Below are 53157 nucleotides of genomic sequence, written 5' to 3'. Positions count from 1 at the left end.
TTGCTGACCTCAAACCGATTTTATGTGGTACACGGCGCTCAAAAATCTGTCAAATGTTTTAGTACGACTTTGGTAAGCTACGAAGCCACACCGCTTGATGGATTGTCAAAGCATTACGCCCACCGTGATCAGGAGCCTTGTGGAGTAATCTGGGTCCAAAACTCTGTCCACATTAGCTCCCAAAGTCAAAAGAACACTGTCGCATCACTGAGAGTTATACACTGTCTAAATTCTTTCATCTGTAATAAAATGATCAGCGTTGCTGGTGTAACAATTAATTTTAACATCCAGGCATCCAATTTAATGTAGTTATCACTTCCAACATAAATGAAGACAGAAAACTAAACAGCAGTGAGTTTTGTAGGGTTACTGAAGTTGGACTAGCTGGTATATAATGATGTGCTATGTGATCACTAGCAACACAGCTATGTTAGCATAACATAAACACAGTGAAGCTGGAGGATGAACGCTAACTTTCTTCTACTCGATAAAAGTTAGCGTGAGGGATCCTGATGGTTAGGGACAAATGCAATCGCATGGCAGGATGCTGTAAATGGATCAAACTTAAGTCAGGAGAACAACTGAGATAATCCATCCACAATACGAGAAGTCATTAATATACTGCAACAACATGAGAATAGAGTAGCTGCCAGAGAATTCAACATTAATTAATTACAGCGTGATAATGGGACCACATCCTGAGCATCAAATAAGTTTGTTTCTTATTTCACTCCAATCCAATCTGTCTTTATTTATAAAGCACTTTAAAATACCATACACAGGATCAAAGTGCTGTACAGTAAATAAGTTAAGAACAATTGAATAAAACAAAACAGTAAAAAATAAAACACATAATACATACAAATTAAACTAGCTCTATATTTACAAACAAGATAAAACAGCATAGAATCAACTAAAACAACTCAAATAAAACTAAAAGCTATTCCAAAGCTCTTCCTCACCAACTCACGGTCACTAAATAACAAGATGGATGAGCTACGACTGCAGATCACCTCAGGCTGTTTGGATTACTGTGTTATGATCATCACAGAGACTTGGCTGGACTCTTTTACCCCAGACACTGCGATTGAGCTAGCGGGCCACGCTACATTCAGATCGGACAGGAACAAAGAGTCCGGTAAGAAACACGGAGGAGGTCTGCTAGTGTTTGTAAACAATAACTGGTGGACCAGCAACACAGTTAAAGTCGTCCACTGCTACCCGGATATAGAATACATGATGGTTCAGTGTAGCCTCTTTACTTTATCACAATAATAGCAGTTTATGTGCCGCCGCAAGCTAATGCTAAGTCAGCCATGGAGCTACTCCAGCGCTCCATTAATAAACAGCTAACAACGCACCCGGACTGCGCTGTGATGGTGGCGCGACCTCTAATTCAAAGGCAAAAACCATCTGTAAAAACAGTACGAGTGTGGACCGCGGAAGCCACCACGGCCCTACAAGACTGTTTTGTTTTGCAGAAGGATCAGACTTGGAGGGCCACACATCTGCCGTACTCTCATACGTCAGGTTCTGTACTGAGAGTGTAACAACAACAAAGACTGTTAAAGTGTTCCCGAATCAGAAGCCATGGCTCAACAGTGAAATGAGAGCCCTACTAAGAGCATGTGACAGCGCCTTCAAATCAGGAGACCAACAAGTCTACAAAGAGGCACGCCAATCTCTGCTTAAAGGCATAAAAGAAGCCAAGCGCAAATACAAACAGCACATCGAGGAACACTTTAACACAAACTACTCCAGAAACATGTGGCAAGGGATCAAGACACTCACTGGCTACAAAGACAGTTGCACACAAACCAACTCCCCAGACATCACCTTACCTGACACCCTAAACCATTTCTTCGCCCGCTTTGACCAAGAAAACAGGGATACCATCACCCATCCTGCCATTACAGAGAGGGACGACGCTCCCATCCAGCTGGAGCAGCATCAGGTCAGAGCCAAACTGCACAGAGTCAACATGAGGAAAGGAGCTGGTCATGACGGTGTAGCCGGTAGAGTGCTTAAAGCATGTGCAGACCAACTAGCAGAGGTTTTCCCACCATCTTCAACTTCTCACTGCTACAGTCTGTAGTACCATCCTGCCACCGTCGTTCCAGTGCCCAAGAAGAACACAGTGAGCTGCTTGAATGACTATCGTCCAGTTGCTTTATGTTACGAAATATATATATTCCTAGTGCTTATTTTTTATTTATATTGTGCTATAGAGGCCAGTGTAGAAAAACGCCACTTTGAGTTATAAGGTGTGTGAAAAGTCACAGAGTACTGACAGGAAACTGCACGCTTTGTGCAGAGAACAGGAAGCGGTGCAGACAGAAAAGTGAAACTAGGCAGAGTGCACTGCAGAGTTGTTTTGATCGAAACTATGTGTGACTGTGTGTGACGTATAGCAGAACTATATAAACGCATTCAGCTTGTAATGTTTTAGACCTGTGGATGCTTGCTAGCGTCTGCAGCTCTCCTTTTCTGGAAATGTAGAATAAAGATGACTTGTGAGCTTTGACCACACTGAGTTGGGGTCTTTCTCTGTCGGTGAAAGAATTTAAAAGAACCGGATTTGATAATTGGTGCCGTGAACCCGGATTCTTTTACGGCTGAGAGGACAAATTTGGCTCAAGGTGGGATCTGAAATGAGGCGAACAGAGGACCGGTCCAATAAGATTTAAAGGTAAGCACCACCTGTTCAAAAAAGCAAAGTGTGCATATTGGATGAATTCTAAATTATCTGTTCACCAAGTTGATGATCTTCGCCGTTAAACTGGCTCAGTAGTGGTGAAATTATTAATTATTAATTATTAGTATATTTTCTGCTGAGATGTCCGTGGTGATTTGGGGGTAATTTGTGACAATAAAAGTAAACGTCTAGGGAATATTTGATGAAAAGTCATTGTTGGTAACGTTGGGTCGAGTTTAAAAGTTGATGTGTTGTGTGTGATGTTAATTGTGTTTTTGTCAGCCAAGAAAAGAAATTAGAGTAGGGAACTGGGCAGTTATTTCAGGGATTTAAGTCCCTTTTAGTCAGAAGACTGGGCCTGGACATCAGTAAACTGGTGGTTAGAGTCCCCAGTGGTGTTTTTAAATTTATTTAAATTAATTTAGGACTGAAGTTGGACTTCTAAGAAGCGCACAAGTTCAGAGGTGGGAACCTCCTCTTCGTCATGGACGCGTGACGAGTCCTTGCGACGTCAGGATTTGTCCCGGTTAGGGTCAAGCACCACTTTTCGTCTGGGACGTCTGCACTTGTTTGGCCGAGAAAGCTGGGCTTGGGCGTTGGACGCTTCTAAAAATAAAATAGGTTGTATAGAAATCGGGCCAGTCACAGTTTGGAACTAATACTGGTTAATTGGTCAGAAAAAAGGTTGGACCTTGGCGTTGGATGCTTGCAAAGTTGTCGAAATTGTGTAGGAAAAGTCTGGTACCAGCAGAAGGGGGCATAAGGGTTGGACCCGGGCGTTGGATGCCAGAAAACCCCCGTAGGGATCACGGTGTTTGTTTCTGTATGTACCTGGGTTGTCTGTTTATTGTGTATTGCTGCAAGTGTAAAGTGCTGACTATATAACGGGATGATGTTGTCCAGTTTGTGTGTGTGGCTGAGGGTGTAGTTTTTATGTTAAAAGTGAGGGGAATCACAGAGGGTACAGTATATAGTGTGTGAACATAAAACAACAGTTCGATTAGGCTGTAGAAACTAGTGAAATGCAGTGAAGTGTAGAGTGTGTGTTTGAAAACCGCCGTGTGTGTGTGTCTGTGACAGGAAGCGAAAATGTCTGCATGCAGTTTGAAGGAGAGTGGCTGTGTGAGCAACGGCTGAAATAGAGCCGTTTCAAAATGAAAACAGAGGAATTAGAGAGTGAATGTGTTAATGTGTCTGTGAAGGTTCTCAGTCATCCAGGTCATCGTAGTCAAAGGAGTTTGCAAAGAAAAAAGCGTCTGGACTTCTTTAAGTTGCTTGAAGACGTTTCACCTCTCATCCGAGAAGCTTCTTCAGTTCTAAGGTCAAATGGCCGAGAGTCCCAGATTTAAACTCAGTGGGAGTATCCCCCCAAGGAGGGACAAAGGACCCCCTGGTGATCCTCTAATCACATGCGCCCAGGTGTGAAAGCGGGTGTGGGACCTAATCAGCCAGGGTTTCGGGTGAGCCCATTGTGGGAGATAAAAATTGGGTTGAAAATTCAGGCTGAACTTCTGGAGGTTTAGAAATGTCCAGAGCATTCCAATAGAAAGGTAAATAAAATAAATAAAGATATGAAGAAATAAATAAACTAATAATTACATAAATGAATAGAAAACACACCTATACAAATTGTCACATGTGAAATTATTTTTGGAGAGAATCAGGAGTGAGACAGTTTGAATCCACAGCTCAGCGCAAATAGGCATACATTAATCTGAATACAAACCCATACATGCAATGAAGACCAGCTTACACTCATGAATGGTAATATATCACATAAATGTTAAATAGTGTAGATTTAACAGACTTAAATGCTGAGGTTATCCATTGCTGAGAAATAACTCAAGAAGTTGCAGGACAAGAGGGGCTTTTGTGAAAACAAAAATATAGGGGTATTACCAAAAGGTGATCAGATAATAAACTTGATTTTAAAATAGTGAATTGGAAGTGGTCTTGTGCTGATTGAGCAAAAGTAGTGATTACTGTAGAAAGAAAAAGAAAAAGAATTTAATTTTGTGGTAATGTTTTGAATATGCATTTCTGTTGTCATGGCATCTTATTGAGATATGACTCAATATGCAAATTAGTTGAATGAGTGGAGACAGAAAAAAAAGAACAACTCAAGTTTCCTGTCTGAATGTACTAAGTTTGCACTGAGAGAAACATATCTGTGACTGGATGAGAAGAATTGCTTGGTAAAATATACGATAGCAGGCACAGGATAATTAAATAAAGTGGTTAGGTTTGTGACTAAATGCAGTAGTGCAGATCTGGAGAAGAAATTTATAATTTAGTGAGGATGCATGGTCATAAAGTGTTTAGGAAGTGCTTAATGGGCAATACTAGTGTTGTGCGAACTGTGCGGCTGTTAACAAAACTTTCTGTGTATGTAGCAGGTGAAACTATGTCAGTGGGCTCCAGAGCACGTGAGGGCAACCACTAAAATATGATGTGGGGAAAATAAACAGAGGTAGTGATTTTTTAAGTCTGATTTCAGACCATGTAAGTAGTAGTTAAGCCGGGAGTAGGGCAAAACCTTTATGGCCCAGAAGTTCTAATTCCGACAACATATTGTTACACTAGTAAGCAAAACTTTTCTGTGATTAATCGGGGAGATTTTGGGGGGTTTTGTTTTAGTGATAGGTTAATTCTGCCACTTAGGTTAGGGTTGCTTTCTGTTTTCAACAAAGGGAGTTTTTCTATACATGGACATGTCCAGAACTGGGCCCATTATTTTTGTAACAGTGCACTTAGAGAAAACCTGTCAGGTGTCACCCTTATGGTGATGATGTTTTGTGCTTTAATGGTTTAATAATCAGCTCTTTTTTCTTATTTTTGTTCTTAGCAGGCCTGCAAGGTTGAATAAACAGCGTTGTAAAACATTTTCGTGAGAGCAAATATAAGGTGAGCTTTTCCAGATTACAATGGGCTGAGGAGAAGGCTACCTGTGGGGACCCGATCAGCGTGTGAGTCCCTGTCTAAAAGGATTGCAGCGAGTCAATCCAGTCCAAAATCATAATCAACTGTTTTTTCTTTTAAAAATGATGATGTGATTTTCCTGGTGATGGAGACTGGAATAGGTTGCGCCTGAGTCTCCACTATCAGCAATATCTCGTGTGAGTGCATGTGCATGAATGTGTGTGACTGGACTGTTATGGTCTGACAATGTGGACTAAAGTGTTGACTGACTTGACACTGAGACAAAGACTGGACCAACGTTAGGATGAGTAAATGTTGACAAACAATTCACCGCGTCGGTCAGAAAAGGGTGGATGCTTTGCTTTGTTTTGCTTTTGCCAGAAGCAGGAGGTTTAAGGGAGACCGGAGGGGGAGACTGTAGGTTCACATGAAAGTGTGGAGCTGCAGACTTAACCCTTCCGCTGCTAATTTTGGGTTGCTGATGTTTGCTTTAAGAAAATTTTTTATATTACTCATGTTACCATTAACCATAGCAGGCCACTGTAGAAGTCAATTAAATTTTATAGAGGAAAATAGTCAGAACCAAATCAATATTTATCAATTACATAGGGGAATGGTAGACTTGTCACATTCAGAATACAGTTATGGAATAACAAGCACTGGTCCAAGGGACTGAGGTTTTTTCCCTTTAAAATATTAAATTATTAAAAAAGAGCACAGCCAGTAGGGGCATGTGATACGAGGTGGTACTGCAGGAAAACAAGAGCAAAGTAAAGAAAGCAACCTATTTTGGTTAGCTCTGATAAATTCCAATTAAAAATGTACCATTACACTCAGAGGATCAACATGAAATTTAAACATATGCAAGTTTTGTATGAAGCACATGACTGATAACTGCTCTGTCCTAAGTTTTGTTTCTTATAGCACCCATTGGATCACACCACGAATGTTCATGCAAATGGGCCACATTCACAGCTGTACTGACTTGTGGACGCTGTCTATTTCATGTTTAAGGACTCTTTTTTTTCTTTTTGAAAAATTGAAAAATAGTGTCTAAGGGAAGAATATGCAGTGCCACACTATCAGATGCCAGTGACGGTTGGGCTCAGTGACAAATCAGGTGAGCTGGATTCATGGCTGAATAAAGACATAAATTCCCCTGCTGTAATCAGTGAGGGAAGGACAGTGGGGAAAACTGAGTTTCAAATGTGAAGTTGATGCTAACACACAGGTTTTGTTTCTAGGTAGTTCTGCGGATGCAGGCTCTGTGTGGAACCAGGAGTTCAACAGATTTAACATGATAATTAAACTGATTTCATTTCTTAACACAGGTTTGCAGGCCCCGAGCAAATATACTCGAGAGGAGAATCGCTGAGGTTTTCTGAGAAATAATGTGACTAACCTTTTTCTTTTAATTTCCTAGATGTGGTGAAGCCTTTTCATTCTGTGTGACACATAAAATGTGTCAGACGGGGAATTGTAGGTTTAATTTGAAACAATGGGTTGCATGATCGGTGTATGACTTTTTGTGTGTTTGATAATTTAGGTACGGTAAAACCTAAGCATAAATCATTGTTTTCACGTTTAAGCTTAAAGGATTGAAATAAAATGAATCCCGTTTAGAAGATAAAATGCCTGTGTTCATGAGAAGCTGAGACAGCAGCCTGAATGAAACATATGCTTTGGTGTAAGAAGGGAAGATGTTAAGATTGAAAATGTTAGATTTTTCTTTGATCTTTTTTTACTAGAATAAGTGGTTATAATTAGTTTTTATACACACATTGCAATTGTGCTCATAGGAATTGCTACTCAGTCTTGTGAAGGTCATAAGCTTAGTTCATATATAGGAGGAAAATGTAGGAAAATGACTTAGAGTGCAGCAAAGGTCAATGCAAACACGCTTACAGACACAGACAACACGTAGATTCATTTCTAGGTCAGAGGTAAGACACATTTTGCTTGTAACTGCATTTTGTACCTGCATAGCAAGAGTTTTTGTACAGGATGTGCTCATGATGTTTCAGAGATAAGGGTGAAGAGAACGAGCAACAGGAAACACCTGGAGTGAAGACGGTGAAAACGGCTCTTTAAGTGTGTTAGAGGTTGTCAAGAGTGTTGCTTACACACAATTCAATTCAATTCAATTCAGTTTTATTTATATAGTGACAAATCACAACAAAAGTCGCCTCAAGGCGCTTTATATTGTACAGTAGATAGCACAATAATAAATACAGAGAAAAACCCAACAATCATATGACCCCCTATGAGCAAGCACTTTGGCGACAGTGGGAAGAAAAAACTCCCTTTTAACAGGAAGAAACCTCCGGCAGAACCAGGCTCAGGGAGGGGCGGGGCCATCTGCTGCGACCGGTTGAGGTGAGAGAAGGAAAACAGGATAAAGACATGCTGTGGAAGAGAGACAGAGATTAATAACAGACATGATTCGATGCAGAGAGGTCTATTAACACATAGTGAGTGAGAAAGGTGACTGGAAAGGAAAAACTCAATGCATCATGGGAATCCCCGGCAGCCTACGTCTATTGCAGCATAACTAAGGGAGGATTAAGGGTCACCTGGTCCAGCCCTAACTATATGCTTTAGCAAAAAGGAAAGTTTTAAGCCTAATCTTGAAAGTAGAGATAGTGTCTGTCTCCCGAATCCAAACTGGAAGCTGGTTCCACAGAAGAGGGGCCTGAAAACTGAAGGCTCTCCCTCCCATTCTACTTTTAAATACTCCAGGAACAGCAAGTAGGCCTGCAGAGCGAGAGCGAAGTGCTCTAATAGGGTGATATGGTACTACAAGGTCATTAAGATAAGATGGGGTCTGATTATTTAAGACCTTGTATGTGAGGAGCAGGATTTTGAATTCAATTCTGGATTTAACAGGAAGCCAATGAAGGGAAGCCAAAACAGGAGAAATCTGCTCTCTCTTTCTAGTCCCTGTCAGGACTCTTGCTGCAGCATTTTGGATTAGCTGAAGACTTTTCAGTGAGTTTTTAGGACATCCTGATAATAATGAATTACAGTAGTCCAGCCTGGAAGTAATAAATGCATGAACTAGTTTTTCAGCATCACTCTGAGACAGGATATTTCTAATTTTAGAGATGTTGCGCAAATGGAAGAAAGCAGCCTTACATATTTGTTTAATATGTGCGTTGAAGGACATGTCCTGGTCAAAAATGACTCCAAGGTTCCTCACAGCATTACTGGAGGCCAAGGTAATGCCATCCAGAGTAAGAATCTGGTTAGATACAATATTTCTAAGATTTTCAGGGCCGAGTACAATAACCTCAGTTTTATCTGAATTAAGAAGCAGAAAGTTAGCGACCATCCAGGTCTTTATGTCTTTAAGACATTCCTGCAGTTTAACTAATTGGTGTGTGTTACCTGGCTTCATGGATAGATAGAGCTGAGTGTCATCTGCATAGCAGTGAAAATTTATGCTATGTCTTCTAATGATGCTGCCTAGGGGAAGCATGTATAATGTAAACAGAATTGGTCCTAGCACTGAACCCTGTGGAACACCATAATTGACCTTAGTGTGTGAAGAGGACTCTCCATTTACATGTACAAATTGGAGTCTATTAGATAGATATGATACAAACCACTGCAGTACAGTACCTGTAATACCTACAGCATGTTCTAATCGCTCTAATAGGATATTATGGTCAGCAGTATCGAACGCAGCACTGACGTCTAGCAGGACAAGCACAGAGATGAGTCCACTGTCAGAGGCCATAAGAAGATCATTTGTAACCTTCACTAAAGCTGTTTCTGTGCTGTGATGAGCTCTGAAACCTGACTGAAACTCTTCAAATAAGCCATTCCTCTGCAGATGAACTGTTAGCTGTTTGACAACTACTCTTTCAAGGATTTTTGATATAAAAGGAAGGTTGGAGATTGGCCTATAATTAGCTAAGACAGCTGGGTCTAGAGATGGCTTTTTAAGTAAAGGTTTAACTACAGCCACCTTGAAGGCCTGTGGTACATAGCCGATTATTAAATCAGATAAAAAGTCTGAGAAATCAGAGAGAAACTCTGTGTAAGGCCCAGGTGGACCATATATGATAACAAGTAAGACTGGTTTCTGAGTTTTACAGCTGGGGTGGACAAGGCTAAGCATCAGGCTTTCAAATGAATTAAAAGTCTGTCTTGGTCTTTCGTTAATTAATAGACTGGTGTGAAAAATTGCTGCCACACCGCCCCCTCGGCCTGTGCTTCGAGGTTTCTGGTAGTTAGAATGACTCGGGGGTGTTGATTCATTTAAACTAACATAATCATCCGGCTGCAACCAGGTTTCTGTAAGGCAGAGTAAATCGATTTGTTGATCAATTATTAAGTCATGTACTAACTTGGACTTGGAGGAGAGAGACCTAATATTTAATAATCCACATTTCATTGTTTTACTCTTTGGTTCAGATGTGGATACTGTATTGTTCTTTCTTTTTGATTTTTCATGTTTAAATTGTTTATTGCTGGTTTTTAGTTTGTTTTTTGTCTGTTTGGGAGCTGACACAGTCTCAATGGAGATGGGTTTTTGGGGGGGGTAGCAGGAGGAGGGAAGCTGCAGAGAGGCGTGTAAGACTGCAACTCTGCTTCCTGGTTAGTCATATTTTGGGGGGTTTAATAAATTGGTCCATATTTCTAGAAATGAGAGCTGCTCCATCCAAAGTGGGATGGATGCCGTCTCTCCTAACAAGACCAGGTTTCCTCCAGAAGGTTTGCCAATTATCTATGAAGCCCACATCGTTTCTGGGACACCACTCAGACAGACAGCAATTTAAGGAGAACATGCGGCTAAACATGTCACTCCTGGTCTGATTGGGGAGGGGACCAGAGAAAACTACAGAGTCCGACATTGTTTTGGCAAAGTTGCACACCGATTCAATATTGATTTTAGTGACCTCCGATTGGCGTAACCGGGTGTCATTACTGCCGACGTGAATTATGATCTTACTGTATTTACGTTTACCCTTAGCCAGCAGTTTTAAATTTCCTTCAATGTCGCCTGCTCTGGCCCCTGGAAGACAATTGACTATGGTTGCCGGTGTCTCTAGCTTCACGTGTCTGAGAACAGAATCACCAATTACCAGAGTTTGACCCCCGGCGGGTGTGTCGCCGAGTGGGGAAAAACGGTTAGACACATGAACAGGTTGGTGGTGTACCTGGGGCTTCTGTTTAGGACTATGCTTCCTCCTCACCGTCACCCAGCTGCCCTCTTTCCTCAGCTGCTTGGGGTCTGCCGGGGAACAGGTAGCAGGGCCTGCGCTATCTTCGGCTGCACCAGCTACAGGTGCCTGGCTAGCTACGGGTGAATGAAGGGTGCGAAGCCGAGTCTCCAATTCAGTAATCCTGGCCTCCAGAGCTGCAAATATGCTACATTTGTTACAGGTATCATTACTGCTAAAGGAGGCCGAGGAGTAGCTAAACATCTGACACAATGAGCAGGAAAGTGCAGGAGGGACAGGTGAAAAAGCCATGGTGCTAACGAGTCGGCTACAAGCTAAGCTAAGCTAGCGAAACAGTACAGAGACAGTGAGTGAATACTTTGGCTATAAATTAGGTAGTGAGTACACAGAAAGGGTGGTTCACATGAAGCACGTGAAGATTATACTATGAAGAAGGAATGTATCTAAAAGTTTTTAATTAAATTGCTAAGCAGAAAAGCTACTCAGAAACACCACTGTGTTTGAGCAGGAACAGGAAGTGATACTCTACCACAAAGCGAGCGAACACCACGTCACATAAATAATATTGAGACTAATCATATATAATTGATAGAGCCCAGAACATGATAGTCTGAACTAACTTTGAATAGCTGAAAGAGGAAACAGGTTAACTCTATAGAGACTGTTTCCACAGATTGACCAAAGTAATCTAGGACCATTTACTAGAAAAAGCTAATTATATCTGTTTGGATTTTACAGTGAGCAGTGAGGGAAGTCAGAAGTGGGTTTAAACTGGGACTTTTGTCTTGGCCTTGTCTTGGTCTTGACGGACTTTGGTCCCGGTCTTGGTCTCGGTCTTGCTCTCTCAGATCGACATAGACTGTATCCCAATTCAGGGTCTGCAGCCTTAAAGTACGCAGCCTTAACGGTCCACAAGGGCCGTGTACTCAAAGACCACTAAGGCCAGAAGTGAGAGGCTTGTGAAATGGGACGGTCTAGCCTCCATCGTGCTGCCCAGGTTGCCCAGCAACCATGATACTAACCGCTGGAAACGTTTCATAAAGCTTTGTTTGACAGAAATGAAGGAGAAATTATATAGAATTTTATAGAATTAGAATATGATGTAACACTATAGATCAACTTACCTCAGAATATATAAAGCATATAAACAATTACAGCAATATGATGCAACAAACACAGCAGTGCTACTAATCCAAAATACTCAAAGCTTCATAGAACTGAAACAAACATTTATTTTTAGCTCCATTCTGCTGCTGACACATATTTTAGGTTTTTGAACATTAAACCTGTTGCTACCTTTCATAGTGTTTAACTTGAAGGCCCTGAGTACTTTCTCCCACACTGAAAACACTGGAATGATAAAATTTTTTGAACATTACCTAATAAGGCTGATTCAGGACAGACAGTTATTTTAAACTTGTCTAGCAGTCCTTCACAAACATGGAACAGTCTGTCTATTCTCTCCATCTGTCAGCTGCTGCTGGCTCTTCCTCCTCCTCTTCCTCACACACTGCTGAGTTTGTCCTGGTGGATCATCAGGGGTGCAAAGCCTCACAGATGATGTGCAGCAGTGGGTCCCTCAGTCTGTCCTCACTCTGGACACTTGCAGTTATCACACATGGAAATCAAATGTGTGATAAGCTGCAGGATTCAAACACAAGTGTAACTTATAAATACATGTTCATACTTTTATTCCACAATCAGAGAGAAAGAAAAAGAGAGAGAGTGCAGGACAGACAGACAGGTGACAGTCTCAGGTGTATACACTGCTACAAAACAGCGCAAGAGAAGGAGGATTTAGTGTTTGTGTTATTACGAGTGCTAAACAAGAAGAGTTCCCAGATGGTCCAGTGGACACATGTGTGACTCCTGTGATTAAAGCATCTTTCTTTCAGCTTAACGAGTGAACCGTCAGCTCGTTCAAACACACGTTAAAGTCTGTTTGGCTCGACACCACCGAACAGAGGCAGCAATATAACATAGCTAACATTAACAGTGCAGTGAATCCTGCTTGTGCCGTCATATTCAGGACTGCAAACCGAGCAGCATCACTGACTTTCAGCTTGTTGTGTTTGTAGATATATGACTGACTTTAATTATCCATAAAATCATCACATTCTCTGTAAGATTAAGGTCAACTATATATATATATATATACTTCTATACTTATATATATATATATATATATATATATATATATATATATCAGCTGGATAGCGTAGTGGTTAATCGCAAGTTCGATTCCTGCCTGGGGTGTCTGTATCCAGTAAGGGTCCTAAGGCTAGACCCCCTATGCCAAGTGAGCCTACCAGTAATGATACCTGTAACAAATGTAGCATATTTGCAGCTCTGGAGGCCAGCAGACATGAGCGAGACAGATAAATATGAAGGCATGCCGGCTCGGACGTCGCCTGGATCAACAAGGTCCACGTCAGGGGTTACATGAATAGGATGAGGGACCTATGGATTCTTCGATACCCAACATCCACAATGACGGCGAAACAACTAGTAGTTCAGTGTTCCAACATTCGAGTGCGATAGGAGAAGGATTGTTGAGTGCGAGAGGAACTGACCTGAAAGATAGGATCATGGCCAAGCTTGAAACCTTGGCCATGATTACGTGAAGTACCCTCAGAAGGTCTGCTAGATGATGTTAATGCAGCACTACGGATGATACCTACAACCACGATTACCGACACTAACAAGCTGATCTACACTACGGCAGCAGTGATCAGTGAGATGCTTGGCTACAAGTTGAACAGCCACACGGGGCAGTACCCTCCATGGAGAAGGAGGCTAGAGGGCAAGATCAAAGTAGCACGAAGGGAGGTTAGCCAACTAACGGAGTTGCAGAAAGGCGCGACTAAGAAATATAAGTATAAGAAATACAGCAAGCTGTCCATACCTGAGGCCTTGGAAACTGCCAAGCAAAGACTCACAGCCTTGGCCAGCCGCTTGAGGAGGTACACCAGAGAGATAGAAGGCAGGAGAATAAACCAGCTGTTCTCCACAGAACCAGCAAAGGTGTACTCTCAGTGGCAAGGGAACAATAACAGAACAGCAATACTGGAAGAGCATATGGGAGAAAGACACGACCCATAACGTAGCCTAGTGGATCTGAGGGCAGACCATAGCGACCTCCCTGAACAGGGTCCAGTAACCATCACAGTGGCAGACATCCAAGAAAGGGTCTCCAGTATGAAGAGTTGGACAGCACCACGCCTACTGGCTGAAGAAGCTGACTGCACTCCACGAGTGTCTGGCAGCACAAATGAACCAGCTGCTAGTTAACGAGAGACACCCGGAATGGCTAACCGAAGGTCGGACGGTCCTGATCCCCAAGGACCCCAAGAAGGGACCGGTCCCATCCAACTACCGACCAATAACCTGCCTCAGTACTACATGGAAGCTCCTGTCAGGCATCATATCGGCTAAGATGAACATGAACATGAGCGGGACACAGAAAGGGATTGGCAAGAATACCAGAGGCGCAAAACACCAGCTACTGGTAGACAGGACAGTCAGCCAAGACTGCAAGACCAGACTGACCAACCTGTGCACAGCCTGTTACATAAGAAACATCCACATCACGAAGCGACAGCGTGCTCAGTGAATACCTCAGGCAGCAGAAACCCAAGAAAGAGGAGGAAGGCGAGGAACCATCATGGAAGGACAGGCCCCTGCACGGTATGTACCACCGGCAGATAGAGGAGGTGGCTGATATCCAGTGGCTGGACAAAGCTCGACTGAAAGACAGCACAGAGGCACTAATCATGGCAGCACAAGAACAAGCTCTGAGTACAAGATCCATAGAGGCTGGGGTCTATCACACCAGGCAAGACCCCAGGTGCAGGCTGTGTAAAGATGCCCCAGAGACAATCCAGCACATAACAGCAGGGTGCAAGATGCTAGCAGGCAAGGCATACATGGAACGCCATAACCAAGTGGCTGGCATAGTGTACAGGAACATCTGTGCCGAGTATAACCTGGAAGTCCCGAGGTCAAAATGGGAGATGCCCCCAAGGGTGATGGAGAATGACCGAGCTAAGATCCTGTGGGACTTCCAGATGCAGACGGACAAAATGGTGGTGGCTAACCAACCGGACATAGTGGTGGTAGACAAACAGAAGAAGACGGCTGTAGTGATTGATGTAGCGGTTCCGAATGACAGCAATATCAGGAAGAAGGAACACGAGAAGCTGGAGAAATACCAAGGGCTCAGAGAAGAGCTCGAGAGGATGTGGAGGGTGAAGGTAACGGTGGTGCCCGTGGTAATCGGAGCACTAGGTGCGATGACTCCCAAGCGAGGCGAGTGGCTCCAGCAGATCCCGGGAACAACATCGGAGATCTCTGTCCAGAAGAGCGCAGTCCTGGGAACAGCTAAGATACTGCGCAGGACCTTCAAGCTCCCAGGCCTCTGGTAGAGGACCCGAGCTTGAAGGATAAACCGCCCGCAGGGGCGCGCTGGGTGTTTTTTTAGAATTTTTTTTAGAATTAAGATACTGTACCAGTTCCAAGGAGAATACATAAAAAGAGGGATGTCTTCCTAAATATTTGGACTTGTGAATATGAAATTTAGCCATTAAAATTAACAAGTTAATCATATATCTGTTATCAAAGTTGAATTGTCTTTGGTTTTTGTGTAGACCAAATAAAACATATTTCCAAAACAGTACAAATCCCTTAAATACGTTTTCTGAGGTAAAAACACATAAACTCTGCCAAAAATCTTGTACAAGGTTACAAAACCAAAAAAGATGTATAGTAGATTCCTTGGAAGTTTTTCAAAAGCTACAGCTTGTATCAATGTCTAATTTGAATTTGCTTTGAAGATAATCTTTAGAAGGATAAATTCTGTGTATTAATTTATAAGAAATATCTTTAATTTTGTTGGTAATTAAAAACTGATTAGGGAGTCTCCAAACTTCGTTCCACATAATACCATCTGACAGCCGGTTCCAGAAAAAAATTACATATGGTACCGTGGTTATACTACTCTGAAATAAAGCTCTGATCGATTTATTGTTGTTTTTAGATTGCTTAGAAAAGCAAATCTTGCCAACAAAAGTTTGCATGGGAGATGCCAGCAGACTGTGGAATGAAGTGATATTAGGTTGATTCTTAAACAGCATACAAACCCCTGATGGTGTTGATCCAAATACTTTTGTATAATCATGACGATTTATAGCTAAATTGAAATGTAAACGAAATTCTTCATAGGAGAAAAGCATACCATTCGAATCAAATAATTGGTTGACTAAAACAATGTAATTCCTAAACCAACTATCTAAGAAGAGAGATTTTCTTTTAAATAAAATATCCTTGTTATTCCAGATATAATAACTGTGTGGACTAAAGTTATGCTTGTAAATAAGAGCCCAAGCTAAAAAAGCTTGACGATGCAAAGCAGAGATTTTTAAAGGGATTTTATCAATATCAAAATTACAAGTAAGGAAAAATTCAGTGCCACCTAACTTAGAAAACATGAACACAGGTATAGTATTCCAAATGGAAGTAGGCTTAGTAATTAGATTCTTTAAACAATTTATTTTGAATGTGTTATTTAAAGTGTTAAAATCTAACACATTAAGTCCTCCATTGACATAGGAGTTCATAAGAACTGTTTTTTTTTTTTTAATGTAGTGTGTCCTATTTTTCCAGATAAAGTTGAAAAGTAACTTATCAACCTCTTTTATGAGTTTATTATCAAGGTGCAATGCCAATGCAGCGTATGTAAGACGAGAGATGCCTTCTGCTTTAGTTATTAATACTCTGCCTTTTAACGACAAATCTCTTAAGAGCCACTGATTAAATCTGTGTTTGAGTTTCTCTGGAGTAGGATAGGAATTTTGAGTGATTCTTCTTTCCTGGTTTTTGGTTATTATGATACCTAAATAATGAACTTTATCTTTTATTGAAATGTTACACAAAGATGTTTTCGAACATTCTTTTATCGCCATAAATTCACATTTAGGAATATTCAAGTACAATCCAGAAGCTTTGGAAAATATGGAGATTGTTTCAATAGCAATAGAGATTTGATATTCATCTTTTAGGAATAATTTAGGGTCATTCGCTAACTGTGTTATGAGTAAATCTTTGCCAATTAGCGATGTACCTTTTACATTGCTTGATTTTATATGGTTAGACAATAGTTGGGCAATTAAAAAAAAACAGGTATGGAGAAATGGGACAGCCTTGTCTTATCCCTCTTTGTATGTTAAATCTGGGTGAAGTACTGTTTGTTAATTTAATACTGCTGTTACTGTTATGGTATAAAGTTTTAATCACTGTAGAGAAGTAAGAGCCAAAACCATATTTATCTAGAGCTTGAAATATAAATTCATGCTCCACCGTATCGAAGGCTTTGTAGAAGTCTAAAAATAATATGAAACCATTGCTATTTATTAGGTCAGAATAATCCAGAATATCTAAAACCAATCTGATATTGTTAGTTATATGTCTTTTGGGCATAAAGCCAGCTTGTGTTTCATCAATAACTGAGTCAAGAACCATCTTAAGTCTGTTAGCTATAATTAAAGCAAATACTTTATAATCATTATTTAGCAAGCTAATTGGTCTCCAATTATCAATCATTAATAGGTCCTTATTAGGCTTCGGAATCAACGTAGTCAAACCTTGATTCATCGTAGTGGGAAGTTGTTGGTTTCCTATGCTTTCTGCAAATACCTCAAGAAGAAAGGGAGATAACTCTTCAGAAAAAGTTTTATATAATTCAGCAGTAAGACCATCCGTACCTGGAGATTTATTATTTTTTAATAGCCCAATTGCATTTTTGACTTCTTCTAATGAAATGGGTTCATCACATAACATAGAATCTTCTTGGCTGATAGATTTAACATTCAGCGATTCTAAGAAATGATCTGCAGCTTCCTGAGAAAATGTAGAGCTATAAAGTTCCTTACAGAAATGACTACAATGTTTAGAGATTAATCTGTGATCCTCTGTTATAACCCCATTTATCTTTAATTTGCTAATATTATTTATGCTTGAGTGTTTCTTTTCTAAACTGAAGAAATAATGGGAATTACGCTCACGTTCTTCAAGCCATTTAGATCTTGATCTGATAAAGGCTCCTTTTGCTTTGTCAGAGTATAAACGATCTAATTTATCTTGTAATTTAGCAAGGTTCAATTTATACTCTTCAGTTAAAGTGTCAATTTGTTTAGTAGATAAACGTGTAATTTGAGAGATTATATTTTCTTCCTCTAATCTTTTGGATTTCGCATTAAGGCTGCCAACCTTCCTTAAATATTTGCCAATTTAAAATTTTAATAATTCCCAGTTATTTCCATACTTTAAATCTTCTTGAGCTATAGACCAAAAGTTTGAGATCAGTTCTTTAAGATCCTTTTTCACATCGTCTTTTTGTAATAATGAGCTGTTGAGTTTCCAGTATCTAAATTTAACAACAGAAGAATTAGATAGAGAAGATAGATTTATTTTAATATATATGGCTTTATGATCTGTTGCTGGAGAAGGCCAAGCACCTACATCTATGCTATTTCCGTCAAAACTCTCCGAAACTAACCAAAAGTCTATCCTTGAATGTCTCGAGTTAAAATTGTTGCACCAAGTAAACATTTTGGACTGAGGATATTTGAATCTCCAAATGTCTGTGAGTTTAAGGCGTACCATAACAGCCTTCAATGTGGTATTAATTCTGTTCGAATGTCCTGGAGGAAATTTATCTAATTCAGCATCCATAATACAGTTAAAGTCTCCACCTAGTGATAATTTTGCATTTGGAAATTTATTTAACCAGCTAGATTTTTTTTTTTCAATCGTCAAAAATAAATGATCATTGTCTAGCTTCGTGTTAAACCCATATATGTTAGTTACAATTAAAACTAAATCCTTATATTTTAGGACTTGACATCACATTCTGTATGTAAAACATCCCCATTATATCTGTTTTTTAGGATTGATACCTGTTATGAGATTCTATGTTTTTTATGTGTTTTATTCTTTGTTTTATTATCTTTTAATATTCAAGCATATTGTAAAGTGTTTATATATTTCACAGAATTTGCTGTACTTCCCCATGTCACAAGATTCGATGTATTGCTCCATTGTCATGCAACCCGACAGTGAACTCTGCAATACAAATAGTTTAAGCAGGAAACAGATGCGGGTCACCCAGACTACAATAGAAAACGGATGAGGCACCTAAACCACAACAGGAAAACAGATGCGCGACTCCCTAACCACAAAAGATTAAGTCAGCGCCACGTCTTTTAGAAAGAAGCAGACACACACACACATATACAACTGTTGGTTTAAAGGAATTTGTAAAAGAGGAAATGTGACGTATTTGCATACACGATGTAAACTATAAATAAAGAGCCATCGCCTGCACTCGGGGTGAGTCTCGTCAGAGTTCTCACCCGTGCACGTTGCTGTTATTACATTCTAACTGTTTGAGTGTCTTTATTCAGCCTGAAGAATGTCTTATTAAAAAATAAACTCTTGACATTTAATTGGTCCTCCGAGCCGGATGTAGGACATCGAATTATAACTAATTTTATGCTCCAACGGAGTGACCTCGTCGTTTCCTGACATCGTGGAGAGCCCGCGCTGAAGTCTGTCGACAGCCTCTTTCCTATGAAGGAGAAAAGACCAACTACGTGAATTCGGGGTTGGCCAGCGTTCTTAGTAAGAGGTCCACGATCCTGGGGAACGAGGAGGAATCTCTGACCGGCACTTATATCATCATAACCAGGTGAATATTAACACTCAAAGACACATCGCGAATAATCGTCTTTTAGATTGACACTTTTCTAAGGGAAAAACTCGTCCTGTAGGGACTGGCAGTTTAAAAAAAAGACTCGCTTGTAAGACGAAACTGGCAGTCCAGAAGAGACTCGTTTCGCAATAAAAAAAAAAGCTGGTAGTCTAAAAGACTCGCTTGTAAGACGAAACTGGCAGTCCAGAAGAGACTCGTTTCGCAATAAAAAAAAAGCTGGTAGTCGACAAAATTTACTCCGGGAGTAAATGGGAAAAGGAAAGTGTCAATTAAAATAGGATTACACTGCCGCGTATGTGAATTGTTTGTATTTAAAAAGAGGAAGTGAGTGTCATTTGAAGAGGGACAGTAGGACCCTACACCACTTCTATTGTTTTCCTGTGTCGACTGAAATACTGGTGAGGAAGGGAAAAGGTTGCGCATCATCGCGTAAAATTAAGGCCGCCCTTGACACTAGGACAAGGGTAGAAGGCTGCCTTAATAACCTCCCCTAACTCTAATACCAGAGAAGGTCACACAGTTCTGTTTGTAACATTAGTAATACAAAATCAAAATGGGAAATAAATCAACAAAACCAGAATTGACAGCAGATGAACAATGGTTAGAAAAGAAATGTCCCGGCGCTGGACAAATAAGTGCAAGCCGCTGGAGAAATCCTGATAAATTAAAAGGTCTAACCTGGGAAGGGAAATGTAGTCCCATACCAGTACAACAATTAGGTAAATGTTTACAAGAAGAAATAGAAAAATGTGAGGGTAAAAAGAAAAACCAATGTATGTCTGAGTACATGAATTTTTTCGTACCATGGCAGGAGGAGAGTAAGAGACGTGAGGAAATTAAAAATAAAAAACAATCCAAACAACAGAATAAAGACCAAAAACAGGTGCCTACGACACACACAGCGTGTGTCCAACCTCCCCCTTACCAATCACCTAGTCAAGCTTCCGACCCCGCTCCACCATTACTACCAACACTTAAACCTAAAAAACCCGTCTCTACAACCATCGGGCCCCTATGGGCCAGCCATCCGCGCATTAAACGCCTATCTAACACCACAAGAACAGGAAGACATAGGGAAAGACCCGTCAGGCAGGGATATGGGAGGCATTGTAGACCCTCCAGGCCCTTGCGATGGGGGCATTTTCCCACTGATAGCTGTACCAAACCCCAGGTACGGGCGACCCACAGGCCCGCCCGGAGACAATGGTGTGACACCCACTGACAGGGACAGAATCATACACGCCTATCATCCCTGGAGTGCAGAGGATAGGAAGAATGTGTTAAAAGATGTTCCTCCCTTATCAGAGGGTTACCAACCTTGGGCTGATGCTGTGACCTTAATAAGAACCAACTGGAGACTGGATGGCAGAGAAATGCTCCAGGTTCTACAGGACCTGTTAGGCCTCCAGTTTGCCAGAGTACGAGGCACCTACACAGGTATGACTCAGGATGGCACCAGTGCAATACCAGCCCAGTCAAATACTCTCAGAGATGCAATAGACGGAGTCATGGAGAGGGTCCGCACCCAGCTCGCCCCAAAACCAAATTACGGGAAAATTGGTGAGACAAAACAAAAGCCTCAAGAGTCACCAGGCGATTATTTAGACCGCCTGCGTCCGGTTTTCAGACAAAACTCAGGTTTAGATCATGCGGAAGACTTAAATTCTGCTTACCAACAGCAACTTAAAAACGCATTCTTAAACGGCCTACTCCCTAAAGTAAGAACTATGGTAGACAAACAGTGGATCACACAAGGTACAGGCAACCTAGTGGAAGCCTGTCAATATGCTGAACATGCATTCAAACAAATCAAAAAGAAAGAGGGAGCAGAGACAGGAATTTTTACAATAGATGACGAAACTGGGCTGATAGCTTTTTCAGGAGCTCTCAGACACCCAGGTCAGGGGACAGGGCGAGGTAGACGAAGATATAGAGTAGGAGATCGTAGAGATGACAAAGAAAGAAGCATGAAATGTCATAATTGTGGAAAGGAAGGACATTTCGCACGTGAATGCAGACAGAAAAAGAGACAGTATGATGACAGAGGTGACAGAAGGCATGAGAGACAGGATAGAGAAGATAATATGTGACTAGATGAAAGGAAAGCAGAAGAGAAACCACCCACTGAGACCGAAGTAGACGTTTTTAACATTCAACAGCTCCTACTCGGCTCAGAACATAAACCAGAAATCGTGATACATGTAAATGGCCAGCCTGTAACCATGTTGTGTGACACTGGAGCATGTATGACTGTCTTACGCGACACGCCTCCAGACGTCACCTTCTCACAAGACGCACGCGTTGTGACCTCAGCTACAGGACACACCATGGCAAAGCCACTAACGAACAAACTGCATTTCTTACACGTTGACAGTGGCAGGTCCTGTAAAATGCAGTGCATTATTGACTCAACTTGCCCAGTCAATCTATTAGGCCGTGACACACTGATAAAACTAAACATAGGCGTCATGCCACAACATAACGGCATGCACGCACAATTGATGTTAGCAGATGTAGAAGCATTCATACATGAGGGCGAAGGAGAACCACATTACTATTGGACATTGGATCTCCCTGTTTCTGACAAATTACTTCAAATAGCTAAACGTCACTTACCTCACTCGTCAGAAACGATGCCAAGCAGCGAGCTACATAACACACTGAGGTACAAACAAGCCCCAGGCCCAGACCCACAGTATGATGCTCAAATACACAGGCTAGGACCTCAAAAACTTACCCTACAGCATCTGTATGTGACCAAAAGCGGAAATGCTGTATGCTCAGTGATCCAGCCACCTAAAGTCAGAGATTTAAATAGAATGCCCACTCCACATGTTTCAATAGCTAAAAATCCCGAAACACAGTGGAAAGATTTAGGCATGATTCTGAGAAGAATGCAAGATGACTGCTATGAGAAAACTGAGGAAACACATGAGGGCTGGTTGCAGGGTCGCAGAACAGGATGTCTGAGATATACTCTAGGGTGGATCCTGACTGTACAGCCTAGCACGCATTTGAACGACTCATTAAATCCGTGCTTCCTGGTCGAAGACATAGAATGACATGCAGTAGCGGCCGTAACATGCTCAGATGTTGCTAAGTTACCAGAATCATTATGGTCAGCAGGTCCTACAGATGTAGGCCTCATTAAAGATGCTGACCCAGTTAAAGTCAAAGTCACTTCAAACCACAGGCCAATGAAACCACAGTACCCACTGTCTGCTGAAGCAAAAGCTGGGATAGCACGACTCATTAAATCCGTGCTTCCTGGTCGAAGACATAGAATGACATGCAGTAGCGGCCGTAACATGCTCAGATGTTGCTAAGTTACCAGAATCATTATGGTCAGCAGGTCCTACAGACGTAGGCCTCATTAAAGATGCTGACCCAGTTAAAGTCAAAGTCACTTCAAACCACAGGCCAATGAAACCACAGTACCCACTGTCTGCTGAAGCAAAAGCTGGGATTCGCCCAGTTATAGCAGACATGGAAAAGGCAGGAATTCTAGTAAAAACAAATAAAACGACCTGTAACACGCCCATCTTCCCAGTAAAAAAGGCAAACACTGGCAAATACCGACTAGTGCATGATCTAAGAGCAATTAATGACATCACAGAACAAATACCACCAGTAGTGGCTAATCCTCATACCATCCTAAACCAAGTTACGCCAAAGGAACAGTGGTTTTCAGTAACAGACTTATCAAACGCGTTTTTCTCTGTGCCATTACACCCAGAGTCACAAGAATTGTTTGGCTTCACATTTGATGGCCAAAAATACACGTACACAAGGCTGCCACAAGGCTTCCAAAATAGCCCGACATTGTACGCAGAGGCCCTGAAGAAGTCAATGTCTCTTTGCACTCTGCCTGCTCCAGGACAGTTCCTACTTTATGTAGATGACATTCTGGTAACCGGAAACACGCAGGCAGACTGTAAAAATAACACCCTACAGGTGCTGAGACACCTAGCGGAACAAGGACACAAGGTGTCACAACACAAACTACAACTCTGGCAACCAGAAGTGACCTACCTAGGTCATAAACTGACAGGGCAAGGACGTAAACTGTTAGACAGCAGAAAGCTAGCAGTACAGAATGCCCCAAAACCACTCACAAAGCAACAAATGATGAGTTTTCTAGGGTTATGTAACTTCTGTAGAGGTTGGATACCAGAGTACGCCGCCATGGTCCAACCCCTGCAGAATCTAATTTATGGAAAGAGTTTAGCTCTAAAGGATAAAATAGAGTGGACAGATGAGGCAGAAAAAGCTTTTAAAAACTTGAAATTAGCCCTACAGACAGGCACCGTCCTAGCTCTGCCAGACTATGAAAAACCATTCCATCTACACGTAGATGGTGGCTTAGGTTACATGAAAGCAGTACTAACACAAGCTTTCGGAGACAAACAACGACCATTAGCATTCTACTCATGTAAGCTAGACTCTGTAGCGTCAGGTCTACCAACTTGCATACAGGCATGTGCAGCAGCAGCAGAAGCAGTAAAGAAATCAGCAGATATTGTTTTAGGACACACACTGATTGTGAAAGTCCCACATGCTGTAACCTCAATACTGCTACAAGCTAATTTATCTTATCTGACTCATGCAAGACAACTGTCCTATGTAGGTATTTTGCTCTCACAATCACACATTACCATTGAGAAATGTGGTCAGTTGAACCCAAGCACCCTACTTCCGACAGAAGCAGATGGTGACACACATAGCTGCATGCATAAGCTAGATGAGGAAACGAAACCTAGAGCAGATATACATAGCCTACCACAGCCAGACTTCACAAACGTCTTTGTAGACGGCTCCGCAACAAAAGACAAAACAGGAAGAAACTGTGTCGGTTATGCAATAACCACAGTGGACACAGTCATAGAGGCAAGGCCCCTAGCTTCCTCATACTCAGCACAAAGTGCAGAGTTAACTGCAGTTATAAGAGCCTGTGAATTGCACAAGGACAAAGATATTAACATCCACACTGACAGCCAATATGTTTTCGCTGCGGTGCACCATTTTGCAAAGATATGGCAAAACAGAGGCATGATAACGTCCACCGGGGCACCAGTTCAACACGGTAGCCTACTGAAAAGACTACTGGAAGTCATAACACTGCCCAGAAAATTAGCCCTGTGTAAATGTGCAGCGCACCAAAAGGACAATTCTGAAATTACAAACGGTAACAACTTCGCAGACAAAGCAGCCAAGGCTGCAGCGCAAAACATAAATGACATATTACCCCTACAGCAAGCTGCATCACAAAACGAAAAAACATCATGGCTAAAAGCAGGTGCAATACTGACAAACGACATCATGACATGTAACGGAAAACCAATCCTACCAAAGTCCCTACACAGAACAGCAGCATTAGTGACACATGGGACAACCCACGTGTCAACAGGAGGGATGGTAGAGATACTCTCTAAACAATTCTACACAAAAAATTTTGAAAGTTCAGCAAAAGAGTTTATAAGAACATGCATGATATGTCAGAAGCACAACTCACAGGGAAACATAAGACCCAAGAGAGGTCATTTTCCCACACCACCTCATCCATTTCACACTATTCACATGGACTTTATTGAACTAAGTGAAAGTCAAGGCTCAAAATACGCTCTAGTGATTATAGACGTATTTTCAAAATGGCCAGAGATTTATCCAGTGAAGAAAGCAGATGCAATATCAGTAGCAAAGTGTTTATGTAACCACTTCATTCCAACGTACGGAATTCCAAGCTTAATAAGATCCGACAACGGTACACATTTTGTAAATGAGGTCATATCAAAGGTCTCAGAAGCTTTAGGATTCAGCATAAAACATCACTGCTCATACCACCCACAAAGTGCAGGACTAGTAGAAAGAACAAATGGTACAATAAAACAAAGGCTAAGAAAGTGCATGGAAGAAACAGGAAGGCCATGGCCTGAGTGTATAGGTCTAGTAAAAATGTGGATGAGGTTAACCCAATGCTCGCAGAAGCTGACACCATTTGAAATTATACATGGTAGACCCTTCCCTCTGCCCATCACCAGTGAACCAATAGACAAGTCAGTTAGAGAAACAACCCTAGCAGAGTGGATGACAAAACTGCTAGAGAATAAAGACATAGTTTTGAACAACCAACTGCCGAGTGATTCTTCTCCAGTCTCTTCCAGGTTGAAGCCAGGCGACTGGATCCTGATCAAGGTTCTCCAGAGGAAAAACTGGAGCTCACCGAGGTGGGAGGGCCCTTTTCAGGTCCTGCTAACGACGCCAACAGCGTGCAAGATCGCTGAAAGACCTTCGTGGATCCACCAGAGCCACACCAAAAAGTACAAGGGGACACAAGCCCAGACGCCAGTTCACCTGTCATCTAGTGATCTGTAAGTAAAGGAGAGGGCAGATCGGGTACACCCCGCCCTCTTAACTTTTCGCTTTCAGTCAACACACTAGGTGATCTGGTGAACTTGGTCGACCTGAAGAAACCCCATTGTAGCTCGAGCACCGACCTTGCCCCACCTGCCCGGTAGAGTAACAGGAGATCGGTCCGACCTGCAAAACCAGAAGAGCAACCCATCACTCAAGTAACTACTGCAGACACTTATAAACAATGCCTGACACAGATGTGCAAAATGAACATTCAGACATTTCAGATGGAGAGGACCCAGTCTCCAACAGGACTCGACGACGATGCTGGTCAGAGGAATGCCAATTAATGACAATCATAACATTATGCTTCCTTTTTGTAATTTCGATGTTTCTTGCAGTAGCCATAGTAAGCATGAATTTTGCCTGCACAAATGACCCCTGTAATCCATATTGTCCAAAAGGTTACTCGCCCACAACAAATGACTCAGACCCATGTAATGAACGGACACAAAAACAGACAGTAAGTCGTGAAAAACGCTCCACGAAATCACACCTACAACCCCCAAAAGGTAACTCATGGTATGATCAACTTAATGCATCAGCTACTGATGCCAATAGAATAAATTGTGTGGTGTGTGCAGAAGCTCGCCCAAAATTAAAGATAGTCGGCTACCCTATCCCAAATGGTTCATTAACAGACGGATACGGGGTGGGGTGGGGAGCCTGGTCAGCAACTATAGGTAATAGCGGAGCTAATATGACACAGGTACATCCGCTTGATTGTCTATTAATGCATAATTATGTACCCCATAACAAAACTGAAAGGGCATTCCTTGTAAACCTACTACAAACTCTAGAAACAGTAATGAATACAAGTCTGCGTGCATGTGCTCCAAAAGAACCAATAAAGAACTTAATAACACTTCCGGTCACACCGCCCGAACTAGCCCATAACATGACCATGGTCTGCCTATGGAGACTTAGAGTCCCAGAAAAGCAGGGTGTATCTTTTGTTTATCCAAATAAGACACGTCATTTCAATACTGACACAACACATTGTAGTGAAATATGGTCCGTGGTTGGGTATGGTAATGAATACTCAAACTGGCGTAACTGTAAAAACGAAACCGTATGTTCAATATTAGGTCCAAAGATATACAAGGGGTCTTCTATTTACCTGCGCGCGCCGAACAACACGCGCAATGACAGCCGTTGGGGCAGAGCTATAAAAAGTATACTAGTGCCAAAACTGACGAGACCAATTCCTGGCCTATTGTGGCTGTGCAATGGCACCCTTAAGCAAAGGCTGCCTGCTAACTGGACAGGAATCTGTGGCATAGTAACCTTAGCCCAGGAAATATTAATCCAAATCCCAAAAACACATACCCACGCTTCCCCGTGCTCACGCCGGAGCCTAGTGGAAGACTCAGGCAATAAGGCATGGATCGACGCAATAGGAGTGCCCAGAGGAATACCAAGAGAATATAAGGCCCAAAGTGAAGTGGCCGCAGGGTTTGCCTCTCTACTTCCAATTATCCAAGTAAACAAAAACGTAGCTTGGATAAATTATGTTTATTACAACCAACAACGCCACCTCAACCTGACCAACCAAGCATTGAAACTTCTAGGAGAACAACTGTCTGCCACCTCACTCATGACTGTCCAAAATAGAATGGCACTGGACATGCTTTTAGCTGAACGTGGGGGTGTCTGTGCTATGTTTGGAGATATGTGTTGTACATTCATCCCCAACAATACAGCCCCAGGAGGCTCCTTTGAACAAACTATGAAAATGTTACAAGATTTACAAGTTGAACTGAAGGAAAACGCAGGAACATGGTCAGGACTAGACGAGGCTTTCCAGAACATGTTTGGGGGATGGGCAGACACAATCAAAGTATTAGCAGCCATTTTATGCAGTATTCTAGTGATGTTGGCCATTATTGTTTGTTGTATTGTACCATGTTTCAAAGCTTTGATTAAGAAAGTTGCTAAAGACACTGCAACCGGAATCTTCCTGGCACAAGCTTATAGTCCCATAGCAACTGAAGAAGAAGAAGACTGTGTGTAAGAATTTCTTGTACTTAACATGACGTAGCAATTGAAAATGTGCAAACAAGTGATTGTCTACTGAAGCCTATGAAGTATGAGTGAAATATATTAACAACAGGAGGGAATGTTATGAGATTCTATGTTTTTTATGTGTTTTATTCTTTGTTTTATTATCTTTTAATATTCAAGCATATTGTAAAGTGTTTATATATTTCACAGAATTTGCTGTACTTCCCCATGTCACAAGATTCGATGTATTGCTCCATTGTCATGCAACCCGACAGTGAACTCTGCAATACAAATAGTTTAAGCAGGAAACAGATGCGGGTCACCCAGACTACAATAGAAAATGGATGAGGCACCTAAACCACAACAGGAAAACAGATGCGCGACTCCCTAACCACAAAAGATTAAGTCAGCGCCACGTCTTTTAGAAAGAAGCAGACACACACACACATATACAACTGTTGGTTTAAAGGAATTTGTAAAAGAGGAAATGTGACGTATTTGCATACACGATGTAAACTATAAATAAAGAGCCATCGCCTGCACTCGGGGTGAGTCTCGTCAGAGTTCTCACCCGTGCACGTTGCTGTTATTACATTCTAACTGTTTGAGTGTCTTTATTCAGCCTGAAGAATGTCTTATTAAAAAATAAACTCTTGACAATACCCCTGCTGATCGTTCAGTTCCATGAGATAACCATATTGAATTTCCCCATTGAGATCACCAAAAACTAACATCATTGATAGTAGGACTTGCATGTGGTTTGCCCGAGTTACTCAGCCTTTTCTGAGCAGATTTCGACATGTTGTTGTTATTAAATTTGGTTTCAGATTTAGCAGGTTTAGTGCGCTGATCTTTAAAAAAGTCTTGAAAGCTAGAAAGATGTCAAATATGTGCTATAAAACTGCTTTATATCTTTCTAGTGCTGAGAGCTCGAAAAAACACTCCTCTTCACGCCGCCATCTAGCTCGGCCCTGTGACTTTTGAAGATTTACTCCCTTCTGCCATATTTTGAGGCAAAATTATCCACACCCACCGCCACGCTATGGATTGTGGGATATATGGGACCACAAAGCGTGCACCGGACCACGCTTGATATTTGGGGAAATCGACGGCGCATTCGGAGTATGCATTTGAAGTACACTTTGAATTGGGACAGCCATCGTCGCGTGGCGGTGACGTAATCGCACTCAAAATGCTAACATTAAAAATCCCACTCTTAATTGGGACACAGCTATTGGCTGTATCCCAATTCAGGGTCTGCAGCCTTAAAGTACGCAGCCTCAACGGTCCTCAAGGGCCGTGTACTCAAAGACCGCTAAGGCCGGAAGTGCGAGGCTTGTGAAATGGGACGGTCTAGCCTCCATCGCGCTGCCCAGGTTGCCTAGCAACCATGATAGCTGGAAACGTGTGGTTGACAGAAATGAAGGAGAACATATTTTGTTCGTTTGTTTGTTTCTACATGAGCTTTGTGTGATTTAATAAGTATCTGAGCCTGAGACCACAGGACTGTAAAATATGATTGTTGAGCTTCATTTCTGTACTGAACAGTCATTTTAAGATTAGCTAGTAAATAACAATTAGTTAATGATGTTCATGAGACTAAAGTCAGTGTAAATATGAGATGGCCAATATTATAGTTATTATATTAATCATTATAAGTTATTACAGCAGCGAGTTTGAACTCTCAAATCAAATCACTTCTATTGTCACATCACATGTGCAGGTACACTGGTACAGCACATGTGAGTGAAATTCATGTGAGTGAACTCTGTGTCTAATACTGAGCTTCAGTAAAGATTCAAGTTGCAGTTGTTTATATGTCCTATCACCTTAAATCTTCACTCAAAGACAAGTATCTGTGACAGTGTATATGTAGATATATTTTATATAAGAGACAAATATTGTTCTTTTAATATGTTGGCATTACTAAATATGGCTCAATGCTTACATATATGTGTAAAAAGAAAATGTACGAGCTGTGGAAACTGTTTCTGATAGAATGAAGAGTAGACTGATATATTAAATATTCCTTTATTGGGTGAGAAAATCAGACCATGTCATAACTGCTTTAAGTCATACAGAATAGATATCAGAGCCTTAAACAGGCTGACTTCTGCTAAATGGGTCAAACTGGGCAGAAAGTATACAAACACATAACATCCTTATAGAATATGATGTAACACTATAGATCAACTGACCTCAGAATATATAAAGCATATAAACAATTACAGCAATATGATGCAACAAACACAGCAGTACTACTAATCCAAAATACTCAAAGCTTCATAGAACTGAAACAAACATTTATTTTTAGCTCCATTCTGCTGCTGATACATACTTTAGGTTTCTGAATATTAAACTTGTTGCTGCCTTTCATAGTGTGTAACTTGAAGGCCCTGAGTACTTTCTCCCACACTGAAAACACTGGAATGATAACATTATTTGAACATTACCTAATAAGGCTGATTCAGGACAGACAGTTATTTTAAACTTGTCTAGCAGTCCTTCACAAACATGGAACAGTCTGTCTATTCTCTCCATCTGTCAGCTGCTGCTGGCTCTTCCTCCTCTTCCTCACACACTGCTGAGTTTGTCCTGGTGGATCATCAGGGGTGCAAAGCCTCACAGATGATGTGCAGCAGTGGGTCCCTCAGTCTGTCCTCACTCTGGACACTTGCAGTTGTCACACATGGAAATCAAATGTGTGATAAGCTGCAGGATTTAAACACAAGTGTAACTTATAAATACATGTTCATACTTTTATTCCACAATCAGAGAGAAAGAAAAAGAGAGAGAGAGTGCAGGACAGACAGACAGGTGACAGTCTCAGGTGTATACACTGCTACAAAACAGCACAAGAGAAGGAGGATTTAGTGTTTAGCAGGTGAGATGTTAGAACGCTTTTATTTTTTATTTTAGTGGACACTCAATACTATAGACAGCTGCTGGGGTTTCTTTAACCCGAGTAGTGAGAAGACCACGAGCGGGGGGGTTGAAAACGATGTGCCGGGAGTCCGCTGTTGAGTTTTGGACGAAATGCATTCTAGGATATTTAGCTGTACCAAGTCCACACAAGTCACCATCGATGCATGCTCGATAAAACGGGCGGAGCGAGAACACATTCGGGACTTTTTCGCGTTCTCGGCTTGATGCGTACTTCGAATTGGAACAGTACTTGGTCTCCGACTGATGACGTATCACGAGTACACGAGAACGCAAGTACGCACAAGTACGCATATTGAGAAAGGCCCACAATATTCGAAGCACATAGTGCACCGTCGTAAATTCCCCGCGGTGCTCAGGCACTAGGCGACTGAGCACCGCACCCATGTGAGCGAGGGGGGAGAAGCTGCTGCCTGCTGCAGACAGAGGAGAGCTTGGCCGTTTATCAATGCCCAAGTACGCGAGTACGTACTCGCGTTCTCGGTGAGTATGTACCCGCCGAGAATGCACGGGAGTACGTACCTGCCGAGAACGCGAGCACGGACTCGTGGGATGTTTCTCAATTCTCAAGTACGCGAGCACGGACCTGTGATTTGTACAGTCGGAACACCTGCGTACGTGATGATGTCACAGGTCCGGAGTTTTTACTGCCGTCCCCTCCTAATTTAACTGTGAGTAACATGTTATGAAGCTTAACTTTAATCACAGCCAAACCGGTTTACTCAGGAACAAATAAAACACTGAAATGAACCAAACATTAACATTTAGAAGTGATCTAAGTGACTTATATATCATTTTTAACCTCAGTAGTGAAACCTCTATTAATAAAAATAGTGTATATGTACATACGTGTACATACCTTAATAAAAACAAGCAGGTGAGATGTTAGAACGCTTTTATTTCTATTCTAGTGGACACTCAATACTATAGACAGCTGCTGCGGTTTCTTTAACCTGAGTAGAGAGAAGTCCGCGAGCGGGGGGGGGACGATGTGCCGGGAGTCCGCTGTTGAGTTTTGGACGAAATGCATTCTGGGATATATAGCTGTCCCAAGTCTACACCGATGCATGCTCGATAAAATGGGCGGATCGAGAACACATCCGGGACTTTTTCGCGTTCTCGGCGTGATGCGTACTTCGAATTGGAACAGTACTTGGTCTCCGACTGATGACGTTTCACGAGTACACGAGAACGCAAGTACGCACAAGTACGCATATTGATAAACGCCCCTTAAGTTTGGCCAGGTACCAAAGCAAATCATTCGTACTGTACAAATAATGTAAATATGACGGTGTATCACAAAAGATTGATATCAAACTGATCACGTGACCCATATTACGTTACTTGCTCTTCGAGTGAATCAACAAATGGCGAATGAAAAGCCGAACAACAACAATGCTGTTTCTTTAGAGAGTCTTAGCTTACACGTGTGTTTATTTCATATTTTCAGTTGTTACCCTCCGTGGCTAAATAAAGCACTCTAAATCGGTTTCAGTTATGTATTGATGAACACAACAATGGACATAAGGAGCTTCTTTCAAAGAAAAAAGTCAGGAAGATGTTATTTGTATGTTTGTATGTTGTTCAGTATATCTATGCAAAACAAGAGGAATTCCAATACACAGCAGTATATTCACAGTTGAAACCGGATGTTTACATACACTTTAGGGAGAAAACATAAAAATATTTTTTCACTGTTAAACATGAATTTAGAGTAAACTTGTTTTGTTTTGGATAAATAAATATTGAAATATCTTTTGAATTAGTTAAATGTCAGAATAAAGAGAGACAGAGCTGTCTATTTTAATCACTTTCATCAAATTTAGGAGTACATATACACTAAGTTTATTGTTAATTAATAAGAAAACTCCAGACGATTCCATTCTGAGCTGAAGAAGCTTCTGATAGGTTAGTAGAGTCCATGTGAGTAAATTGGTGGCACAGCTGTGGATGCATATAAGGCAAAACACAGAGCCTGTTTCTTTGAAATGGGAAAATCAAGAGATGTCAACCAAAACACCAGGAAAAGAATTGTGGAGCTCCATAAGTGTGGCTCAATTTTGAATACAGTTTGGTGCCATTTGCAATTAAGAAATACAGATAGTTTCTCTCTTTACTCTTAATGTTAATAAATATGTTTTTATATTTATCAATCTAAAAAATTAAACATTTAGTCTGATTTGATGTTACAGTTAAAAAAGTGTTTGTGTTTTTATCTGAAGAGTGTGTAAATATCTGGTTTCCACTGTATATTTGATGATGATGGTGTCTGGCTTGATTGTCAGCACAAAGAGGAAGAGAGAGGAACAGAGAGGAAGATGGAGAATGAGGACAGAACAGAGATGGAACAAGAGCAGGTGAAACACACATGTTTATCAAATGGTTGTTTGCCAAAACTCATGAGAACATGTATCTAGTACCTAGTGTAAACGTAGTGTTTAGATACCATTTGTTACTTTTCAAATTCTATATTTATTAAGTTATGCAGGCTTGTTTGCACAACAAGGCTAAATAATTATATAAACTTTTCTGAATCTAAATAGTGTACTTTGGTAGAATTAAAAAATAAGTGTAGTGCAGGTCTATGATGATTTTTAGTGCTACTATCATCTGGTTTTGATTCTGGTTCTGGATCTTTGGTTAAGTCCTCAGTAGTCCTGATTTTGAACTGTTGTAGTCCTGTTTTAATTCCGGATCAGTTCTGGGTCTGGTTGAATTGGGGTTTAGTCACTGTGTCTTGATACAACCCGATTTTGTTCTGCCTTGCTGCTTAATTAAAAAAAATTGGTTTAAGGTGTCCTGCATATGTGATATTAGTTTTTTTCCTATATGAAGTCTTTTTTGAACAAAACTCAAAACAGAGCCTAATAATCTTTCAGTCATTTCTACCCTCACTTAATTACCTTTCGCTGCTCAGCTGTCACACAGTGGCTCAGTTATGCTCCAATCCATCCATATTGTGGCCAATCACATGCAAGGATATAGGATAATATCATTGTGTGAAAAACAGAGAGGGTGATGGGACGCGACAGTCAAGTGGAGCGTGCGTCTGTCCTCTCAGTGAGTGAGTGAGATAGTAGACAGCGGTGAGGAGGGCTGTGCGAAAGCAAAAGCACATAAATATGCCTGACACCCGTAAACGTAGCAGCATCTGGCTGCAGTTTAAAGACTTTTTTGTCTTGGTCTCGTCTCGACTTGGTCTCAGTCTTGGTCTTGTCTTGGTCTCGGTTTAGGCGATCTTGACTACAAGTCTAATGTGTATGTATATAGATGTAAGCGTGTATATGGAAATATGTGTGTGTATGTATGGATGGATGCATATATGTGTATATATACATATATGTATGTATGTGCGTGTATGTTTGCAGGTGTATGTATAACTTGTACATATCTTTCTTGTGTAAACGTAAATTTGTCTGTTATTGTGTAAATACGTATGCTATTGTGGACATTGAGACTGTGGACAGCTACAGGTACCTTGGTGTTTATCTGAACAATAAACTGGACTGGACTCATAACTCAGACGCCCTCTACAGGAAAGGGCAGAGCAGGCTGTACCTGCCAGCTATGTTCTAGGACACCCTCTGGACCCAGTGGAGGTGGTGAGTGACAGGAGAATGGCGGCTAAGCTCTCATCCCTGTTGGACAACATCTCCCACCCCATGCAGGAGACTCTGACAGCACTGAGCAGCTCCTTCAGTGGCAGACTGCGGCACCCACGATGTGCTGTCAGACTCCACAACAAAGACTTCAAGTGATCAAACACACACATCCACACACATGTGCAATAGCAATAACACAAAGTGCAATACTCTTTCTGGCATCATTGTATTATGCTCATATTGCATATAGCGTTTGTATTCTATTTTATTCTATTGTATATAGTATTTTATTAAATTTTTATTTTATATATTATATTCTATTGTGCACAGTATCTTATGGGTATATTACTCAAGTGTTTTTTTTTTTCCTTCTAATTTTTCTATGCAACTTTGCACTGTCCACTGCTGTAACAAAACAAATTTCCCATGCGTGGGACTAATAAAGGTTATCTTGTCTTATCTTATCTTCACACACATGGAGAAATGCCAAACTGCCTTTCATTGTTCCTTGTAACAGTGACAATAAAAAGCTATTGTATTCTATTCTATTCTAAAAATCGATTCTAGAGATTTCTCAGCCTCCTGTTAGTGATCCTCCATCTCAATGGATGACAACAACCTTCTGAACTGACTAGCAGGTGTAGAAGGCCCTGCTGGACTGATCACCCACTAAATGGATAAAACGGACGGATAAGAGCTCTGGTTACAATTGGATTTGGACCACAGCTCTGCACAGCGGCTTCCAAGTGGTCGTCTTCTATTGTGAAGCACAGCAGAGAAGAAATAACACATTATGACACAGTATGATGGAAAGGCAAATACGAAAAGTGTGTAAATTAATGGATTCAACTCATGTTTTACTTTATATTTTGACAGTATGACTGACCTTCCCTTCCATCAAGTACATTTTTCAATTTCTTTTTCCAAGCTAGAAACACAAAACAAGACACAACTGTTATTATTTAATAGTTTCCATTTGTTTCTTAATTTATTTGTGATTTAAATTTTCACCTTTCATCTTCATCCTTAGTTTGTTCTGGTTACTTTGAATTTTGTAGCTTCGAGCTTATTTCTCAGACTATCTCCTTTTGTAATTTGTAATTAAAAATAGTTCAGTGAGTTTATTTTCCTCCATTCAGATGATTTTTCTGCGTTCTGTGTCACGTCTACATTTCTGTTCTTGCACACCAAGTTATGTCATGTTTTATTGTGTTAGTCTGTTGTCTCTTGTGGTTTTTATTTAGTTTTACGTCGCTTGTCTCGTTTTCTTATTTAGGTTCAGCTGCCCTCCCAGGTGTCTCCTGTTTGTACTGAGCTCCTTGTGTATTTACTCCCTCAGTTTGTCTTAATTTGTTGCTGTGTCCTCCCTCTCTGTATTGTTTCCTTCCTCAATGTATCCCTGTGTTTGCTAGTATCCAGTTTCCCTGCTGCTGCCGTGCCACTGTGTTTTTATAATTTTTGCTACTGCATTGAAGCTGATCTTTGAGCTCATCCTTTGTCTCCTGAGTTCTGCATTTGGGTCCATATTTGAAATATATTCGAAAAACTAACTCTGTAGGTGCTCAAACGCCACTGCACGCTCATGCATGTGTGAGAAAGAAAGAGAAAGAGAGAAATACTGCTAAAACTATACTATACTAGTTGTGATAAATGGTAGTTTAAATTTTGTCCAGGTAATGAACCATTAAATCTCCTCTTGCACCATTTGAATCTCTCTGGAATCACATTACATAGTATGCATATTTTAATATATACTGCCAAATATCACAAATCTGACTTTGCCACCTGCAGTTGTGGTTTTTGATACGGGCCACATGGGTGGTTGCCCGGGGCGGCATCACGGGCATTGGCAAAAAAAGAAAAAATTGCTCGTACTCAAACTGTCCCGACGTCATGCCAGCGCATATTGGGAATGGTACAGGCAACAATCAGTTTTCTGCCGCCCATTTGCTGGGAGTAAGGGCGCCCTCTGTTTGCGAGGTGTGCCTGCTGCTTGCGGCGCAGGGAGGAGAGGGCAGGGCGGCGGGGAATTCTCTGGCTGGCTGGAGCAGCATCTAATAACCAACCCACAAAATAAAACAAAATAAAAACAAACCAATAAACACGAAAACACCAGACATTATAATACAGACACTCCAGAGGGAGTGTTCGCCCAGGGCACCAAATAGGCTAGGACCGCCACTGGCCACCTGGACACATCACCAACTGCTCTGAAGAAGCTTAGAGTGAATTCTCAGGATTTGGAAATAGACACCTGAGGTGAATGCAAAATTCAAATGATTAAAGTTGTGCTAATATTAAAAACGTAAGAATATCAAGATATGATCCAGGAGGATGTGAAACAACTGCTTAGGTTATGTACTTAATGATTATCAATAACTAACTATGAATATTTTTATTTTACAGCCATGCAAACATGACTGATTAACCTGCATGGGGAAAAAACTGAATATCAATGTATTAACAACCAAGAGTGCAATAAATGACCACTAAAAGAGGCCCACACAAAAGGTTTTAAGGCTGTAAGATAGCTGTATGTCACAGAACAGTGAACTTCATTTTGAGCTTACTCATAATCAAATAGCATTTCATATCTTTGTTCACTAAGGCAGGAAAACAGCCTCAAGGTTTTGTGCTGAGTGAATGAGACATTGTGGATTAGTTTCTGTCAAACATGGTTGGTTACTGTTGTCACTTATGGAAGTGGAGGACAGTCCAAAAACAATATGTACAAGACAAAAAAAAGAAAAGAAATTGTTATATCAAGTCAGCCAATATCACATTAACTGAACAACTGATGTTTCATGCTTTTTTATACTGCTTATATAAAAGGTTTGAGACAGACCCTAATGAGCTACTGAAGCAAATAAATAACTGTCACTGAGCTTTGCATATATATCACCGAAAAAGGCAAAGAGTTTGTGAAACAGAACAATTTGGACTGTGAATATAGTTGCTGTGCACGAGCAAACATTCAACTTAATAATAATTCTATGAATACATAACTTCTGTTTGCACTGCAGTGTCATTTCCTGCAGTATGTGGATGACAAAGGCTACAGTAACACTTTTCTTTTTAATAGGATGAGACGTTTAACTTTTGCATGAAGACCGTCCCAACCAATGGTATTTTATTGATAAAACTGGGCTGTGTGATTGGTGGATCTATTCTCACCAACACAGTGAGAAGAGGTTTAAAAAGTGTCCCAGCACAGCATTCACTGCAAGCTGAATGACAGCAATGGCTCACCTGAAGTTCCTCCCACTCCTCCTGTGGGTTGGTGAGTGAACTACTGCACTCGTTTCTTCTGCTTTTATTTTTAAACTTGGTGTATTTGAACCATACCTAAGGTTATGACATATCTATGTTTATAAAGACTTGTTTAACTTGGCTTGATTAAGTCGTGCTTTTTTGTTCTCATTCTTTGTCTCTCCATTACATTAATTTTTGTAAATTTTTCAGAATGTCTCAGAGTGTGAATTTTGCCAGTACATTTTTCTAGCCATGTTGCTGGTTACAACCATAATAACTGGCTCCTGGCTAAGACAATATGTTGTTCAGGTGGTAAGCCAACCATTTTTAAGTATATTCCTCTTCTCTCAGGTTTCACGGTGTGCACAGAGGTGGATTTGCACAAGAGAATCTTTCACGATCATAGCTGTGAGAAAAATGACAGTCTGTATTACGTGCAAATAATTCAAACCAATCGAACACATTACAGTCATCTATGTGGCGGCTCTCTGATCCACAGAGAGTGGGTTCTAACTGCAGCTCACTGTTGGATAAATGAGACTGGATGGTGAGAAATGACTGTTTCACTTAAAACAACAACAACAAAAAAAAACAGTCCAGAGACAAAAATCATTACTGGTATTTTGTTCTTTTACCATTTCCATTGTTTAGGAATATGTCTGCATATGTAGGAATTCATCCCGGTCCAGGAAGAGAGGTGACAATTACTGATCACAAAATCTTTGAGAACCAAACAGAAAAACATGACATCATGCTTCTGAAAATCAACCCACCAGAGAATAAGATTAAGCCTGTTGACTTACCTCAATGTCCACATCCCAAACAGTGAGTTTTGAGTAACCTTGAGTAAGTATGAATTCTGGAGGTCCTTGAGATGTTGATATAATATGTTTCAGGTGGAGTGTAATGTCTTTTTTTTTTTTTTTAGATCAGATATTGTTTTTAAATTAGATATTGTGATAGTTTATTCTGTAATAAAGAGAGACAGATTCTGTTTTCACAGGAGGAACCAGTCAGGCTAAATGAATAAGACAAAGGCCTTTAGACTCAGCACAGTGAATATGTTACATGTATGTTCTCGAAGTAATACATTAATCCAACACTAGCATGAAAATAATTCTTTTTAAACCATAGCAGTGACGGATATTATTCACATTTTCACAAATGCGTGAAACAAATCTGCAAATAAGCTTCAGTGTGAGTTTTAAAATAAATCTTTGCCCTTTCAAAACTCACATTTTCAAAGTTTTTCAAATACTTAAATCTCCAATGTCACAAGGTTTCACACTTAGAAATCAAAGTTAATACAGCAGGAGAAGATGTTAAGATCCAGGAAGAGCAAAAAAAATGTAGCAACATCTGTAGTCTATGAACAAAATGACATCATGCTTCTGAAGTTACAAACCCCCATTAGTGACTGCAAAGCTTCTTTATTAACAATAATGTAACTGAGACTTGAATATTGAGGTAAGGGTTCTGGTTTGGATTTTAGGTACCCGCTTAGGAGGTACATCCATGATCTATCATATCATAACTGACAATAAAACATGAGCATTAGGAAATGGAAGGAAATGTAATGTTTTAATAAAATGTTTGAATCTGCAAAGTTAGATTAGCTGACTTAGAGTGGACTGGAAATACTCAGCCTGCAGACTCCATTCAGATGACCTCTTCATTTATTTTGAGCTCACAAGACACGGACATGAAATTCTTATTTTTTTTTTATTTGTAGGATGGATGTCATTCAGATTGCAGGCCTTGGTGGTTATAGGGTCAATGCAACCTACCACAAACGTAAGACCAGCATTGTTTTGATTATTTCACAATTTTTTTTGTTTATATTATACTTTTTTTTTGTCTTGTGTGCCTGTTATAGTCACTTTTTCATTTTATTTGAAAACCCTAATGACATAAAATATTTATTTCATTTTATTGTGGATATTTCCCTCCTTTTTAAACGGTGCTCAGCTTATTTTAAAAAACACATTTTGTTCCAGAAATGAGGCAAAGCATGTTTCTTTCAGTGTCTGATTTCCTTGTATGAAACACGGAGTAGCTTTTGTTTTTTAAAATTTTTTTCTCTAGTCCCTGGTAAACCGCCTCATCTCCAGTGTGCAAAGATGCATGTTGTTAAGTGTGGGCTTAACCTCACTCCATGTAATTCAACATTATTATGGCCAAATGGAAACACGATGTGTTACAAAGAACCTCGAGTGGACACATGTCCGGTGAGTTGCCATGCTGCCAACATTTTATCTGTATCATTAACAGATGTTTTGGAACAAACAATTTATGTTTTCTCTCTCAGGGTGATTCTGGTGGTGGAGTGATATACAACAACACGATTTATGGTGTACATGTTGGTGGTAAACAGTGTGCCTGTAAAGGACCAGCAACTTCTCTGAAGGTCTGCTCTTACATTCATTGGATAATGCCATTCATTACACCAAATAATGGAAAATAATAAAATGAAAATAACATCCAGAATAAACAGTCCGCTCTTCACACTTGTTCGGTGTGATTTCTTTTTATATGTTAACTTTTAACTTTTGTTAGTTTGTAGTTTCAGGCGTCAAGTAGATCATTCAGTTGTTCAGAAACTGTGATGTTTGCATTGAGGTTGTTGGGTCATTTTTGCCAGATGATATTAAGTACAATTACTACAGTATAGTACAAAATAGTACAAATGTGAGGAATTTGTACTTTGCATTGGTCTTTCCATCACATTTGTGGCTTCTTCTCCACTGCCTCTCAGTGGGAATTGGTACATTTAACTTCACCACAAATATCTGACATCTTTAGTTACTTGTTATTTTGCAGATGAAGATTTGTGCTCATGAAACACATGAAATACAATTTTGTTTCCCTAGTTGATAAATCAGTTATTTGACTTGCATGAATTTAGCAACTATTATTGTATATTAAATCTTTAAAAGTACTTACATTTGAAATCATAAATGTGTGAGAAGCACTCAATCAGGGGCGACTCCAGGATCAAACCTTTAGTTGGGTTCAGCTCAGTCTTAATGTCATGCTTATGGTGCCTTGTAATTAATATAATGTCATATGCTGTTTGCAAATTTAGTCAACCCTTTTCACATTTGCAAACCTCACTTCAGTTGGATACACATTTTAGTGTTACCTTCAAAAGAAATCTAATTTTTGGATGACCTACAGCAGTGTCTAAGAATAACAGATTTTAATATAATACATCATCTTTACGGTGGTCACTTTAGTTTAAAACCCGATGCAATGGCACAGTCATGTTGACCAGTAAATTTCAAAACCAGTTTATGAAAAAGCAGATCAGAGGAGAAACCTGCACGGCATTGTTTCAGTCTCTTAACCACATAGAGGACAGTCCATCAAATCATCAAGTATTTAAAGTACCATTATACAGTACAGACAGTTAAAAATCACCCTGCGACTCCACATACCTGGACAAGAAGCCAACAACTAATAGAGCTGATTTTAAATGACAGCTTTTGAATTCATACAAACCCAAACACTTTGTTGTGCAGACTCAGCACAGAGAATCGTGTTCACCGATTCAGAGAGTGGAGAACAGATTTGTAGTCTGTCACATCAGTATAGTGGCATTCATCCTGTTCAAGGTTACAGTGATGTGAATGTTGCTAAATGCTATTATTCACATTAATAGCAGAGTGCTACTGAAAATCACACAACGCATCCATTTAATGCATGTAGATTTTGTGAAAAATCCACCTGATCTCTGTTAGTTCCAGTCTCTCTGTCCTCGCTTCCTCTTTGTACTGACAATCACACACAAACATTTTATATTCAACTAAAAAAAAATAACAAAAAATATTCTTGTAACAGTTATTTTAAGAGCAGTTTCGGCTCTTCGTTTGATAAGAGCATAGCACACTGCTTAGTTATGAGCGATCATCATAGATGAATGTGGGCAAAGTGGAAGTGACATATATGTAGCCAGGTGGAAGGTCTTTGTTATCGCACATGTCCCTGACTTTGACTTCATGTCCACTCTTACCTGTTTCTTATATGTGCTGTGTTCCTCCATCTTTCTCCCTTTCTCTCCCTCTCTGTCGTCCCCTCTCAGTCTTTGTGCAGTCACCCAAAGGTTAATTATAAGAGTATATCAGAGTTTACAACCGAATAAAAGGCATAAACTGGTCCATATCAATTTGCTGCTGCTGGCGAGGGCGTTGCTAGGATCTTGAAGCATACAGGGCTTACCCCAGCCCTGAAATCTTTTGAATTTTCACTCAATAACAGCACCTTTTAAAGTTATTTACTTTTATTTATTTAAGCGTATAGTAAAATTAATATAAAGTGGTAAATGTTATGCACTACCTAAAGTTTGAAGTCACAGAATGATACTATTTAGTGCAGTTTTTAATCATTACCAGTCTTCATCTTAGAGCTTGTGCTCTTATTTCTCCTTTTAAACTGTGTGGATGTTCACCTCTTCTTCATCCTTCCTGTTCCTTTCACCAAACAGCTCACTCTTGTTCACCTCTGATCTCACTTCCTGTTCTGGTTATAAGAAGGATGCAGTCAGCATGTGTCAAAGACACTCCCTCCAAATATATGATTTTTGATATGATGATTAGATATTTAACATTTTATTTATCAACTTATTTTATGCACTAATCCAATCCATTATTAAACAAATATCATACTGTAGAAAAGCAAATAATAATACACTAAACAGTTTTATGCCATAAGAGCTAAATGGTCACTTCACTGTATTTGTTTCCCACAAACTACTATAGCTAGGATCTTCAAGTTTCCACTATATTTCATTAATCTGCAGCGACTATAGATCATATAAGTATATTGACCTCTATCGTTTTCTTTATGACTTGGCCTGAATACACACACATACACATCTTTGAATAGCACAACAAATGAGGTAATTTTCCATGTGTTTTAATTAGGTTTTAGTGGTTTATGTGTTTTATGTATGTGTGTGTATTTTGGTCTTCAGCGTGAATTTATACAAACTGTAATTATTTCAGATGGAAGATCCATTATTTAATGTTGCTTTATCTTGACACTATGGAGAATAAAGCCTTACATGAGTGTTGCTATATTTAATTGTGTACCTCTGCCTCTATAGCTGAAAAGAGTTTGCCTCTATAATTTCTGGATCTACTGATTTGTTTCTGATGTATCTCTTCTTTTATTTAGCCTGTATTATGAACAGAAAGATGATGAAATCCTCTTTATTTGAGAAAGTGTCCTTAAACTAGCTTTCTTCCTTCTTACTGAGTTTCCAAGCTACCTCTTTGTTAAGTGAATAAACTATTTGAACAAGAAAGATATCATGGCATTTATTATGATACAGTGTGTGTGTGTGTGTGTGTGTGTGTGTGTGTGTGTGTGTGTGTGTGTGTGTGTGTGTGTGTGTGTGTGCTCACTGAGTTGACCTGGTACATCAAGTTTGGATTTCCCCAGTTGTTGGTAAAAATAAAAGATTTGAACTCAAAAGAGTTTGAGTTCATGCACACTGGAGAAAAAACATCTAAATTCTCTTTATCACAATCATTTGTATAAAAACATGGCTATTTTACTGATCTATGTTTATTATTAAAGAGGAAGGAAAGAAGAAGAGGAAGCCTGAGCCCAGGTTCTGTCCATTTTCATAACAAGTGACAGCACAGACATCTGAGCTTTTTCGTCATAAAGATTGTGATGTGAAGCATCAGCAGGTAAAGTGTCGTTAAAGTGTCACTTCAATAATGCTGCTGGGAGAAAGAAGTGCTGACACGTACTAGTTTTGAATAGAAGGCTTAAAACACAAACACTCTAATATTGGGTGTTGCTTTTACGCTTAAAGAATATAATAAGTTCTAAGACAATTCATTTGACTTCTCACTGTCCAAGTTGCGTTGTGGTATTTACTTTATCATGAATGTATGCTACTTTGTTCTAGCGGCTGTAAACTTTTTCTGTATTCATGAAATAAACTAGACTTTCACAGTCTGCATCTTCCACAGTTTTCATGCTTTTGTTCACTCCAAATTTGACACAAACCCACAGACAACCAGAGTTAACTAACTATGTGGAGCAAACACAGACACTGTAATAGCTGATTTTTCTAATAAACACAATCAGGTTAACATTAAGGTTTAACACTGAAGGAGATTTGTTCCATAGTCACAGTTATACTTGTATTTCCTTTACTTACATCCAACACTACTATGTTCTATTTCAATCCAGCTGCTGGCAGTTTATCCATTGTTGTTTTGGACAAATAAGCTTAAAGCTAAACCTTCATGTTTCTGATGGGAAATTTTGTTAAACCATTGCTCAACTTATGTCTGCATGAGAGCAGATAATTATGATGTACTTGTAAAAAGACTTGATAAGCAGGTCACAGCTGAATCAAGGGGTAATAAAAATAAGACCACGCGGTCTCAGCGTGACTACACATGCAGTGGGTTATTGCACACATTTGAAACACTCATTGTGTAACTCAGGATGGACCCCTTATAAAGGAGACAGAGAGGTTCTGTTGTTCAGTCAAGTAAAACCTGGTGAAAGCGTAATTCTAAGACTCTGGTCGTTGCTTAAGTGTATAGATAAAAATTCTTTCATACATTCTTTTCTTACTAAATTAGTATAATCGCCAAATCGATCATTTCATATTTATCTCCTGAAACAATCTACATTCACTTTTTTATCCCTAGAAATGTGTTTCCAGAGTCCAGGTTTAGTGACTTCCTGTCCACCATCACATTAGCTGAGTAGCTGTCAAATTTGAGGGGAGCAGAGAAGATCAGACACCAGTCAGCAGGTCAGAGGCCATCTCTCATTTCACAAATCAATCACTTGATTTATAAATGGAACAAACACACCATCAGACCAGGTAATGACCCATTATGAGACAACAGCCATCTGAGAGGAGATGTTCTGTATCACAAAACATGGGAATCAAACAAACTCTAGGCATTCTGAAATATATAAAGCTCAACAAAAAAACACAACCATATCAGATCCTGGTGTAAGTCATTTTGTTGCTGTTTTTAAAAGTCATTTAAAAAGAGGTCTAGAAAAAGTGTCCAGTAAGAGATTCTACTATTTATGCAGCACTGCCCCCGTGTGGCCACAAAGACACTCAACAGCTTCATTTCTCAGCCTGTTGCCTTCTTTTTTATTCATGATGTAAACAGTGAATGAACCGAAAGAAGTCAATCCATAAACTGTTAAACTGATAAAACAGTCCTGATGATTATGTAACAAGTTGTAGTTGACTAGAGGTCGTTTTGGTATACAATTTAAAGGCCATTTTCTTTTATAAATACACCATACACTTTGTTCTCCACCATTTCTTTTCCTCAAGTCCTTAATGGACAGTGGAGGAACACTACATCTAGCTTCTGTTTAACATTTATCCAGGCGCCCCCACACTGTACCTCTACAGAAACCAAGGGAGAGAGACGGACACACAAAGAGAGGGAGATGGAGAAAATTTAACACAAACTTTTATTTCCACTTGAATCTTGATCTCAAAATAGAAAAAGTTTTATCACAAAATAATTACAAGAGCACAAATAAAAACCAAAGACAAATGAAATAAAAAGGCAAGGCCCTGGGACTGAACACAGCACACCTTTAAAACAACATGATGACCAATGTTTGACCTTTCACCTCTAGCATAGTTTTCTCTGGATTTCAATCTGGCCACCCCTGAAATGACATTTATCAGTGTATGTACAGCATCCATTTTTGGCTTGGACAGTCTGACACAGACCGTCTCCATGGCAACCTCCGAGACTCTTCCTAAAAAAAAAAGTCTCTATATGACCACCAACAAACCTGTTACACCATATTTTTTTCACCAGCTCACCTTTGCTGAAGATGCTTTCTCATACAAATCTAAACATCTTTTGAGAAAGTCCACATCACTCTGATCTGTACTGAAAACAGAAAAACAAGGACAACACCAGCAGAGGCCTCCAAGATAAACCTGGCAACATAAATCTAGATAACTTTGCTTATTTATCTCTTAAAACATTTAACAAAGATTACATTTCTAACAAATATACCAATATAAATATATATTCCAGAAACAGGACATTCCAGTTAGATCCTCTCCGAACTGGGCAGCTCAGCCCATCATCCACTTTTACAAAACAGAAAGCCGCCTGATACAACAGCCCCAAAAGTGACAAAAATCCACCTCCAAAAAGCAAAACTTCTCATAATGGAAAAACAAAAAAGATCGTCAATCCTATCAAACACTTTCTCTTAATCTAAAGAAATTATTCCAACATCAAACTGTACAATTTACAAATAACTACCAAGTCTCTCATGAGAAACACTCTTGTTCACATTAGAGCTGTGTGGTACACAGTACGACTGATCTCTGTGAGTGATTCATTTCACAAAGTGTTTCAGCCTGGTGGCCAGTACTTTTGAAGGAAGTTAGTAATCTGTGCATAACAGAGTCATGGGTCTCCAGGTCTACGCAGAGACAAATCTCTGTTTTTTAGGGAGAAGAGAGAGCCCCACATGATGACTCGATGCCAGTAACAGTCCTTTACAGAAGTCTGCAGGCAGCCCACCCTGTGCAGGAGCCAGCTGACCAGCAGCAGCACTAATCTCCTCCAAAGAAAAGTTAGCATCCAGGACAGCTCTGTCCTCAGAGCTCAGCTGAGGAAGCCCTGCAGCAGCTTCTCCACGCAAGCTTTATTACTTTACTCCATCCCTAACATGGTGGTGTAAAAGTCCACGGCATACTGACCTGCTCTGCATCCAGGAAAAACCACTAACACCACATAAACTACACTAACAACACCATACACAATTACACTAAATCATCAGCCTCACAACACACCACACATAAAAAAAACACAACTTTCAGCCAGACAAACCACACAGTCCACCAAACCTCCATCATTCACCAGAGAGAGGGAGAGATATAAAAGAGAGAGTTTAGTGGATGTGTGTTTGTGTGTGTGATTCACACAATTTATGAATATAATCTCCAATAAAGGTTATGTAGTTGATGAAAAGTGGGTTAGATTAAATGTTTACATTTCTTGTGCATGAAGTAAACTATAATATTTATATGTAAAATTCCACACCTACACCTGTGCGCCCTCACACTGCAGCACATTTTACTCCCCGGTTGCAGAAACCGTTCTATATTTTGTCACAGCTGCAAAAGAAGCTCCACTCAAAGAAACTCAAAGACGATGGAGAGGAAGAGATTTCAGAACATGAGGCCTTTTGCCAGACAGCAGACAGGAAGGTGGGGAGAGAGTGAGGCGGTATGGCACACAGGAAATGGTCGAGGCCAGACTCAAACCCAAGCTCCTGCAGTGGGAACTCTGTGTCCCCACTCAGCCAGGTGAGATATAGCAGAACCATCAATTCAGAGTCTGACAGTAAGGGTGAAGACGAGCCTGACTGTTGGTCTGCTCCAAAACAAGCCCATAAGCAAGCTTTGAAATATTATGTTACAAAATTGTGAAACTGGGACATGAAATTTGATTTGAAAATGAAATTCATCCTGATCAGGAGCTGTTATGATCTAAATGGTGTTCTAGATCCAGTAAGCAAAAAGGAAGAGCTGCAATATGTGTGCTTTTTCATTAGTGAATAAATAATAAAAAGCTATAGTGCAGACTACAGCGCCATCCAGTTGGTGTTCGCTCTCTCTGCGGTAGAGTATCACTTCCTGTTCCAACACATAGTGGTGTTTTTGTGTAGCTTATCTGCGTAGCAGTTTAACTAAAAACGTAGAGATAACTTCTTATTTCATAGTGTAATCTTCCTACTAGAACAACACATGGCCAAAGGGAACTGACTATTTTGCAATGGACGCTTTGTGTTTACATCTTTTTGTAGAATCTGTTTACACATTCAAAATAAAGAGAGAGAACTTTGTTTGTTTTTTGTTTCTTTTAACTGTCTTCGTAGTCTGAGTATACGTAAACTCGGGCCACATGCTTCAGGAATCCTTCCACAAGCTTTCTGCAATAGTTTGCTGGAATCTCGGCCCACTCCTCTTGACAGAACTGGTGTAACTGCCTCAGGTTTGTAGGTCTTCTTGCTCACACTCGCTTTTTCCGTCCCACCCACAATTTTTCTACAGGACTGAGATCAGGACTTTGTGATTGCCACTCCAAAACTTTGATTTATTATCCTTAAGCCACTTTGTAACTAATTTGGAGGTATGCTTGGGGTCATTGTCCATTTGGAAGACCCATTTGCGCCCAAGCTTCAGCTTCCTGGTTGATGTCTTCAGATACTCCACATAAATTTCTTTTCTCATGATGCCATCTATTCTGTGAGGTGCACCAGTCCCTTCTGCAACAGAACGGCCCCACAACATGAAGCTGCCACCCCCATACTTCACAGTTGGGATGGTGTTCTGAGGCTTCAAAGCGTCCTCCTTTTTCCTCCAAATATATTGTTTATCATTATAGCCAAACATTTTTGTTTCATCAGACCACAGGACATGTCTCCAGAGATTAAGAGGAACCTTTTAGCTCATGATAGTACAGGACTCATTTTACAGTGGATAGTGACACTGTGTTACCAGTTTCAGCCAGCATCTTTATAAGGTCTCCTCCCTGAGCGGTATGATGGTTGTACATTCCCATAGTTTTTATACTTCCCACATAGCAGACAGACCTGGCCCAGATCTGGTGTCAAGCTGGCACTGCTGGCTGACTTCTGGCATGGTAAATGACATGTAATCCAGATGTGGGCCAGGCCTGGTGTAGATGGCACTGTCTATGTGATGGCATGCCACATCTGGCCCGATTGTGGTTTGGTTTATGTGGCCCAGGCTCAAAGAAAACAGGTCTGGCCCGGATCCGGCATCAAGCTGGCACTTCTGACTGACTGGTGTCGTGGCAGGTTGTATATCAACCAGATGTGGGCCAGGTCTGGCAATGATGGCACTATTTGTGTTCCTATTTTCTTATTTCAGTTAGAAAACTCAAATGCTATGTTGCAATACTATACTGCTATGGTAGCCAACTTTTCAAATGCAGGTTTGACAAGTTTGAGAGTGTGCACTTTATCCAAAACCTAGTGAGAGTTTACTCATGTTTACCACCGGGTGGCTGTAGCTCAGGAGGTAGAGCAGCTCACCGGTTGATCGAAAGGTTAGCGGTTTGATCCCTGGCTCCTCCAGTCTGCATGAGAGAGGTCAAGGTGTATGAATGTAGTTAGGATGCACTCAGTTAGGTAAAAGTGTGTGAATGTGGCATGTATAATGCACTTTGGGTAATCGGGACAGTAGAAAAGCGCTGTATAAGATTTAGTCTGTTTTGTCATGTTACTTCTGCAATATTATGTTCCGGCACATGTTGTTATTACAAGGCTCGATTAAGGTACTGTCAAGAGATTTATTCTAAAGACACGTCTTCAGCTAAGAGTCTAAGAGTAGAAACACACACACAGACGCTGTGTTTTTCACTTGTATACAAGGGCGGTCACAGAACGCTCACACCAGAGTGGGGGCCCTGTGATGCGCGCTCTGTTCTTGCACTTGTCTTTATTTATATACAAAAGTAATACAACAGTGAATACGTCTATTCATAGGCAGAGGAAAGTTAGTGCGTAGGGAGTGAAGATAAGAGTGATTTAGGTGTATGCATGTGTGTTGTGGGATACAGAAAGACGCGGCCTCTCTTCTTGTTAGGGAGCGTCAGATAAGAGTGTCCAGCTCTCCTCTTCCTGGCAGGAGTGAAATAATAACAGCTTATTCAGCTGTGAGAAAGAATTTATAAAACAGTCCCGTAGTGGACAACAGTCTAAGTCATCAAAAGGTCATCATGCAGTATTCTATCATATGCAAACTTATATCATTAAAAGCTTATACTGACTACCAATACAACTCTCCATTGACAGGTACACATTAGGCTGACATCTGAGGCCAGAGCTGAAACTGTTCTGGGCCAGCACAGGGCCAGCAGTGTGTCTGCAACTGGCCCACGGCTGCACACAATGTGCTTATACATCACCCACATACCGCAAAGAATGACGGCCCTTTGGTGACCCAGAGGTAATCCACACATAGGCCAGCACAGGACCACCAGTAAGTCTGCAACTGGCCTTGTGCTGGCTATGAGAAGCTTAAACTTAGTTTCAGAATAATTAAATCTGAAATTTGTTTTATTGTAAGGTTATTAAAGTTTCAAATTGTGTGACAAATAAATATAAACTTTAATTCTGAAAATATTTAAATATTATCAAATAACACCAGCTACAATATTGGATAATGTGTGTTTGTTCAGCAGAACAGTGTCCAGTATGTTGGCTGATATACTTTATTTACATGATATACTTTGTTTATATCCAACTCATGTCAGCTGTGGTTTGTGAGCCAAGATGGCGCCGGTGTGCATGGCTCACCGTCCACGGCTGTCAGATCCACTTTATCTCTTTTTTTTACTGGAAAGCACTTTCGTCAACCATGTTGCTTTTAAAGTGCTCTGTAAATAAAGTTGGATTGGATTTTAAGATAAAGGTTGAGCTGATTGTAACGTATTACAAGGAGTGTTTTTAGTTATTATTTTTTAAATAAACATACAGTGTTTATATTACATGCTGTACTAGAAATAAGCTCAAGGACGATAAAAGGTCATGTGATTTAGTTACATTCAACTTGTATGCAGTAAAATTAAAAATAAGTTACCACAAGTTGTTTTTTAATTTGGTAAATAATTGATAAAATGTTAAAAGTACTGGTTGTGTTTGACCTCATCACCAGGATGAGTTGGAAATACTTCAGTTTCCCTCAGGTGGCCTTTTGCTGGTTGGATTGCCACTACAGTCTGTAAACTGTAGAGGTAATGTTGTGAGCTCATTGGATGAACAGTTTCTGAAATACTCAGACCCATCTGGCACCAACAACCACGCGTTCTCTTTCCCCCATTCTGATACTTGGTTTGACTTTCAGCAGGTCATCATGAACATGTCTGTATGCTTAAATAGTTTAATTTGCTGACATCTGATTGGTTCACTAGATATTTGTGTTTAACGAGCAGGTGAACAGGTGTACCTGGCAAAGTGGGTGTAACCCTCAGTGTTACTGACATGTTCCACACTGACACACAAAAATACTCTGTGCCCCACACTGTTTTTATTAAGCATGTCTAATCACTGTAGACATTACATGTACCTTCTTGAAGGAGAGGTCAAAGGTCAGTTACCTTTATAGGTTCCTCCTATATGTTAAGACATATACACAGCACAGTTGTAGGAATCAAAGTTTGTAGGTTCTAAGACTTTTTGTCAATTTTCCTCCCATAAATCATAAAGTTGACCTTGAAGACCACAAGTTTTAATGGATTGTTAACATGACCCCACTCTACAGCCCTACAACATTTTAACAGGAGTTATTTAAGACTTTCCAGCTATCCTGTTGACAGAAAAAAATTAACGACCCGTCTCTGCACAGTTACCAGCTGTCGGCTACCTAAAAAAGGATCCTGATGTTATTTGTCTCTCAGAAACAGTTCATAACTTCTCTTCAACTCATCCATGTTACCTAAAAGGTAAACCTGTTTCTCCACCACCTGTTCAGCTCTGATGATTCAGTAAGGACATCTCTTGGTTTCATCTTCATGTTTCCCTCTCACCTCATATCCAAACCGATATCATGACCAGCAGCTGTTACAACTGTGGCTCCAGCAAACATCAGCTGATACTAGAAAGTAAATAAATTCTAACAACAGCTGATCAAGCTTTAACGTGCTGCTGCTGTTTAGCGCGACATCCGCTGGTTTCTGGCTCGAAATGATCGATAAACAAACAAGAGCGAAAAGCCGATCAGCTGATCATTGATCAGTTTCATCATTTAACCTCTTAAGCCCCAAGGGGGTTTCTGAGCTTCCTGCTCGAAAATGTAATGCCCAAATTAAATTGATTATTTCTCTGCAATTACAAACTCTGTCCTTACAATCTTGGTATCAAAATGAAGCTAACACTTGGGAAATTTAATCAGAGGTGTAAATATTAAAGCAGATATTACTGTGTCAAAGTTACTGAGACTGGAACACAGAAAAGTAAGTAGATTTTATTCTCGCCTAATTTTTTTTTGTAATTTTTAGCATATAACCCTTTTAAAAATATGCCTCAGCTCACATTTGGTTCCAGAAATCCAGTAACCAACCTATAAACATCATCTGTGCAAAGATTTATGTTTCTAAAGTAAAACAGTGAAAAACTACAGCCCTGTCAATACATGAATATCCAGACATTGTACAAAAATGTCCAATTTTGGCACACAATTGGACACCATGCCAGTTGATTTTTTTAGGTATTAAAGAGCAGAAAGTAATAAATTTTATTAACAGGCCTAAACATGCTTTTTTTAAAAAATATATTTTGGAAGAATTAACCACACATTTACATGGTAATGGCGCTTTACTGCCCTGCGCATAGAGCGCTTCATTGGCCTCTGGCCCTTTAAACTCTGAGGGGCTGTAACTTTGGTTTCTTTGGTCAATTTGCGTGATTGACACCTCTTTTAATCGTTTTAGCCAATAGATTCAAAGTAACGATGCCACGTTCATGTCACTTCAACCAATCAGACATTGTAATGCCAAAACCCACATGTGTCCAAATTTATTGCATGTGCCTGTCCAGTCACGTGTCTGTAGGTGGGTCTAAAATGGAGGTTGTTGACGGAAAACGGCTCTGATGCAACCTACCGGCAATCATGTGGTTACCGGCTACCGGAAACGGTAAGCCAATTTCTGTCTAGCGCATTTGCGCAGCTGTGTGTTTTTGTGGTCTTCTTTGTGGCTAATTCAGTGAATTTTGGTCTGATCGTGGTGAAACTTGGTGTGTGGAGTCAGTGATAGCTCTGGAAGCTAACCAGCCTATCTTAACCGTTACATGAAGTCTGAAGAATTTCTGGTTGGTTTTGTTTATTTAGCGGACTTCTGCGCATTTACGTAACTGCTCGTTTAATCCACAGCTTGTTTTCGGTGTGTTTGGTGGTTGTAGAAATGGTTTATATACATTTTACTGAGATTCTGAGTTTCTGTGGATACCACACATGTCTGGACTTATATTTCTCAACCCGCATTATAACTGATTAAACGTGATCTCCTTTTTGCCCCCAGTGCGGGGGCATGGGCTTAGCAACAGGAGAGAGAGGGAGGAGAATGGGAGACGAAGAGGCAGCTGACAGCATAAAGACACAGAATAACTCCAGCTTCGTGTTTTTTTCATTCAAGCTGAAGTCCGGGACAAATCGCGTTCCTTTTCAGCCCAATACAAAACGCGGCTGGCCCGGTGTCCACCACGGGTCTCTCCTCCTCCTCTTTCCCTCATCCACCTGCTGGCCTCTGTGGACGCTCCGCCATAGCCACCACCAAACATCATTATTTTACACATCTGCCAGCATCTGGCCAA

General features: G+C 40.4%; 2 protein-coding genes across 2 annotated transcripts; both read left to right on the top strand.

Moving 5' to 3' along the window:
* The first annotated feature begins 26157 nt into the window (after nt 1–26157).
* On the top strand, nt 26158–28579 carry LOC112845087 (uncharacterized). Its single transcript, XM_025904634.1, has 2 exons — nt 26158–26251; nt 26386–28579. Exons 1-2 carry the CDS (start codon nt 26179–26181, stop codon nt 27993–27995), a joined length of 1683 nt encoding a protein of 560 aa, XP_025760419.1. The 5' UTR covers nt 26158–26178; the 3' UTR covers nt 27996–28579.
* A 9089-nt stretch (nt 28580–37668) lies between these two features.
* LOC102078822 (cationic trypsin-like) lies at nt 37669–40274 on the top strand. The gene is made up of 6 exons (XM_005466095.4): nt 37669–37810; nt 38134–38329; nt 38434–38607; nt 39515–39576; nt 39868–40010; nt 40091–40274. The coding sequence occupies exons 1-6, from the start codon at nt 37762–37764 to the stop codon at nt 40244–40246; spliced, it is 780 nt and encodes a 259-aa protein (XP_005466152.1). The 5' UTR covers nt 37669–37761; the 3' UTR covers nt 40247–40274.
* Nucleotides 40275–53157: the final 12883 nt, after the last annotated feature.

This window comes from Oreochromis niloticus, unplaced genomic scaffold (assembly GCF_001858045.2).
Source record: "Oreochromis niloticus isolate F11D_XX unplaced genomic scaffold, O_niloticus_UMD_NMBU tig00002982_pilon, whole genome shotgun sequence".
Classification (NCBI taxonomy): domain Eukaryota; kingdom Metazoa; phylum Chordata; class Actinopteri; order Cichliformes; family Cichlidae; genus Oreochromis; species Oreochromis niloticus.
This window is presented reverse-complemented; position numbering and strand designations above follow the sequence as displayed.

Bases quoted from the DNA above. Each gene is read 5' to 3' on its own strand.
- LOC102078822 (XM_005466095.4), top strand. From the start codon at position 37,762: ATGACAGCAATGGCTCACCTGAAGTTCCTCCCACTCCTCCTGTGGGTT. The intron at 38,608-39,514 runs GTGAGTTTTGAG...TTTTATTTGTAG, and splicing joins CAATGTCCACATCCCAAACA to GATGGATGTCATTCAGATTG. The intron at 40,011-40,090 runs GTGAGTTGCCAT...TTTCTCTCTCAG, and splicing joins CTCGAGTGGACACATGTCCG to GGTGATTCTGGTGGTGGAGT.
- LOC112845087 (XM_025904634.1), top strand. From the start codon at position 26,179: ATGTGCAAAATGAACATTCAGACATTTCAGATGGAGAGGACCCAGTCT. The intron at 26,252-26,385 runs GTCAGAGGAATG...ATTGTCCAAAAG, and splicing joins AGGACTCGACGACGATGCTG to GTTACTCGCCCACAACAAAT.